General features: G+C 49.0%; 1 protein-coding gene across 1 annotated transcript; it reads right to left on the bottom strand.

Moving 5' to 3' along the window:
- Positions 1 to 29,017: 29,017 nt before the first annotated feature.
- LOC131403669 (uncharacterized) lies at positions 29,018 to 57,306 on the bottom strand. The gene is made up of 6 exons (XM_058538061.1): positions 57,277 to 57,306; positions 53,939 to 54,115; positions 45,952 to 46,000; positions 40,854 to 40,923; positions 34,009 to 34,178; positions 29,018 to 29,297 (listed from the first exon to the last, which is right to left on the bottom strand). Exons 1-6 carry the CDS (start codon positions 57,304 to 57,306, stop codon positions 29,152 to 29,154), a joined length of 642 nt encoding a protein of 213 aa, XP_058394044.1. The 3' UTR covers positions 29,018 to 29,151.
- Positions 57,307 to 72,089: the final 14,783 nt, after the last annotated feature.

Here is a 72,089-nt window from a genome sequence, read left to right as displayed (position 1 = left end):
CAGGTGAACAGTAGTGAAAGAAAACACAAAAAACTACAAGTTCATTTGATAAAGAATATGAATGTTTATAAACCAATATTCAAAATAGCTGCACACATCTGTTTTCACTTGAATAAAAAAAATCACATTGTGACAAATTTTGTAAGCTTAACTTAAAATACATGAATATTAACATTTACTAATATAGTTACACATTTTGTTTACATCATCAACGAATGTGATGAAAAACAGCATGTTGTTATTTAAACACAGCAGGTTTTGACCAGCCTTTGAAAACTGATCCAAGAATGTGCGCTGCATTTAGTTAGAAACCATTTATTTCAACCTTTTTTGAACTCCTAGAGGTTTCCTACTCACATAAAATCTTCCAAAGCCTCAGTTTAAAATAAAACAAAACAAAAGAACACAGGACCGCTGTATTTAATCTTAGAAGACTACAAATCTGCCTTGTTTAAAAATATGAAAATTCTTAAAGTATTTTTTAAGTGTATGCTTTTATTTTTCACATCGAAATTACTTGATTGAACATTAAGCATCTGATATCTCAGGGAAGGCCAGCCCAGTATCATGTTTTTCAGAGCTGACCAGGTGTTTCTGATGCAATCTATGGACCAGCAGAGACCCATTTGACTAAAGAAGAAATAACTAATCAAGTGTTCTCTAAACATTGCTGCATAATGGAATCAACTGGGGAATCTTAAAAAAAAAATACTAACGCCTGACTCCCAACCGCAGACATTCTGATTTAATTGGCATGGGTTACAATTGGGGATCAAGAGTTTTAACAGCTCTCCAGGTGATTTTAATGTGCAGCAAAATTTGGAGCCACCACAATGATGCAAGACACAATAGTGATCTAAATCACAATTAGCCACAAATGACAGATGCCTATAGAGGAGAACTCACTTTTAAAGAAGTTTCTCAAGTTGGAAATACTTTATAGTTTCTCTCTGTTTCTTAAGATCAAATTTATGCTTTTTCTGAAAGTTATAATGACTCTTTAATTAGTAGTCTTCAGAGGGGATTTATATCGTTAAACACTCAACAATTTTTTTCAACCATTCAGTTTAGGTTATTGTATATAATCACTGCTATACACTTATCTATTACGTGTAACGATACACTGAAATTACCTTCTAGGCGTCACGGTATTAAGAACCATCCATAGTTGATTGACTGTTTGAAGCATTCTCCACAGAACCCCTGAATTCAAAAGCTGGTTCATATTGGATGTTAATACTTCTGCCTATGGTATAAGTTCACTGGCAGAGAGTAGAGTCAAGCGTTCTAGAATCTGTATCGTATCCAAATGTCTTACTGGGACAGCTGAAAATGCTAAAGGGGAAACTTAGCAGTCATAATCTAAATTCTATACAGCTTACCAAATAAGAAGTAACATTGCTCTATCAGACTACAGGCCAAACAAATCAAGAAAACAATGTTGCTCTAAACGTAAAACTTTCAATCCTAGCCATAGTTTTGACCATACTTAAAATAAGGTCCTTAAGAAAAATTCACAGTACTGGTGATACCCACAAGAGGATGCATTTGTCTTCCTTCAAGAAGGGTTAAGGAAGCTCCAAAGGAATGGGAAACCTTCCTTTTTGTAAATCAAATGCTTGTTTCTAACCTTTTGCTTATACCATGGTTTGACTATTCATGACTATTATTGTGTAATATCAATAATGAGAAAGTAAATGATGATATTGTAAAAATGCCTATTTAGATATATGAGATGTCACTATGCTAAGTGCTTGGCACATAAATACTTCATAAATATTTTTGTTACTATACTACTAGTATCGTTATCAGAGTCGTAATTGTAGTAGTAATAATATTAGTAGCAACAATGGTACTTTAGATACAATCATCAAATTCTCATGCAACTTAAATCAAATCGTACCAGTGCTTAGTCCCAGTAGGGATGGTATCTGCTTCCTTTCTCATAGAAACTGCTTAAAATTGATGTTTCTGTTTAAAAAGACACTGTAACAATCAAAAGTGGTATAATTTTAAAGTTCAAAAGTCTCAATGCACAAGTATGTGTACAGTGAATACTATCCCAGGGCCGGCACCACAGCATAGTGGTTAAGTGCGTGCGCTCCACTGCTGGCGGCCTGGGTTCGGATCCCGGATGCACACTGAGGCACCACTTCTCAGGCTGTGCTGTGGCAGCGTCCCACATAAAGTGGAGGAAGATGGGCATGGATGTTAGCTCAGGGCCAGTCTTCCTCAGCAAAAAGAGGAGGATTGGCATGGATGTTAGCTCACGGCTGATCATCCTCACAGAAAAACAAAACAAAACAAAACAAATTTCCAAAAACAGTCATACAAGTGACTGCTTACAATAGTACAAATCAATCTACATTTCATAATCTCTTCAATAAAACAGTTCCCAAATGCTGCCAAATACAACATAATTTCTTTGTAATTAGATTATGCAAAGATACGAGTAAATAAATGAAGACACCTGGCTGAAGATGACCAAAGAAGGTTCATGTTCCTCCTTGAAACCAACCATAACACAGAAAGAAAAAGAAAATTCCAACTTCAAGGAAACAAACAAAAAAACCCACACTCAAACGTTATTAAAAAAAGGAAAATATTATTAAAAAAATTAATATTTCAAAAATATCACTATTTCTATGACAGTTTTACACTAAAACTATTATAGTAATTCTATGCTGTGGAATATTATAGAGCAATTAGAAACAATAAGGTAGATCCACATGTACTGTCATGAAAAGATTTCCAAGAAATATATTAAATCTCCAGACCAAAAGGAAAACGACAAGCACCCAGAAATCAACGCTGAAAGCACAGAAATATATAACCTTAATGACAGAGAATTCAAAATAGCTATCATAAAAAAGCTAAATGAAATATAAGAAAACAGACAATTCAATGAAATCAGGAATTTTTTCACAAAAGAGATTGAAAGTATAAAGAAAAATCCATCAGAAATCTTAGAGCAGTTAGTTAGTCTTCACTAAGTGCTTTCAGAGATTTGATCAGTTTTAGAATACGTAGCAGGGATCTTCCCATTGCACACCCCTTCTTTTCCCAGAGTGTGTGTGGCATGAGGGTGGAGGCTGCACGTGCAAGCCGGTCATGGGAAATGTCACTTCAGCACTGGTTTCTGGGCAGAACTGCAAGATTTAGGGTGGAGTTATTTCCTTCTTTCCTCCTTGTCTTCTGGGGTGCCTCCTTCTCCCCACAGTCCCCCAGGTGGGCTCAAGCACCCAGGATGGCAGCTATGATGATGGGTGACCTGAGTTCACTTTTGGTTGGAGAGGCCTATAAAAGGCCAGCAGCAGCCTTTTGTAGGCCACACTTCACATGAGGTGCCTCAGAGAGTCTTTGGAGCCGCAACAGCACAGAACATCTGATTTCGCTTGTTTTGGTCTCAGAGAAACTGATACATGTTTTTTTGCATGTAGTAGCATCAAAGGGAATTTGTCCTGCAGTTCTGAGTGTGCCCTGCCCTGCCTGGCTCTCGACTCTTCATTTTTCTTGCCACATCTGCATCTGTGGGTGCCATCCACCTGTCTTTCTCAGCACCTGAAACTCAACGAGAAGCGTACACTGGCCTTGCCTCCCTGGAGTCTTCAAGGGCGCCCTGCTCTATGATCACGTCCTTTGGGACATTAGCTCTAAGTAGACTGTCCATGGTGGCTATCTGGCTGGTGGCTCACCCTGCCTGGATGCCAACCTGGTTTGCACCCTTCTCCTTGAGCGAGTAGTGGACACCCACCCCAGCCTGCAGAGACTCCTGCCTGGGCTCTGCCAGTGAGCCTGGGGACCACAACTGTGAGTTTTGCAGGAAGAAGAGAGGAAGTAGTCCAAGCTCATACCCAACTATGTCTGGCCGTTACTCCTTTCCAATCTCTTCAGATACTTAACCTGGTCATTTCCTGGGAAAGTAACAGGTTTAAAACATGATTCCAGGCCGATGCCCACACCAGGGAGCAGAAGAACAGTCTGTCCCCATTAGTCCTGTTACCAGAGGGGCAGGAGCTGGGCAGGGAGCAGGACAGATGGAAAGACCAGTGCTGCTGCAGCTGCTGTACTTGTCCCTCACCCACGTGTACCAGGTTTCCAAATGAGCCTGTGGGGCCAACACAGGCCACAGAGGAAAGGCTAGAGAGAAGCAAAATCCTTCTTGACTCTTCTTTTGGGTGCCCACTGGGCTCAGTGGAGGTCCAAATGCTTACCCCATTTCTAAGGAAGTGCTTTTGTGGGTCTTCAGACCTAACCCCAGCTGATGGTCTCTGTCCTCAAGCCCCGGACAGAGGTGATGGTGCTCTGAGCTGACAGCTTGTGACAGCCCTTCAGGCCTGGCCTCTGAGGTCCTCTCTCATCTTAGGCAGAGTCCCCCTGAAGACGGTTCAGCCTGGGCCTCCTCCCAGCATTCATGCCTGGTGCTTGGGAAGCATGCACAGCCTCACACAGCTCCTTGTGGCCCTGAGGACCTGGGAGTTGGCCAGTCTCTGCCTTTAGAGCCTTGGGACAGGTGTCGGGTACCAGTCTCTGTGAACTTTGAGCCCCAGGGATGCTCCACATGCCTCAGCTCAACCTCGCCCAGGGAACACAGAGGCACAATGCAGAGACACTGACAACTCACTCAAAAAACAATCTCTCTTTTGGACTTCTGAACCCATAGGCAAGGTGGGACCCCACAGCAGAAGAACCTCTCCTGGAGGGAGGAAACACACTACTATGGTCTGGTAGCTTGACAACACAAGAGTTATCTGGAGGGGAGAAAAACGTGGAAAGATCAGATGAGGGTGACTAAAAGCTGGTGTCTAATGCACAGCTCATACACGTTTACAAAATTAACATGTCAGAACAAATTAGCCTTGGTTCTTACAGCTCCTCACATCCTTCTGGGATTTACTTGCTGCTGTGGCGTCCAGGTGACCATCCAGAGCCCAAAGGCAGCCCCGCAGGCTGTAGACATCAGACTGGAAAACCCTGCACCCTGGCATGGGAGGGCCACCGGGGGAAGATTTGAGCCCCTGGAGCCATTTAAAATTTAGGAGAAACCAGCCATGAAGACTTGGACACCATCCTCAAGGGCAGTTCCTTGCCTTGGTCTGTGTGGACGCACGGTGAAGGAGCGTGCTCCTAGACCCCAGTGGGTGTCAGAGTCCCTGGCGCACACCAGGTGTTGTCCAGCCCGTCCCCAACACCTCCACTGGGCCTGATGGAAGAGGAGACCAGCAACCAGTGGGGTGCTTACCTGCTCCCCAAACCTGCTGGTCCAAGTTGCACTGCAGGGATTCCAAAAGAACAGAGGATGTTTTGGGGGGGAAAATAACATCTTCCATCTGTCATTCATTGCTCCTGACTAGACGCATTTCATCTTTACAACTGAGACCAGATGTATGGTGAAGCAGTCCTGAGAGGAGAGGGGATGTTGGAGATGCATGACAGCTATTGCTGGGTTAGCCAGTGTCAGCAACACCAGAGCACCCTTCCTGTGACCCCATTCACTCCCATTCAGCTCTGGGCTCTCTGAAGTCCCAGGGAGCAGGGGCCAAGGCTGGAGCCTTAAGAGTCAGACGGGCCCGACCAACTATGTGACCATGGGCTAAGTGCCTCCTGGATAGGGGGACTCAGGGAGACATAGTATGTGCCGATGCTCACTTATTATTCTTCTTCTGATTGCTGTTGTCTTTCCCCACCCCAGACGAGACGCTGGGCTGGATTCAGTGCACCTGCATCTATGGAGTGTCTGCCTGTGGCAGGTGCCAGAGGGGCAATGATGAAAAGGATGCTAAGGAATACTTTAGACCCATCGCAGACACCACTCAGGAGGCGTGGGAAAGTAGAGGGTGGAGTTCTCAGGAATGGATTGAGTCTTTAGAATATTTGTCCCCAAATGTCCTTAAATAAGACAGACTTTTGGTGTTAACGTGCCGTATTATTAAAACAACATGACAAAATAACCCTGTAGGAATTGTGTTCACGGGTTTCCATATCTGAGGGTCTCATCTTTGCAGGGTCTTGATCGAGTGCTGGGCCTGAGAAATACCAGAATTGCTGCCAGTGGCTGAGGACCCAGATGCCAAGATGTGGGGCTCTGAGCCTGCTGGCTGGACAGGACACACTGCTAGCCCGGGCTGTCTATGGGCATCCGATTCTTTCTTGACCTGCTTGGTGTCAACGCCCATACTCTCTACGTTTGGGGTGGGACTTTTTCTAGCAGTGACAAATTGGCCCTCAGCTTCAAAAAGTATGAACCAAAGCATATGCTTGCCTTTTGAAATGCTGGGGCCGAAGGCTCTGTGGCCGCCCCATTTGGCCGCACTCTTCATTCCCACACTGGAACATTCACGCTATGTGTGCAAGAACAAGCTACTCCCTACACATGCAATACAGCAAAGCCTTTTTTCCAGGAACACACATGACATCCAGAGAGCTCATCATGGAGACACTGGGACCCCAAGGGGTTTGACCATGTAGAGTTCATCTTTCCTGCAGACACAACATTTCTATTTCTCCCTTTCTACTCCTGGCGCCTTTTTTTGGTTTCTTACTCAGTTGGGTCCTTTGGGAAGTGGCTGCTGAGCTGTGTAGGAGAGCGAGAGGGGTGTGGGGGCTGATGCCTGATATGAAGGAGAAGGAAGCCCAAAGAGGCAGGAGACCCTCCCAGGAGCCTCACTGGCCCAGCAGGGATGTGGGAGGCATGGCTGCCCCTGGAGGAGCCTGCAGAGTGGAAAGGGCAGCCCAGCGCCCGCTCCCCAAATCTCCCCATGTACTCCCTCCTGGGGCACTGCCACTGGTGACCTTCAGCCAGCTGCTGGTCTTGCAGCTCAGTGGCGAGCTCTCTTGTGAAGAGGCTCTGAGCGGTGCTCTGTGAGGACAACACAGCCCATCTGCCGTGTCATGTGTGCAGGTAAATGCCCCTGCTCACCTTTGGGGAGCAGATTCTCCGGGTCCAGGAAATGTCCCTCCTGAGGGGACACTCAGAAGAAGGAGGTCAGTGGTCAAACCACAGCCCCGACCTGCTGCAGCTGGTCCTGGGGTCAGTCTGACTGTCACTGCCTCCCCTCAGCTTTCCCTTCTCAATTCTACTCACCCTGAGACCCCCTCATCTCAGTCGTTCCCCGGGTGGGTGATGCCAGACTTCTTCCTGCTCACACGCTGGTCAAGAGGGCGGTGCATGTCCACTCATGGTCACTATGCCTAGAAGCAACTGGTCTGCACATACGAGCTGCCTGCCCACTGAAGTCTAGTTACGAAAGTGTTGGGAAGAACCATCTGGAGCAGGAGTCGCGCTTGTCTCCTCCCAGAGGAACTCAGTTTGAGTCTGCCCAGCAATTCAAGGCCCTGCCATCCAACTCAGCAGAAGAAAATGACCCACAGCCAAGAAGCTGGCCCTGTGGGGGCTCACTGACCTCAACCATAACCTTGCTGGAGTCAGCCTTGAGGGGTCCCAGCCATAGGTGGGGGTTGCAAAGGCCACTAGGCCAGCTAAGGTTGCTGATCACTACACTTTTGCTCCACATCAAGTTCAGAAACTCCACTCAACTCCTCCACTGCCCCTTCTGAGAGGCGCAGCCCCCGGCCACACCTCCTCCATCCACTGTCTTAATCCAGAATACTTTCATCATCCTATAAAGCTTCCTCATGCCTATTAGCGGTCACTTTTCACTCCTCCCTCCCTACCCCACCCCCTGACAAAGACCAATCTACTCCCTATCTCTATGGATTTGCTGACTCGGGACATTTCTTATAAACGGAATCCTACAATATGAAAATACCTAGCATGATGTTGTCAAGGTTCATCCATGTTATAAGTGTGTGTCAGAACTTCGTTCCTCTTTATGGCTAAATGATATTCCATTGCATGGAGAGACCACCTTTGGTTATCTATTCTTCCGTTGGTGGACAGTTGGGTTGTTCCCACCCTTTGACTATTGTGAATAATGTTGCAATGAACATGCTCATTCATGGACTTGTCTGAGTCCCTGTCGCAATTCTTTGGATCATACAAGTTTTGTAGGCTCTCAATGCACCTTCCAGGAGTTTTCTATTTCCCTTCACAAGCTGTACATTTCATTGTCCTATTGTCTGGCAGACCCAGTCCAAGGACACTGGAAAGCTAGTTTTGCCATTGATCTCAAAGTGCAAGGGTCACAGGGGTGAATTTTTTCTTTATGAGCATCTGGACCAATGAGGGTAATTGACTACAAATACCAGAGTAAACTCTAGCTAATGTAAGCAGAAATAAACTACAAGGAGATGATCCTGTAGTTCAAAGAATTCACAAATATCTGGACAATCGGCCTGGAGAATGTGCAGGAAGCAGAGGGCAGTGGGACACCCCAGCCCCACCCTAGGAAGAGCCCAGTCAGTAGGCCACCCTGGGCCTTCAGACATGGGGCTGAGGCCACAGGTATCGTTCATTGGGATCTGCGCTGTGTTAACACAGCTCCCTGACAACACCTTGATTTCAGACACCTGGTCTCAGAACCGTGAGAGAATGTTTCTGTTATTTTAAACCACCAACATTGTGGTGATTTGTTACAACAGTCCTAAGAAACTTACACACACACACACTCACACAGGCCAATCTCATGCACAGGGGCAGTGCTCTCCACCTCAGGCTGAATCACAACCCATTGAAACACCCACTTGAAGACTGGAGAACAACAACTTCCCATGGTCCTGCAGGGGCTGGGCCAGGTATCTTCACATAGACACACCTCCTGTACCTTTTCTGTGCAAACCAGCCGTGCCTCCTTGTCTGCTGGACAATGGGACGCCTTCTTGACTCAGCTGAAGTGATGCTGCTCAAATCACCAATTTCAACAGACCAGTGTTGTTTTTCTAATTCATGCAGGTTCCCTCTGGAGGCCCTGGGGAGGATCCATTTTCTCACCTTTTCCAGCCTCTAGAGGTCACTGCATCCCTTAGCTCCTGGGCTCATCCTTCAACTTCAAGGCCGGCAGTGTCCATCAGAGTCCTCCTCACATCACATCACTCTGACTCTGCCTCCGTCCTCACGTCTTCTCTACTCTGACCCTCCTGCCTCCCTCTTCCACTTGTAAGAAATATGATTACTCTGGGCCCACCTGGACAATCGAGGATGGCTCCCATCTCAAGGTGAGCTGACCAGCCCCTTAGTCCATGAGCCCTTTCATGTCTCTTTGCCTTGAAACCTAACATATTCAGAGGTTCTGGCCCTTGACTGGATGGGAAGGGCATTGCATGCAGTGTTGTTAGAGAATCAGTGAGGATCAGTCTCTCCGACATGAACAATTCCAAGGGCCTCTGCGTGGGGCAGTGCACACAGAATGCAAATATACCTTCCTGCCTACAGCAGTCATGGATGGAGTCATTGGTGTGTGAGGAGCCATCAATGAGGGACAAAACAGGATGGCTGACCCTCCTCAGGAGCAGCTAGAAGACGTCTCAAAAAAGAGAGCCCTGAGCTTTGTGGTTACCATATGCATGATGCACCCCAGCAGGGGTGCAGCATGGTTGGGGCTAGAGGGTTCACAGAAAGTTATGGGGTCTGGTAAAGTTGGATTCACGCACCCCTTGGAGCAAGAACTTGGTAGCAGTGGGAATGTTCTGGAGCCTTCCCCCTGCCATGCACTGGCACACACACATACACATGCACTCACACACAGACACATATGCAGCACAATATGCACAGAGACACATACACAACTCTGCACATGCACACACTCGGAAGACACACATGCACACATGCGTCTACGCACATACACATGGATATGTGTGGGCACAAAAGACATATGCACGTGTACACATGCTGCATACAAATAGAAAGAAACATGCACAGAGAGACAAGTGTACACAGGCATACCCACATGCACACAAACACACAAATGCACCCACACATGCACAGGAACAATATGATGCCATTTGCATTTGGTAGAAAGTTCTGGGAGCAGAATGGAGGAGGAACGAGGGACAGGGAAAGCAGAGACCACTCAGGGTGTGTCAGTCAGTGCAGTCACCACAGTACTCACAGTACTGGAACGGGGGAAGGGCAGCAGTAATGGAGGAGGTGGATTAGGGGCGTGTGTGGGACCAGCAGCCTTGGTGGTAGGGGTAGCAGACTTGAAGGTCAATGTGGTCTTCTAGGGTCACTGGGGGCACTGATGGGAATACAGAACACAGGAGCCAGGGTATATTTGAGGGAAAGGAGATCAATTCAGCCTGCAAGGGGTGAAGGGACTGCAATGGGAGCCATGGGCATCCTGGTGGGGGCATTTAGAGCAGGCAGGACACTTTGCTTGTAGTTCAAGAGGTCTGGTAGGAAAGGGCGGGGTGGCGACATCAGCTCCAAGGCTGGAGCTGGATCCTGGACTAGGACCAGCTCTCTCAGCGGAGCTTGGAGTGACGGGGGCCGGTCCAGGATCCCTGGGACTGGGGCAGCAAAAACCATGGGAGTAGGGGGTACATACAAGGAAGCCATTGCTTTATCTTGCTAGCTCTTAATACAGAGGTGTACTGCTTCCCATTCTGATAACATTCTCCCTTCCAGATAAGCTTTCTCAGAAGAAATCAAACCCAAGAGTAATGATGGCTAATTATGCAAAATTAAGAACATAAATTCACAGGATCCCCCCCAAAAATTATTTAATCACCACCTACCAGTCAAAATGAGGGGCCTTTATGAAGATGAGGGAGGGGCAGGATCCTGTCTCCAGGTCAGCCCAGGGCCAGACAAGTGAGCAGGGAGCAGGTGTAGGGTCCCCCACTCAGCCATGCAGCTGTCCCTTGTGACTGCTGGACTGAGTCTGCTCTTCATGCTGTGAGCTGAGGGACCCAGTTTATTCCTACCCACACTGTGGAGGTCATTTGAGAGTCTCTGGGAGGGCTGGGCAGTGGGCACGTGTGTGTCCCAGGTCAGCCACCTGCACTGGGTTAGGGTCTCAGTCCTGTTGTTCAGAACCCCAGGTGGACTTGGGCCAGAATTTGCTCTCTTGTGTCTTTGATGGTGTCTCCCAGGCAGAGCGGGACATCTTCCTGCCCAGCAGGGGAGAAGGGAACTCAGTGAGGCCTTGGACAGATTTCCATCCACAATGGGTCCCTGCTAACCCCTTGCTCCTGGTGAAGTTATAACCAAGTCAGGTAGCCTTTCTAAGACATAGTTTCCTCAGAGGCCAAAGTCATGTTTTGGAAGGAACTTTGCATATTATAAGCCCATCTATAAATGTGAGGACTGTTGTCCCTATTATGTGTTTGTATTTTGCAAGACTACTGCGCTGGGGTTTCCATTAAAAATCAAACACATCGTTACAAAACGTGTTATCAACTTCAAAAATCCATGGTGCTGTTGGAACAATATTTGAGGTCTGCAAATGTCTAGGTGCCACCCAATCCCTATTCACTACCTTCCCACAGGGACCGTCACATCCTCACCACCTTGGGACCCCTCTGTGCCTCGTGTTGGTACTTATGGGACCTGGACATCTCGGACACTCAAGCCCGGGCTCCAGGCATCCCCAACTGTACAGTACAAGGTTCCTGCCCCCTGTCTGCCCACTTACCTCCCTATGCCCACTGTCCCTCTCTCAGAGCTGGTCAACTTGCCGGCCTCAGTCTTGTCCACCCAGGCCTCAGGACCCAAGTTCCCCTCTCTTTGCCTTTTCCTTCTTAAATGCCCATGTCTAGGTCCTCCCTCTCCCCTACCCCTGAAAAGACTGGTCTCATTCAGTCCTGAGAGTTGTCCTCAGCCTCTCAAGGAAAGTGAGTCCCAGCAGACCCAGGAGTGAGGTGGGACCCGGTGCTGGCAAACCAGATCCTGGTGGTTGGTCACACCCAAAACCTGGGGAATATCATGCAATGTGTGCTCATCATCAGAATGAAACTGTACTTGATTTCAGGGGAAACGGTTTGGCAATAGTAATGATTAGAGGAACTGAGGCCTTCAACGGTGTCAGGAAAAAGGAAGGTCTGTACACATAATCATCATAATTTTCATCCCATGTTCCTCAATTAAATGAATGATCGGATGGATGCTGGATGGATGGATGATGAATGGATGGATGAAAGGGTAGTTGATGCAAGGATAGTGAGTGGATGGGTGAATGGATGGATGGATGTGTGGGTGGATGTGTGGTTTACAGTTGGATGGATGGATGAGGGATAGATGAATGGATGAATGAATGGTGGATGGATTGATCATGGGTGGATGCGTGATGGATGGATGGATAGATGGATCAATGGATACCTATGAGGTCAGGATAAATAAAGCACACATGGACACCTCTAAAGTAATGGGGTCTAGATCCACTTGATCATCACTGTGAGCTCATGCACATTTGCTCCATCCTCTCCTCTTGCTTGCTCACACCTTCCTTGATCTGGATTGGGGGCATGTCCAGTTCTGAGAGGGATCCAATTCCTTTTGGAGTTCTCCTCTCAAAGGTCCCATTAACTGCCCCTCCTCTTCAGGATCTTAGGGCCGTGGCAGCTCCTATAGAAATCTTACAGGACGTTTCCTATTAGTGTCAGCTTCCTCTGCTGATCAGATGGAAGGGTGAACCCAAGTGTGGGGACACATGGCTGTTTGCCTCCCACAACTCCCTCAACCATTTGATCTCTCTTTCCCTATTTCATCCAACTTCACAGTCCATATTCCTTGAGCTATGGACATCTGCTCCGATGTTAGGTATTTTAGAGACATCTGGGCTCAGTTCTTTCAGTCTTTTACATTTTTCTCCCTAAAGCCCTTATTACAGACATCCCTTTATTCCAGCTTTGAGGAAAATGGTATAGAAAACCCTCGACTAGACCAGTAACCTTGAGGAAAAGTGGCATCAGCCCTGCTGCCCTTCAGCTTCACAATGAACTTCAAGATCGTTTGGTTTTCAAGATGTTCATCATGTGGGAGTTCTTCCCTCCCCTCCCACTTCCAAGCTCCCCAATCCTGAGCCTGGGGTCCTGGAAACAGGCCTCACCCCCCACCTGTGCTCTGGAGCCAGGCCGCAGCCTGCCAAGTTGATCCAACATCCTCTACATTATTAATGTGCTGGTTTTTCTAGCAGACTCAACACAACAAAGATGGTGGTGATGGTAACGAACGTAATGGCGAGTCACCATCGTGTACTGAGGACTAATTCTGGGGTGGTTCTCTGAGAAATGCTTTACCCACCTTACCTCATTCACATCTTGCAAAAGCCCTGAGCGGCGGGTGCTTGAGGCAGGGGAGTCTTTGTACTTCTCATGTGAGCTAGAAAATCGATAGATTGATAGGTATTGGTGATCTCTGAGCCTGGAATATAAGCTTTGGACTGGCTTCTGTTGAGACAAGGAACAGAGGTCTCTTGTCTACAGGACAGGTGGGCAAATAGGCAAGGGGCAGACAGTACCACTGTCATCCTGCTGTAGCCGGTGGGGCCCAGGTAGGCTCACCTGTCGGCTCAGCACTGTAAGTGGGATGGGTGGGGGCGATGGTAGGGATATTCCCCACAGTAGGCTGACAGCCTCTTCAGGATCCGGTTGGGCGCTGTCAGCAAGATGAGTTTTATGAGTCCTTAGAATAGGCCTGAGGGGGCAATTCTGAAAGTCTGTTAATGAAAGGCCAAAATTCCCATCCTTCAGGGGCAAGAGGAGTTAGTCAGGTGGTTGAATGTTCCGTAGATCATTCTCTCCGCCCACCACACTTGCTGGGTGTTGTTTTATAACATCCTGGTCTCTGGAGACACAAAGAGAAATCAGATGGAGTCTTCAGCCTAACCTTCACCGTCTCCTTGAGCAGCAGATGGACCAGCTTGTCCCAAGAGGAATGACAGTCTTGCCACCTGCAACCCGCAGCCTCATCATGCTTGAGATGGGAGGACTTCACCAAGGAGTGTGTTCCTGGCTGAGATTGGGGGAGGAAGAGTTTGCAAGATTCATTGGACAATCTCCTGACCATTCATTCTATGTGGCCACATTGCTACTTCCTGGGGACATTGGTGGGAGAGGTGATGGGGGTCCGTGAGCTCAGAAGATCATGGCAGTGGAGGATGATGAGAGTTGATGGAAGGGTCTACAGGATTGACCCTATCGTTTAATTTTGTTTGAGTAAAGATGGTGCAGAACCCCAGGCCAGGCAGGGGCTGGGCCAAATGGATAGGCTAGTGGTGCTTCCCTGGGTTGGGAGAGGCAGGATGGGCGTTGAGTGAAGAATGAGGAGGGAGGAGGGTGCCTTTTGGTTTCAACAGTCGGGGCTCACCCCCTGGAGACCTTGGGATGCTTCCATCACCAGAACAGGGCTCCAAGGTGGCTTCTGTTGTCCAGGAAGCCCTGCGGATGCAAAGTATTTAAAGTGTCCTTTGTGGAATCATCACTTCGAAATTCAAAACCTGTAAGTGGCCACTGGCTCAGCTGCATGGAGTGCCTGGGCTTCCAGGGGGCAGCATTTCTGCAGGAATGTGCCAGGTGACCACCTAGACTGTGAATTTGGATGAGGACTCATGTGATAGAGCCCCCCTCGTCTGTCCCTTGAAAACCTCAGATCATCACCTCGGGAGACAGTTTTCCCTCTACTGCTCAGAGCCATCAGTCATCCCGGCTGGTCCTCACACACAGCTCGTGTTCTTTCCACACCATATCCACGAACCGACTTTCTCTAGTTTCCCAAGCCCAGACACTCTGCTGGCCACCCCTCCACCTGTGAGCCTTTCTCACTGAAACTGGCCCCATCCCCAGGGACAGGACACCTGTGCTTCCCCTACCTCACAGGGTCATCACCCTCAGGGGACACGACACCATGCTGATACAGTTGCATCATCTTCTCTTATTCCATCCAGAGACCCAGTAAAGAAATTTGGGGTTCAGGTCAGCTGCTCCTGAGCTCCCTGCAGCATATGGGAGTACTTGTCCAAACAAGCCTCAGGGAGCCTTGGCTGATGGCAGAGATCTTAGGCCTGCAGAGAGACCTGGGGTGGACAGCATCCCTGCCAGCCACCAGAAACGTATACTCTGTACTGCTGGAGATCTGAGCTTGCATCCCTCATGACCTCGCAGCTCCCGGCACTGGGGCCTCCCCCACTCTGTTCTCCCTCCTTCAGACATTAAGACCCTCCCCAACTGCATGAACCCCAACAAGTCCAAATGGCCCTAGCCCATGTCGCTTCCAGGGTGGAGACCCATCATCAACACCTGGTTCATCCTGGAGAGGGACCATGGCATCTCTTACTTCCAAGACAAGATAAATAACCAGGACATGCAGATGATGAAGCTCTTCAGTGGGGGTCTCCACAGGGCAGGAGGGGCCTTAGAAGCAGTGGTGTGGCCACACAGAGTGGGATGCCTACCTGGGCCAGCACATCTAGCAGCTGCACTGAGCCTGTGGGCCAAACTGCACCCTGTGCACTGATGGGGGTGTGTGTGTCTGTGTGTCCACCCGTGTGTACACTTCGAGGTGTGGGTGTAAGGCCGCACTGTCTCTCTCTCCACCACCACTGTGAACCGACCCCTTTTGGTCACCCTGCATCCACCCAGATGATCTTTCTGACATCCTGGACCCTCAGGCCCTGTCCTCCGCCCACCTTCACTCAACTCCCACCATCCACTGCCCTGGCATCACGACGCATTTAACCATCTCCACCATGACCGACACCCCCATTTACGGCCAGCCCATTCTAGCTAGTACCCACCAGTGTCTCTCCAGCCCACCCACTGGAGGTTCCCTCCCCTGATGAGTCCTCAGCCCACTGGGTCTCCGTCTGCCAACCTTGCTCCACGTTCGCTTTCCTTCCCCTACGTCACGTCCTTCCTTCCTCTGCACACACTGACCTCCAGGACAGCCACACGCTCCTGTCCTGCAGCTCCGTCCTGTTCCTTCCATGGTCCTGGCATGGTGAAATCCACCCTGGGACCCAGCTCTGCACTTTCTCTGCACCTGCCCCAGCAGTGAGAGGGGCACAGGCTGGTTCAGAGCGAGGGCTGGTCCCACCGTCACATCATGATGGTAGACCACAAGGCCCCACGGTGCTGCCTACACCCCTCCCAGTGTCCCTGGGTCATCTCACTCCTCCCCGCTCTAGGTGCATTTCACATGTCCCTTCTCTCCTCACCATCCACCCCTGCTTCCCTGTGCAGGACAAACCTTTACCTCAAACAAGGCTCAGTGCATAGATTGTGCACACTGCAGTGTGCATGGCTCGGTGGGCCAGGTTGTGGGCATGGTGTGCACACATGTTGCCAGCTGGGAGAGGGCTGAGGTGCAGCTTCTGAGACTCAGACTCCCCCAGGGAGAGGTCAGGCTTAGGCTGCAGGGAGGGGCCGACACCCTGGAAGGGACAAGGGCCACACCAAGGGACTTTCACCTCTCCAGGATGAACATCTCAGGGGGCTTCAGGTTCTAATGGGCCAGGATGGGAAGATGGGACTCCACTCAGGAGGGGCTGGGGCTGATTCAGGTGAGGGGGAAGAGAGTGTAAGGTCACTGGCTCCTGGAGGCCGGTCACTGACAGCCTGCGCCCCCTCCTCTTGGTGTGGACCCCCTGCAAGCCATCAAATGCAGGGATGTCCCTCATGGAGGGGCTGTAGCAGGGTGGACAGAGCAACCCCTGAGCCCAGGGAGTTCCACACCATCCCATCCACAGAGGGCAAGTCTCTGCTCTCCTGGGCCAAGGGGCCCCATTTCATGTGGAGTCTTCAGACAAGGGGACCACCCCAGGGCCCTCAGCCACCCAGGTGGCTCCTTGTTTCAGGTTGCTCCTGTCCCAAATAGAAAAAAGTACAATGAAGAGTATAGACAGGATCCATAATCTCACCGCTATATCCACCTCCCCTAACTCCCAGGTCTGGTTCCTTGGGTTTGAGTGTGGATCAAACTGGGAAATTTGATTTTGGCTTTTCATGGCATTTCCATCACCCTTCCGACTCTCCAATGTCCATGCTGGAAGGACTAACCAGCTAGAGATCACCTGGTTAGTTAACCTCCTGTATTTATAGAGGGTCAGGAACCGAGATGGGGAAGGAAGGAGGAACCCCAGGCCTTTGACCCTTCCTCCTGCACCTCAGCATCAGCTCTGCTCTGTCCCCTCACCCTCATCTGGAGCATGTGTCTTGACTGGATCCCCATCCTGCACCACCCTCCGCCACAGGCAATCGTCCACCAGCTCCCCAGCCCAAAGAGTTAAGGATGGCAAGAACAACTACAAGAGCCATTATTTATGGACTCCTTGCCCTGTGCCAGCAAGGAGTTAATTATCTCACCGAATAAGACAGAAGTTCCAAAAGTAACCCATTTTACAAATGAAGAAACTGAAGCTCAAAGAGTTAATATCATGGCCAGGGTCTCTGAGGTAGGAAGAGGTTACATCCAGGATATGAATGTAGACCCATAAGTCTGGAGTCTCATACTAATACGTATGCTTTGGGACTAATCAGTAAAAAAGTTTATAATCATGAGATTGAATTTGCAAGTTGGAGCATAGCATACATACCAGCAAGTACAGAAATCATCCTTGCATCGATCCATGAATTATCCAAAGGGAACACAACCGCTAACCGGTACCCACAAAAAATAGAACATGACTAGCCCTCCAACGGCCCTCTTATGTGCCCCTCCCAGGTCACTGACCTCTCTCCCCCAAGAGGAACCAATATTCTAACTTCTGAATTTGTTTTTCTTGTCTTTGAACTTGATTTAAATGGAATCGTACAGAGTGTCTTCTTTGGTGTCTGGCTTCTTTCATTTTGCTTGTAAGATTCATCAATATTCTTGAATGTGGCTGTAGTTAATTTTTATTTCTGTATAGTAGTCCACTATAAAACATATAACCCATTTTATTTATCCATTCCACTACTGATGCGGAATGGGTTGTCTACAATTTGATGATATGCCAAAAAATGCTGCTCTGGACATCTTGTACATCTTTTGGTGAACATATGAACATATCTGTGTTGGGTAGATACCTAAGCGTGGAATTGTTGGGTCATGGAGTATGTGTACATCCACCTTTAGGAGATACTACCAAAGAGTATCAAAGCAGATTAAACAGTTTGCACTCCCAGCTGTGTACAAAAGTTCCAGTTGCTCCGCATCTCCACCAACGATTGGTGCCGTCAAAGGTTTGATTTTAACCATGCTGGTGTATGTGTAGTGGTAGCTCATTGTGGTTTTAATTTGCATTTTCCTCCTGAGTAATTACATGGAGCCCTTTCCCATTTCATTGTTACCATTTGGTTATCTTTTTTTTGAAGTGCCTAGTGAAATCTCCCCTTTTATTCTCGTGAATTGTCTGTAATATTTTTATAAATTTATGCAAGTTAGTTAAATATCCTATATGAGAGTCTTGTGTCAGATAAATAAATGGCAAGTGTTTATCCCCTTTGTGCCTGCCCTTTTTCCTCTCTTAAAAGTTTCTTTTCACTGACAGTTCTCATTTTTAATAATTTCCTGTTTATCTTTTTGTTCCTTATGTTTACTATTCTTTGTGTTATGTGAAATCTTTGCATGCCCCAAGATCTTGAGACTGTTTTCCTAAAGTACCTACTAGAGAAGTTATTGTAAAAACCCCCGTTTAGATTTAAAATACACCTGGAATTGATTTCTGTTGGTACAGTCGCTATGGAAAATAATGTTTCTCAAAGATTAAAGATCAGAGTTTTCTCAGAAGATTACAAATGGAACTCTCATGTGATGCAGCAATCCCACTACTGGGTATAGTTCCGAAGGAAATGAAATCAGTATCTTCAAGTGATATCTGCCCTCCCATGTTCACTGCAGCACTTGTCACAATGTTACCGAACCAAAATGAGTTCCCTATTTGGTGAGTTGAAATCAAAGTCTTTAGCAGAAGTAGTTTTCACACAAAGTACAATTCATTTCCCACAAATAAGCGGACCATAGGGAATCACTTCAAAAGCTGTGGCTCTCTCAGCAAGGGAAAACAAGTGCCTTTTATTTTTGGTAGGGAATAAATATTCAAAAGGAAAGTTTCGTCATCACGTATAGAGGTGGGTACAAGCTATCCCAGTCGTAGTTTGAAAACATGCTTTCCCGTATAGTTCATGTTATGCTAATAAGGCTTAAGCTCCTTCTGGGATGGAGATCTTAACATTAAAATGAAGCAAAAGTAACTTTCGAGACTTCTTGGCCCATCTGTGCAGGCGTTGCTTTTGCAGTGGGGTTTGGACTGGTTCATGGTGGTTGGTGATTGCGTCTCTTAAAGTAACTGAGAAACAACTTTGAGAAAGAGTTAAGGGCCGGCCTGGTGGCATAGTGGTTGGGTTTGGGCGCACCGCTTCAACAGCCTGGGGTTCGCAGGTTCGGATCCCTGGCGCCGACCTATGCACCACTCATCAAGCCATGCCATGGCAGGCGTCCCACATATCAAATAGAGGAAGATGGGCACAGATGTTAGCTCTGTTCCTCTTTACCTTCCTCAGCATAAAGAGGAAGATTGGCAACAGATGCTAGGTCAGGGCTAATCTTCCTCACCAAAACAACAAAAAAGAAACAGTTAAGTGCTTTCGAAACTGCCTTTGAATTACTCGGGGCAGTTAGTTGGTGACAACAATAGCCAAGATATGGACACAACCTAAGGGTCTGCTGATGGATCAATGGATTAAGAAACATTACATGTATCTACAATTAAATAGTATCCAGCTTTAAATATGAGAGAAATCCTACCTTTTCTGGCAACACGGTTGAACTTGGAGGACATTATGCTAAGCGAAATAAGTCAGACACAGAAAGACAATCACTGCATGATCTCATTTACATGTGGAATCTAAAAACGTCAAACTCGTGGAAACAGAGAGTGGAATGTGGCCACCAGGGATGGAGGTTGGTGGGTGCGAGGGGAATGGGAGATGTTGGTCAAAGGGTACAAACTTTCATTATAACATGAGGATGTTCTCAAGATTTAATATAGAACCAGGTGACCAGAGTTAATAATAATGTATTTTATACTCAAGAGAATTGATCTTAAGAGTTCTTAGCATTAAAAAAAGGGGGGATTATTACAGGAGGTGATGGAACTGTTTGTTAGCTTGATTGTGTTATTCATTTCACAATGTGTACATACATCAAATCATCACATTGTACACCTTCAATATATACAACTTTTCTTTGTTAATCATACCTCAATACAGCTGGAAAAATATTTGTGCTAACTTCAGAAAATGCTTACGAATTAATGTGAATGAGGAAAACAAGAATTGAAAGCACAAATGCAGCAGGGCCTGGGAGAAAATTTGCCAAATGTTACCCGTGGGTGATACTGGCCTAGAGCAAGTTGACTCGAGGGAAGCCGTGTTGTAACTTAGAGTAACCTCTGACTAGCTCACTCAAGCTTTGTATGTTTTACCTTGCACATAGCCTAGGAGATAAACAGCTCTGGGAAATAATCCTGGCTGACACACGTACCTCCCAAGAGTGATAGATGATAACTTTATTCTTTTGAGTTTCTTAGGAACATGACGACCTCCTCAGGAAGATCATCTATGCCGGCATCCATCATCGATGACAACTGAAAGACCTGGTGTGATGTCTCCAGTCGCCGATGCCAGATGGTCAATGTTCCTGAGCCCCCTTACAGCCCACTAGTCCCTATAGAACTGCCACAGATTATGTCCTTGTTTAAGATGGTCTCTGGGACATGAGTCCATCATCTTCCGATTTTGCTAGCTAATCGAGTAAATCCCTTTCCTGACCACCGACTCATCTTGTGATTGATTGGCTTCAAGGTTGCAGCAAGCAGAAGGAGACTTTGCTCGGTTACACGGGCAGGGATTAGCAGCTATTATTAATTTCTTCTTTACACCTTTCTCAATTTCTCACGTTTCTTAAAAGCACATTCACTTCACCAGGAGAAAACCAGCAGCAATTGTGAGTCACAACAAAAGGTGGAGAGATGAGAGTGTGCACCCCTAGCCCTACTGGTCCCAGGAGGGCTGGAGGGAGAACAGTGGGCAGTGCAGGCAGCCCTGAACCTGCTTGGCCCAGGGTCTCCTTCCCCAGAGCCTTCTAGGTGTCCACCAGGCCCCACCAGTGTGGCTGCAGAGCTCCTGCTGCAGGTGGCCCCCATCAGGGTGAAGCCCAGCTGAGTGGTGGCCTCTGAGTGACCAGCAGGACCTGGTTTGTGATCTTGGTCACAGGCGGGCAGGACCAAGGAGGGTTGGTAGCTCAGTTGGAGAGGGGTGGTGGGGGGCTGGACAGGGGCTGGGGCAAAGTAGAGCAGGGGCCTGGGAGGGAGTCCCAGCAAAGGAACCAAGGGTTGGCTAAGGGACAGGGCTATGTCTGAGAGATGCTGAGGAGCACGGGGGGGGTCACTGGGGCTCAGGGAAGCTGCCCAGGGCTGACAGTGACAAGAGTCTCCCTCAAGGTCACACAAGGCCCCTGACCCTGTGGCCTTCAACTCAGCTCCAAGGCCAAGGGGATCCTTTCTTAGAGAAGGTGAAAGGACCAGAGCACTCTGGGGCTCTAAGTGTTTCAAAGTCTTTATTAATATGCTCCACGTGCAGAGTGCCCATGCCCTCAGGGACCAGTCACCTGTGCTGATTAGGAGCACCTTCTTTATCCCCAGTGACCAAGCAAGGCCAGAGCTAGAATGTCCTTCCCCTGTCTTCCCAGGGGTTCTCACCTCGGAACCATGGGTGTGGGTTGGGGGTGGCGACAATTCAGTCTGTGGCATGTTCTGCCCCCTTAAATGACAGTGGTCTCCCCCGTTCGCTGGCACAGCCCAAAAAGCCTCCACACATTTCCCAAAACCCGGGAGACACCGCGCCGCCCAGGGCAGGGTGAGAACCTGGCCAAACTCAGCAGGTAGAAACTCCAGGAACACTTTTCCTGACCCTGAGTTCCACACCAGGTGTACTTGCTAGCTGAAGGAGGGTATTGGTGACACTTTTTGCACCTCCAATTCCCCATATGACATGGGGACAATGCTGCTCCCAGGGTGGGGAGTCTGTGCCATTGAATGAGATCAGTGCACGTGGAGCAGGCAGTGCAGCGGTAGTTGTCAAGGTGAGTAGAATCAACACAGGGAGGGCAGATATGGAGACATGACTGCACCTGCCTCTGCAACTCTCCTAAGGATAAAATGTGGTAAAATTCATGCCTTCCCACACATCTAAAATACCGGCGCCCACCTTGAACCCCTATCCTGTCCTCCCCACAGCCCTGTGAACTCTACTCTGGGCCATTCATGGGACCAGGGAGTTCTGGGACTCAGGGTCAAGGTTTTCCCGGAGATTTCTCATCTGGGTGGTGGTTAGGGAGGTCCCCGCTCCCTTCTGCTCTGTGCTTGTTGCAGGACACCTGGGGCAGCCCTGAGCTGGACCATCAGTGATCTGAGGCACTGCTCAGTGATCTCCTTCACTCTGCTGGGCTGACAAGGGGACCTGCATCTGGCAAGCTCAGCCATCTGCACAGGGGTGGAAATCCCCGTCAGCAAAATGCCAGGGCTGCCAGTGCCATTCTCTGCTTCACGCCTCAGCTCCCCTGGGCACCGCCATCTTGCATGACCTTTGCCCTCACTCCCAAGTGGAAGAGCCCATGTCCACGGTACCTACTGTCTGAAGGCAAAGGCACTGAGGGCAGCCAATATCTCAGGGAGGCTTGAGGAGCGAGTCCTGTTGGTGTTGAGCATCTCTGGGCCCTGGCTGGACAGACAGGTGCACGAGAGGGCAATGGTGTTCCTGGGCCCAGCTGCTGAGAGGCGGGGTGAGTCAGTGACTGGAGCCCCCACCTGGACTCCGGGGTGTGTCTTTGCCTCTGTGCCTCTCCCTGGTGAGGAAAGCTCACACCCTCTGCACCACCCTCATACCTCGCTCCTCCCTGCCCCATCCCTGTACATTCCAGAATGGTGAGAGCTCACGGAGGGGAGAGTGATGGACTGGGGAGCCCTGACCACCTCTTGTCGCTCACCCCCAATTAGAAACATGTGCTCTGGCTCAACTGTCAGCATGGTCTCCACTGGTTCCCAAGAAACCCCTTTCTCCCTCATCCCCCAACCCTAATCCATCAGAGAGATGTGCAGTGCCACCTCTGCACCCCCTTCCTCCACAGGCGTCTCCAAAGCCCCCCAGCAAGTGCTGCCCATGCCACTGCTCTCAGCCCAGGGCACACATCTGAGCTGGAGAGGCATGCAGATCTCTCCTCCCCAAGATTCAGGGGGTCCAGAGCCCGCCAAGAATCAGCATTCTCCCCCTCCCACCAACTCCAGGCCACAGGCCCCTTGAGGGGAAGGAGGGAGCCAGGTGACCCAGAGCTGCCCACTGTGGCCTCTCCCACCAGGCAGCATGGCCTCGGGGACCAGTGTAGTGTCCAGAAGAAGATGAATGGTCTTGTGCACCTTGTCCCCTATGAGGGGACAGAGGAGGCCATGGAGGTCGAGAGAAGGCTCTGGGGAGATAGGAAGGGTCAGGCTCCCACCCCAAGCCAAGGCACCATTTGCCTGATAATCAAAGATGAACCGGCCCACCCACCTGGCAGCATTTCCCTGGAAGATCTTTAGGAGTCCCACGGCCACCCTGGGCCGCCTTTCTGAGCCTCTGGATCTGGATGTGGGAACAACTAGGGCCCTTGTTGGCCCCAGCTAAGAGAGGGGCCTTGGGGAGCACCCACATGAGAGCAGAGGACTCCAGCCCCGTGACTGAGGAATTTTTGATGCCACTCTCTGAGTGGACACTGGGCAGGGGTAGGAAGAAAATGCCCCCAATATATCTGTGCCTCCTGTATGCCAGGGCAGGGAGCAGCCAGTCACTGCTGTCACATCCATGGAGAAATGAAGTTGGTGTCGCTTCGTGAGCGGAGCCTGGGGGAGGATGACGGAGTCTCCCAGCAGTGGAAAGAAATGAGGTTTGGCCTTTCAGGTTCCTGGATACTGTGCTGAGGGAGGGACAGGAGCCCTCCATTCACAGAGGCCTCCTGGGAGGGGGGAAACCTGGGTGGTGTAAGGTGGTCGGCCCAGCAGAGGGCAGGCTTACGAGGAGTGGCGTGGCTTTCCTGAGGGGAGTGGAGCCCTGCTGAAGGAGAGACCTTTTACTACCTCTCAGACCTATCCAGCTCTTTTCTTTCTTTCATTTTCAAATTAGAGGCAGCAAAAGGACAAGCTTAACTGTCTCTCATCCCCTTTCCATACCTTCAGCTTTGATGTCCACCCATCCTATGATGCCTGCTCTCTCGGGAAGGTAAAGGCAGGAGCTGGTGGCTGAGGCAGCCTCTGTTGTTGAGACTGGCGGCACCAGGAGCGACCAGAGTGGAGGTAGGAGTCTGTGGCACGGCCCCTGGCGTCTGTGAGCAGCCTGGTGGTGAGGGAGTTTGTGGCTTTTGCTTCAAGGTGGTGGGAGGCTGTGAGAGTCAAGAGTGCAGGGTGGCCCTAGCCCTGGGGGAAGGACAGTGTTCTATGGATGGCCACACGTGTGTTCATATACACACATGTATGTGTGAGCATGTGCCATGTCATCCACATTAGTGTGTGTGTGCGAGCACACGTGTGTAGAGCCCAAATCCTAGTTGACGGACTGACCCATCCAGTATTTTGAGGCCTCGGTAGCATTCTTACCCGGGGGCCACATGTGGAGTTGATGGTGGTGTGGCAGGCCTTGCATGCAGGAATGCCCCAACCCACTTGACTGTGTAATTCTGCTCTGTGGTGGGAGCAGAGGTGTCCCCAGTAGGGGCTCTGCTGTGCTCTGCGAGGCCTGGCAGTCCATGCAGCCCAAAGGGGCTAGACCTGTTGAGCCGGCTCTTCAGAAACATGCAGTCCTCAGGATACTGTTCATAGGGGGAGGTTTTCGGTGCTGGTGCCCCTCGCCTACTGGGGCTCGTCCCTGAAGAGGGTCCAGCAAAGTTGGAGAAGGGGTGGGAAGGGAGTTTGAAAAAGAGGCCAAGTCGATGTCCCAAGTCACAGGCCAAGCCCAGTGCGTCTCCCTGTCCCCTGCCTCGGTTTACCTTTGCAGGAAATGGTCCAGGGAAGAACTGAGCAGGGTGGGCTCCATGCTGGGAGTAAGAAACAAAATCCCACACCCCCCTCTTGCTCTATGCCAAGATCATTTCCATTATCCTGAGATGGGGTGAGTGGACGTTGGGGGTAGAGTGGGATTCTGGGGGGCCTTGCCCTGCCCAGGACCTCGTCTTTGGGGGTCTGGCCCTCACCTGGCCTGCCCCCAGGTCACCAGCTGTAGCAGTGGCACTTCCATCTGTCCCAAGGTCTGGAGAGGGGAGAACTGGGCAGCCTTACACCCTGGTGAGGACTCTCACGCTTTCTTTCTTTCTTGAAGAAACACGAAACCCTCAAGATTCATGTACTGTGTGATGGAGAGAAACAAATACCAAATGTTCCCCCAAAAAGACAATGTATTTTGTACTTTGTAAAGTGTTAATTAAAATGGAGAAAAATATGTTGGCTGAGGGCGTCTGATTTTGTGCTGCTCCAGGGCCACATCTCATCTCTTTCCTTCTCCATTCCATGGTCGAGGAACATGGCCAGGGGCTGGGAGGAAGACAGAACAACCTCCCCATCCACACCCAGCGGCTGAGAGAGGACACATCCCCAGAGCGAGAGGGGCTGTATTAGTTACCTGATGCAGGGTAACTAGTTGCCCCAAACGCAATGGATTAAAATGATTGTTTATGTGTCACCATTCCTGTAGATTAGGAATTCGAGAGCAGTTTGAGCAGTTGGGTCAGGGTCCCTCAGCAGGCTGCGATCATCTCAAGTCCTGGCTTGGACTGCAGGATCTACTTCCCAGGTGGTTTATTCACAGGGCTGGCAAGTTGGGCTCAGCTGTTGGCAGGGAACCTGTTCCTCTCCACATCGGTCTCCCCATGGAGATGCTTGAGTGACCTCACAATACGGTGCCCGGCTTCCCCCAGAGTAAGGGATTCAAGGGCCACTATAGGAGCCAAAATGGATTTTTGGCCCCGAGCCTCAGAATTCACATGCCTCTGCCTCCACCATACTCTGTGAACATACAGCCCCGCTCTGATTTGACACAAGAGGAGAACACAAAAGGGTGTGAAACCAAGAGGGCAAGATCACTGGGGCCATCTTGGAGACCGACTGCTATGCCCACCCATTCTCCCAAACATCTGGCTTAGGTGGGTCTGGGGGTCAGGGGGCCTGCAGAGCAAGACAGGGCCTTGCTGGTGGCAGGCAGAGGATCAGGGGCTGGATTCCAGGCGACCGGGCATCTGGCCCAAGCCTGGAGCCCTACTGTGGATGTCACACCCCAGGAAGGTCCCTGGTGCTAGAAGCCCAGGAGGTGATGCCTCCCGACAAGATACCCTAGGGGCACGAGGGAGAGCTCCATGCCCAGCGTCCCTCCTACAAGGCCTCTGGCATTTGGTTCCTGCCCTTTTGGCAGGTAGGCACTGGGGATGCCCAGGCAGGACAGAGGTCTTGGAACTTGGACACACTTCACTTCCCCTCTCTGACATTTTCCACGGAGGGCCGGTGTTACCAGGACAGGGCTGAAGACCTGAGCCTGCACTGAACCCCACCAACCTCCATCCCCACCCGCCTCACCCTCACCTGCAAGACAAGCAGACTTGGTGTCTGAAGGGAGTGACAATGGGGCTGAAGCTCTCTCACCACCCTGAGCCCAAGAAAGTTCTGGATGCTGTGAATGCTTTCCCTTCTGGGGTCCTCAGACTACGCCCCCCTCATTCATTCAGAGACCCCATTGGAGCTAGGACATCCACAGGGACTCTTGATGTCCCCCAAACTCTCAAAAGTTACAAAGGCCTCCAGAGCCCGACCTCCCTTTCCCACCACTCACTCACAGTCGCTGTCACTCGGGTGGTGCTGGACCTTGTGCCAGATGTTGGGGACCCCGAGGAACCTGCTGTGGCCCCTGCACCTGTGTCTCTCTAGGAGGTGAGAAGACAGGGAAAGGAGCTATTCCAGGAAGTGCAGAGCCAGGCTAGACCACAAGGGTGTGCTGTGCCCAGGGGTAGATAATGACCACTGTCCAGCAGTAGGGGGCAGACCAAGAAGCCAGGACATTAGGGTTGAGCTTGGTAAGATGGGGACCCAGCAGAGGGAGGATCAAAGACACAGAGGGCCAGAGGGAACCTTGGCTGGAATGGAGGAGTGTGGCGGGGGAGGGAGGAGTGGATGGGGCAGGTAGGGGTTGAGGCTGAAATGCAATGTGGGTGATCAGGTTCGCCAGGGACCTCACCCTCCTACAGGCCATTGGGAGCCACTGAAGACTTCCACGCAGGGGACAAAACTTAACATCTGAGTGGGGGTCTGCGTTATGAAGAGGGCTGATAGGAGGAGGGAAAGTGTACTGCCAGCGTCCTGGCCTCAGTTCTCAGGAGGGGTCCCTGGTGGTTCAAGTGTCTTCTGTGTGCAGAGTTGGGGTGGCGGGGGCAGTGGCGCATGCAGGGAACCAGCAGATGTCCAGCCAACCCTCAGAATCATGACTTTGCCCCCCCCCGCCCCCAACCAGGGCATAATTCCTCCTGGAGCAGCTCTGGCTGGTCCTTGGCAGGTTCTCACCACAGCTCACATTCGGATCCCCAGGGGGGTTACCCATGCCAGGACTCCACCCTCAAGCATCTGATTCAGTTTCTCTTGGATAAAATAATGGTTTAAAACTTCCCCCACCCTCTCTCAAAAGGTAACATAAAGAACTCGGCCACAGAAGAAAAGAGCAGCTTCTGTGGTCACATGGCCCCCCTGGTTTTATTATGTGACATTCCACTGGGGGGCAGGGGGGCTCATGATGGTGAAAACAAGCTCTCCGAAGGGAATATGTGGGATGAGATGGTGGGGGTGGTTGTACCACATAGACAATACACTAAAACCACTGAACTGTACACTTTAAAATGGTCTTACGTTATGTGACCCACATGTCAATGTTTTAAAAATATCGATGTCGTAGAAAAAGCAACAGGAATGGATGCTGGGCGTGAAGGATGGCCAAGAAAGAATGTGAGTTATTCTGACACTCTTGAGGGTTAAAGGAAGTCCCTATCAACATTGTGGAGGCAGCACAGAGAACAAGGAGGAGGACGGAGGCAAGAACCCAGAGCTCCCACCTCGCAAATGTTGGTGGGGGAGCATCTCATTTGAGCTGTTTTTCCAGGAGCTCTGGACCTGAGCTGATCCAGAGGGAAGCTGTGCAGCGTTAGCGAAACCCAGGCCCATCTGCCACCCTGATGAGCATGGGGCACCAGGAGGGTCCTGATGTCCAGCGAGAACCTCGGAGAGCAGGCAGAGCCTCTGAGGAGCCCATAGGTAACAGCCCGTGTTGTCTTCAGGGCAATTAATACCCGGTGTCTTAGACTCAAGATCACCCAGCGTGTCATGAAATACGTGGTAAAAGTGTCCAAACTTAAAAAATTAAATGAAGGCCCCAGTGATCCCACTCCTTAGGTATACACTAGAGAAAACTGAGAACATGTTCATACAGACACTTGTATGTGAATGATCCAAAAAAATAAAACGCTGGGCCAACGTAAAACTCACACATGAAGTTCTGGCATTATTCATAATTGCCAAAAATTGGAACCACCCAAATGTCTACCAACTGTTGAATACAGTACATCAAAACAATCAATCAGTAACCTCCCAGATGATTCTATCATACAGGCACGGTTGTGAGGCCCAGGGTGAGGCGTAGAATCTGCCCAAAGGAATCCCCTCATGAACATGGCCTCCTTCGCCTGCTCTGGGGGCAGGCGGCCTCATCTTGATTTCCTAGTTTGAGGCCAGACTCATTAGAGGCAACCTGCCGCCCGATGCACCAGCTGGAATGAATGCGTCTTTCTCACCAATGCATCCCCTGCACCTGGCAACTCCTGGCGTACAGTCAGACACGAACAGGGACCCAATCAGGCCTTTGCTTCATTTTCAGTGTTCTCCCGCTGTAAGGAGGGTGGATGACTTAGCTGTGGAACAGCTTCCAGTCATGAACCTGAGCCTGTTCAGTTTCCGTCTCTGAGGGTGGACTCACACGGGGCATTTTTCTGTTGGGCACAGATTCCTGTGTTCTTCTCTGGCAACAACTGGCACCACCCTACCAGAGCGACAGCAAGACCAAGTCTCTCCGTTCCTCATGGGCAGCCCCCACACCAGCTACATCCCACCTGTTTGCCTCCCTAGCAAGACAATGGACTCCTGGTTCAAGAAGGTGACCACACTCCCGGGATTTTTCCTTTTAAACTTGACTGCTCAGCATGCCCTCAGTGTGGCCCCAAGAAAATCACAACGAGAGGGACTCCAAGCACTGTCTCCAGCTCAAGCTCAATCTGGGCTGTTCCGTGTGAAATATCAAGGTTTGTGTGGAAGAAAGGATGGGTTTCTTGGTCGCCACAGCATGAGCGCCTGAGGGTAGCTGGGTGATGCACCCTGGGAGAGAGAAGGTAAGTGGGGTCTCCTTGGGGGAGAGGATACATTCCTGGGGCTCAATCATGAGGCAGGGCAGGCCCCAGGAGAATGGAGACCTCACAGAGCCACCCCAGTCCTGGGGGCCACCCCGAAGTCCATCTGAAGTGGTCTCTGGGAATGTCAGGCAGCATGGTTAGGCGGAGGCACCTGAGCAGCTCCCATGCAGCCCCTGCGGGGAGACCGGCCCTCAGAAGGTGTGAGTAACTCTGCTGCTGGTCAAGAGGTGCTGGGACCTGAGTGTAATGTGAGAGAGAACAGTGTGGATCTTCAGAAATGCAGCCCGAGTGTATACCCTGTGCCAGGTGCTCAGGGAGACTGTCACCTGCTGTGCCAAGTCAGAGCACTCTTCCTGCCGTGTGGTGCTCAGCGTCTGACTGTGTCACATGAACACAGTGAGTGCACAGTAGGTGTTTCCTGACCTCGTGAAAATGTGAGACAACCACATAGTCAAGAAACAAGCATGATCAGGACAGGACTCTCCTGAGTGAGTCAGGGGTAGAACTGACGAGAATGGCAGGCCAAGTGTTTTGGATTCACTGATGTCAGGGTATGCCTGCCAGCAAGCGGGGCCCCGTCCCCGCCAGAAATCATCATTGAGTGGCAGCCTGTACGCCCGGCATGTGGGCAGGGAACAGAAGACCGAGACCTAGGCCCCTGGGAACGGCTATACACTGAGGGAGATCGTGGTGGCCACTGTGTGATGAGAGTCCCTCCACCTTCTCAGGCCACACCTGCCACTCAAGCTCTGCACTGCCCTCCTCTACAGACCCCAATCCATGCAGAAGTACAGAGCCTGAATGTAAGATGTCAGGACAGCCAGAGGACACGTCGGAGTGGCCTGTGGTCACTGTATTCAGGGTGTCCTCACACACTCACTGAAGTAACAGGAGCCCGGAGCCTGCAGACAGACTTTTTGCAGGGAAAAAAAGGATAAATTATAGCAACGAAGCTAATGGTGTAGACAGTTTCTGTGTCTTTGGGCCTGCCGATGTCACAGGGAACCAGGAGAGCCAGCGGCAGAGGGAAGACCCGATGGAAACAGCCCCTGAAACACCAAAGTACCTCGAAACACTCTGCAGTGGGTTTTTGAAAGATAAATCCTTATTGTATTTAAATTATACATTTCTTTTGCATTTTTACAAGTGTTTTTTAAAAATGCTTTTCACAATTTCAAAAGACATTATTAAAATCCAGCCTGCAAAGGAAATATTTAGGCCTGTGTGTGCACACGGTTGCATGCGCACACACACGCTCTCTCCGCACTCTTTCTCTGGAGGGAACATGAGAACCAGAACCGGTGGTGCCTCTGGGACAAGAGACGGGAGACTTAGTTTTCATAAGACACTTTGTACCAAGTACATAAGTTCTGTGTTCAAAAATATCAATAGCTTTGTTTAGAAGAACTGACTTAGTAAACAGTAAGATAAACTACAATTTAAGAAAGAACCCTTTAACTCTGAAATGAGCCTTTTGGTCTAATTGCATCCTCCCCGTTATGAAAACCATTATTTTTCACTTTGGTGGCTGTGGTAAGGCACTCTAAATATTAAATATCCTGCTTTCTTTTAAATGCGCTGTAAACCATTCCTCCAAATGGGCCTCTGCAAACAGCTCCTGGCACACCAGCTTTGTCATTTCAAATCTTTCCCCCTTGGGAGCCCCTCTGGGCCTAGTGGAGCCCAGCCTGTAGCTTCTGCCTCAGTGAGGTCGCGGGGGGTCTCTGTTTTCCTGCTCCACATGCCCGTGGACAGCCTCTGACGAGGCCTCTTCCAGGGCACAGGGGGATTGGAACCCTTGGTCAGGCTGCCCCTTGCTTCCACAGGCTGCTCACTCACAGCCCCAGGAAGGAGCTCAGCGCCAGGGAGCCTGCAGCCTGAGAAGCTGCTGCTGGGCACTCGCTCTGGCTCCTCACCACTACGCGGTCTCTCCTGATGCCCTGGCAGAGGGTGCGCTGGGGCAGGAGGAGGCCAGCGGGGACCTGGGAGGGGAAGCAGTGCCCAGGGACCTGGTCCTGACCCAGCCACACACTGGACGCTGCTGCCACATCAGGTAGTCTGCTCTGTGGGCACGCACTCACGCCCGTCCAGTCCAGCCTTACGCTCCATGGCAAATACCGGTCTTCCAGGCAACCGATTCCCAGGCACCCTTGGATGTTCTTGCCTCACACAAACAGCTCTCCTTCGTCTGCATAGAAAGGAAAAGGGTGGCTTGGCTGGGCTAGGCCAGGGGCAAGTCACCAAGAAGAGGAAGGGTCATGAGAATAGGCTTTCTAGAACCAGGTACAAACAGAGCCCAATGTTAAACTTCAATTTCTACCAGGCATTAACGACTCCTTTTGAAAGGAAAGGTATACTATCCCCAAACCAAAAACATGTGCAAGCCCCAAATGACGGTGTGTCCTTCACATGGAGAAGAGCACACGCACGATGCTGTAGGCCCAGGAGGCTCCTGGACACGGCCCACTCTGCTCGCCCCTTATACACGCCCCTCACCCACGGTCATGGCCCACTCTGCTCGCCCCTTATGCACATCCCTCACCCACAGCCACATCCGACCACACCCTGCTCTCCACACTTCCTGAAGTCTGAACACACTCCAGTCCTGGTCATGCCCTGATAGAGGGAGACCTCCATCTGTCATTCCTTGTCTGGGTTTCCACATCTCGGCAGCATTTGGTCAAGGGACACAGGGTGACTGGGCACCTCTTTGGGCCGGGTCGATGTCTATGTGCTGAGAGCTGGGACAGGACAGTGAGTGAACATGTACGGTTCCTGTGCAGGAGCTAGTCAAACAGTTAGAAAGAAACAAACGATCAAACCAATATATACATGTTTACAAACTGTAAAAAGTGCCAGGAGGGACAAGAAAGGACAGAGTGCTCTAGAGGACAGTCCAGGAGAACAAATCTAGACTGGGCTCGGGAATGTCCACCTCCAGGATGGGACCCCAGACCTCCTGGGGCAGCCTCCTGCTACCCAGCCTTTAGATAACACTTTCGTCCACATCAGCTCTAGGCATTCCTTGCCACAGAGGCCCCATTTAACCACCTCCACCTGAGAAGCAGAAGAAGTAGACAAGACATGGAGAAGCCATGACTAAAATAATCTGACTGATTAATAAGGAATCCCTTTGTTCCCATCTGCCAGAGGCCCTCTGGTCTAACCACCACCCTGGGGCCTCCACCCTCAGATTTTACATATTTAACAGAACAATTCAGTCTGGCCCCCAAAAGGTTAGCAGATCTCAGGGGAAACCAACCAAGTCCAACTCCCAGCTGACCACATGCAAATGCTGGGCACAGAAGGGGAGATACCCAAGCTCTGATGCTCCCTCTACTGAGGACAGTCACGGCACTTGGAGGGTGGTTGTGGGGTCTTGGGGGAAATCTAGCAGGGGATTTCATTTCGATGTGACCCAAAACGTCCACATGGCATGACAGCAAACAGAAAACAGTGTACTCTAGTTGAATACTTTGCACATTTCATACGGATTTCCAAGGATGTGACTCTGCATATTTTAAGCCATAGATCATTGATACCTCCAGACTGAGTCCATAATGACTCTCATTTTTTAAATCAAAATAGCTTTAGAAGAGTCTGGCACCCTCAAGACATTAGCATATGGAAGTGCTGACTCCGAGTGACGGTGCTGAGGGATTACCCCGGTCATCACTGCGACCAAGGGTGCTGTGCACACACTCACCCCCCCACAGTCCACGCCGCAGCCCATGTGTGTTACAGGCCTGAGATCTGAACATCAGAAGACAACTGAAGGGCAGTCAGGACTCTGGGTCAGGGTGCCCTTGGATAGTCCTCACAATAGCGTGGGGCCAGAAAACACAAACGAGGATGACCCAACTCATTGACCTGGCCCAGATGCCTAAAGAGAAAACAATAACTCACCAGAGATGAGTAATTGAGATTTACAAATTAACATTCTTAGGTGCAAGGAAATAGCGAATTTACGTGAGGATCCCCACAAAATGAAATTAATTTTCTTCAGTCTTACCAGTCAGGTCAACTAAAGACTAGCAGACTGACCCGACAGTTACTGTGGTGGAACGGGAGAGGCCATCAAGGAAAGCGCACATCCGAGGGCGGGAGGCACCTGGGTGTCCGATGGCTTTGCAACTGGGCAAACCTTCAAGAACAGCTCCATTCCAGCCTTGGCTTTGATCATTCTCTCTCGGCACTTTGGAGAAATGGGGCATGTTTTCCTCCACAAAACCCCAGGGCATCTGACAAATCAGCGTCCTGCCGTCCCCATTCCTGGGCCGGGTCAGGGTTTGGGCTTGGCCAGGAGCGGGATGAATCCCACACTTTCATTTTCCAATGGCTCTCCCGGGGACTCACCAAACCTCTGCTGGGTTCCCCAGCAACCCGACATCTCGAGGGTCCCCCCCCCCACCGACTGGCGTCCTCTTGATAAAATTCACTTTCACATGAGCCCAACCACAAACCAAAGGAACCAAAAACAAAACTCCAGGATGAAAAAAGACACACGTTATACAACCTCAAGCCAAACAACCTCTGAATGAGCTGCTCTCTGTAATTATCCACGTGGGGCACCCCTCCACTGGATGGATGGACACTGAAAGCTGCCCACGGCTTGGGGTGAATCCAAGAGAGTGCAGTCGGCCCATCACTAGGGCCACACGAGCTTGGCCACTTACTGGTATGGGGAGCAAAGTGGCTGAGTCCACAGCAAATGCGGGAAACCTGGACTTCTGGGTGAACTCCATAAAGCTGAAGAGAGTGGGTGGAATCACTTCCGGAAGAGCAGTTTCCACTAGGTTTGGTCCTTTGCCAAGAATTCCGTAGCCTCAGACAAAAACATGTCCTTCTACATGACAGTAAAAACAGCGGTCATTAAGTCAAACCAAGTGCAGCCCTCCTCACCAGAAATTCAAACTGCACCACCGGGATGATTTAGATCCACAGGGATTGTTTTCTCCTCCTTGCTTGGCAAAAACACATTAATGACACTTGGAAAAGAATCAATTTCTTTTCTCCTCTTTTAAATTCTTACTCTAGGCATATGTCAAACAAACTAACCAAGCTCAGAATATAAATTTCCCACACCTGGAGGGCAACCTGGAGGGGCCTAGTCAACAAATCACCCAGAAACCCCATGTGAAGACAAGAGAGCCTCAGAAGGGCAGTTGTCCCCCTACTAACAGCTCTAAGTTTCACACTGACCAGGAGAGCAAGCCAAGTACAAAACAACTTAGGGCCAGATGCCGAAAACCATCAGAAATGATGTTTTGCTTATAAAAAGTGGAATACCCATCAGTGATGCCAGATGTTTCATCCCAGGGGCAAGGACCTCAGTGTCGAAACCCTAAGGCTCTTCTCCCTCTGTCTCTGTTTCTTGGTGCAGCCTCTCTGGAGAAGGCAGGGCCGGAGTCTCTGGCCCAGGGGATGGGAGGGGGAGAAAGCAGTTCCTTCTCCACTCCAGAGGTTTACTACAGAATTACTAAGCTCTGGGCTGGCTATTTGTCTACAGAGAAACCAGGGCTACTATCGTTCTGTCAGGAACATCACCCTCACCCTGTATTAACTGAACTCACTCTAACTAGGTCTTCCCACAGCCACGTTCCCTCCCTCAGGCTGAGGTCTGTGCTTGTGAATCCAACAGACACCGACCCTTCGCCATCGACCCCTCTACAGCTTCCCAATGACCTGCCTGCAAGAGGCTCTCACCATTTCATACAGCACAGCCCATGCCCCTACACGCCACGTGCTTAACGGTCCCCACAACTGAGAAGCTCAAGTACCGGGGGACATTCATCCGAGTCAGAGGAAGGGTCCATACTGTTAGGAAGACAAACCAGTGAGAACTTGGAAGGATTCTGGTGAATGGAAGGACCAGATAAGTTCCAGATCATTCATTCACTCCACAAATATGTCCCAAACAGCAAACATATGCTAAACATCTAACTGGTGATGGGAATATGAGGGGAAGGAAGAGACCCGGTCCCTCTCTCTGAGTTCAGTCTAGTGGAGGGGGCAGAAGTCAGCCAAAATTAATACCCAATTAATCTGTGCTGACTGCAAGGATGGCAGGACAGGGGCCTCCGTGAGGAAACTCAGGGAGCCTGAAATAGTTCATGGGCAGGAGTGTTCAGGAGGCTTCATTCTATCCACGCAGTCTGAGGGATGAGTAGGAGTGTGGAGGGGAGGGGAGAGCACGGTATTCCACGTAGGGGAGACAGCACCTGCACAGGGAGGGAGGGGCCATGGCCCACTGAGGGAGTTTAAACAAGGGCCGAGTGGATGAAGCCAGGGGACGAGGGAGAATATTTGCAAAACGCCAGTGGGGAGCAGGGAGGGTAGATCATGCAGGATGCTGTAGATCACGGAAGGGTCTGGTCTTTATTCTAAGCACAATGCATAGCCGGTAAGTGTTCTAAGTAAGGAGTAGACATGATTCCTAGAGGGGAACATAAGTGGACATGGCAAACAGTGGAGAAGGAGCAGGCGGGGGACGAGCAGGGGTTCACTTTTGGACCCACTGAACTCACAGTGCTTAGAGATGGCCAAGAGCAAACGTCAAGTGGCACTGAGAGATGTCTGCACCACCCAAGAGCAGGCTGGGCCTCAGCTGCCAGCTGGAGAGTCCTGAGCACACAGACGGTAACTGCAGCCACAGTGAGGGTGAGACCTTCTGAAGGAGAAGGCAGAGGAAAGGAGGCGAGCACAGTCCTGCCATGGGGACCTCTGACATAGGAGGGCCTGGCCCAGGAGCACAGCCAGGAAATGAGCCCAGAAGGAATGAGAAAGGAAGAGAGCCCTCAGAGAACCCTGTCACAGTGGCGAAAGGAAGACCGCTCTTCACCAAGATGCTCAGCACGTCATAGCCAATGTCAAAGGCTGCTGAGAGATCAAGAAAGGGAAAGATTGGACAATGGTCTCCAGGTTCTTTATTATTGTTTTCAGCAACATGGAGGTCACCGTAACCCTAGCAGGAGCCACTCAGCAAACTGATAAGGGTGGAATCTGAGTGGAACGGACAGAGGAATGAGAAGGAGACGAGGAAATGGGGACAGTAAGTCAATGCAGCTCCTGAGAAGTCTGGCCTAGAAGTGGAGGCAGGAGGTGAAGCGAACAGGTGGGACTTGGGGGAATGGGAGGATGTGGAGGGCTCCACACAGGGCCTCTTAAGATGGAAGACACCTGAGTCATGTGTAAAGACTGATGGCGAGGGACGAGTAGAGAGGGAGACGCTGAAGTTGTGGGGAAGAAGGCCCAGCAGATGGAGTGAGGCTTCTGAGGAACGGGGGAAGATGGGATCCAGGGCACAGAGAGAAGCATCAGCTTCAGTAGGAAGAGACACGCTTCCCCCACCGCTATAAAGGGAAGGGACCCAGGGCGGGGACAGGTAGAGGCAAGTGTGCAGGAGTACGAGTGGGAAACTGAGGGCTTTCTCAGCTGACGGCATCTGTTTCCTCTATGAAACAGGAGGCAGGTTCTTCTGCTGAGAGCGAGAGATGGGAGGGTCAGCGGTCTGGAGGATGAAGTGTGGCCAACTTAGCTTTCCAGCAGGATTTGATCTTGGTGCCTCTGCTGAGGGATAACTTTGGAAAGGCAGATTCTAAGTGCTTTGGAAAGACAGATTCTAAGTGCTTTGTTGAAGACAGCGGAACAACAACAGTCCCTAAGTTGACTCAAAAGGAAAAGAAGGGTTTACTGATCCAGAAAGTGTACACCTAGGTGAGTGAAGCTGGCAGAGCTGGGGCCTGGCCTCTGCTGCCTGGCTCGCAGAGAGCTTCTTTACGTAACTGTGCTCTGGCAAGGGCCACTGGAAAGAAATCACTGTTGTCACTGACAGAGGGAGGCTCAGGCCACAGTCAAGATCATGGTTGTGGCGGGCTACTTCTAAAATGGCCCCTAGTGATCCCCGTCTCCTGCTGTTCACACCCACGTGTACTCCCCACACTTGTGTGGGGGCTGGACCTAGTGACTTGCTTCTCACAAGCAGAAGGCCAGCAAAAGTGAAGGGAGGTCACTGCCCAGATTAAATGAGAGAACACTGGCTTCTGTCTCACTGGCACTCCGTCTTACCCTCTCATTTGGTCACTCTGACGGAGCCAGCTGCCATGTTGGGAGCTGCCACGTGGAGAAGCCTACATGGCAAGGAACCGAGGAAGGCTTGGCCAGCAACCATTTGCTGGACAACTACCAGCAAGGAATTGGGGCCCCTGCATCCTGCCAACAACCATCGGTGTGCTCCTGGAAGCAGAGCCTTCCCAGTGGAACCCTACGATGACTGCAGCCTTGGAGAGACTCAGAGCCAAAGACCCAGCTAAGCCCCCCAGATGCCTCACCCACAAAATTCAAGTGGTACTTCTACCCACTGCTGCTGGCAGTATCATCTGGTAAAACTTCTGGAAAGCAATTTAACAACACATTCTGACAACAATAAAAATATCCTACTCCTTTGACACTCCTGGGATTTATCCTAGAGCAATAATCCAAACGAAAGAAAAAATCACGTATGCACACAAGATAAATGTCATGATATCTCCAAGGGCCACTGCACTCCGCCTCCAAAGAAGTATGCCACCTGACAACAGGGAAATGCTTACGTAATTATTTAATAAAATGGTTAAATGAATAATTAATTATGATAAATTAAATTGATGCTATATCATACATATATTAAAAACTGTATCTGTGAAAACTTTACCACCATGGAAAAATGCTTTATGTAAGTATAAATGATAAAACAAGCATATAAAACCACACCTATGGTGTGATTACTGTATACAAATGTACACACATGGTGCCCAGCCCGGTGGCGGAGTGGGTAAGTGTGCACGCTCCTCCGTTGCGGCGACCCGGGACTCCCAAGTATGGATCCCGGACGTGCACTGATGCACTACTTGTCAAGCCATGCTGTGGCGGCGTCCCATGTGGAGTAGAGGAAGATGGGCACAGATGTTAGCCCAGGGCCAATCTTTGTTAGAAAAAAGAGGATTGGCTTCGGATGGTAGCTCAGGGCGAAACGTTCTCATCAAAAAAAAAGAAAGAAAAGAAAAAAAGGCCCGGCCCCGTGGCTTAGCGCTTAAGTGCCTGCGCTCCGCTGCTGGTGGCCCGGGTTCGGATCCTGGGCACGCACCAACGCACCGCTTCTCCGGCCATGCTGAGGCCGCGTCCCACATACAGCAACTAGAAGGATGTGCAGCTATGGCATACAACTATCTACTGGGGCTTTGGAGGAAAAAAAAGTAGTGCACATATGAACGAGGACTGGAAGAAAACACTAGACAATGAACAAAGATGATTTCATGTGCTGGTAGGATTACTGAGGATTTCTAAAAGATTTAGTCTTATATTTAATGGCCCTCCCTTCAGACCAATATCAGAAACAAAAAGGTTAAATATACAAGCTTGAGAAAATTTCTCAATCATTCCTCCCTGCATTAATCACATTCTTCCCAAATCAGTGAACATCAAGCTCCTTTTAGGGGACACTTGTTTTATCTTTGAAAGCCTCACACGGTTTCCTGTCCCTGCTGAGAGAAAGGTTCACAGCTCCTCTGCTGAGGGTTGGCTCTAATCCTCCACCCAATCTTTTATCGGTTCCTTTCCATGGGAGCCAGGGGTGAAGGCACTGGGAAGGGACAAACAGAAGAGTGGCGCCCCAGGAAGTGATAAGAGAGGTAAGAGTCAAATGAAGGCAGGTGGTTCTAGCCCATGAAAGAACCACTGCTCACAGCTCCAGACTGCACCATCCAAAGGGGGTGTAAGGTCCACTACCTGTTTGCCCAGCTGCGCCCCAGTCACCAGAATAGAACTCTCCTTTATACGTTAGGAACAGACTATAGTCCTGACCACTGGCAACCTATCAGACAAACAGAGGGAAGGCTGATGAGAAGAAATCCTTGGAAGCCCAGTGTCCTGTTCAAGGGACCCAAAGTACGGGAGCATTTCCTACTGTTCCTGAGCCCCGAGGGGGTCGGATCCAGGCAGGCTGCCCCACACAACCTCCACTTCTTATTCTTTCTCACTCCACTGCAGCCTGGTTTCTGCCTGCCCCTCCACTGACGTGGCTCTTGCTAAAGGAAAGGGCGAGATGTCCTAAGGAGAAGACCCAAGAGCTCCTCCATCCCAGTCCATCCCTGAGGAACCACTCCCTCCTCCACAAGCCTTTCTCTTCCCCATCCCTCACTTCTGCCTCTCCAATAGCTTCCAGTCTTGCTCCCTAGCTCAGCCTTACTCCTTACCTTTCAGTGTTGGAATCCTTCTCCAAGGTCAGTCTTCTGTCCTCTTCTCTCCTCCTCTTCACACTACCCTGGGAGGTTGCATACGTTTCCAAGGCTTTCCCTGTCACCTGTACACTGTTATCTCCAATCCCAACAACTGTACTGAGTTCCAGACCTGCTTTTCTAACTGCCTAATGAAAAGCACCGGTTACTAAATGCTTATTATTCCAGGCACTGTGCTAAGTCAATAACCAAGAACACCTAATAAGAAACCGAATCTCAGAGAAGGTTGGTAACTTGCCCAAAGTCATCCAGTTAATATGTGGGGAAGCAGGGACTTGAATTCGCATCCATGGGACTTTCAAGTCTGTGCAAGAAGCACTATACTCTACTGCATACTAAAAGCAATTTCACTCTCTACCTCCTCCTAGCTTCTCTCTCCCACTCAACCCAAGCCTCCCCTCCTCTAGGACTCCCGATCTGGGTTGAGAACATCAGCAGCCACTCATTTGCCAGTGGAGTCAGGCTCCACTCCCTCTAGCTCACTCCCTGGACCTCTTATCAAGCCCTAAATCTTGTCAATCCTCCTTACATGTCTCTCCACATGTCCTTTTTCCCCACGCTTTCCCAAGTGGCCTTCATCACCTCCCCCCCAACCTTAGAAAACCCTGCATCGCTCACTCTCCACCTGTCTTCCAGCCTATGCCACAGCACTCCCCTGTAAGCATACCAAACTCCAGCCACGCCACTTGCTCTCAGCAGTTCAAGTCTCCACCTGCCTCCTCCCCTCTGCCATGAAAACTTTCCTACCACCCATCCCCAGTCTATCTGGTAAATTCCTCTGCCACCTCCTTCACGATGTCTTCTGTCCCTTCCTTCCACCCACGGAAGACTTAACGACTCCCTTTTGCTACTCTTATAGCACTTTCTGTATGCATTCATTTATGTATTTAAGTATTGATTATAGCTATCTACCATGTGCCAGGAACTGCCCCAGGCATGGGAATAAATGGTGAACAAGATAAAGCCAGCCTGGAACACACACAGTGCCAGGACACACTCGAGTACAGCTAGTTTTTTCAATTGTCTCTCCCACTAGAGTGTTATCCCCCCCAAACCTTATTCAACTTGGTACCCCATGTTCGAGTACTGTACATCCTGGTCTACAGTAGCCAGGCAATCATTTGCATAAAAAAATTTATTAACTCAGAAAATCCCCCTAAGAAATTTCCCAACACCCCACCCAAGTTTCCCCCTTTCAAAAGTGCCCCAGGGTGCAGAATGATTGGCTCTCAGCCCCTGCCTCTTACCCGGACCACCTGTCCATCGAAGGCCTGCGTTCTGTGGACTTTGTGACTTCCGCTAATGGCTGAGGGCAATCTGGAGAGAAGCAAGAGATATGGTCATGGTAAGCACTGTGGGGTTCTGGCCTCCCCTCTGTCATTCCTCACTGGTGGCCCCACACACACACACAGTAACTGTTAGGGAAACTCTCTAGGTTAAAAAGAAGGCAGAGTTAGACACAGGCACGAAGGTAAAATAATACAAACTAAATCGCTTGGTGATTTTAATATGCTGCCAGAGCTGAGACTGGTGTTTAGACCAACTAGCATAACACGAGGAACTAGAGAGAAAATTTTTAAAGACCAACAGAAATATAACTGAAACAGAGGAATTTTTGAAGTTAATCAATTTGGCTAAAAATAAAGAAGGAATCCAAAGAAGGTCCAGGCATCCCAATCAATGCTCATGCGCCCTCCCTCCCACCAGGCTGATGCACGAATCTCCCCCTGAGATGGAACAACACCCTCCACAACTCTCCGGGGAGCGCTCACTGATCCTCTCAGGAATGAGGAACCTGGCTTTGTACTGCTCTATGGCTCTATCACATAGTAATCACTCCAGAGATGTTTAATACTCAATACAACTTGGAGAGGGGTAGTCCTTGTGGGAACTCACCTGTAAAGTTCATTTTCCACCACCTTCCTTCCACATTGTCCATCATAGCTGTTGCCCAGGCTGAAGACTAAAGAATACCACCACCAATGAAATCAGAAATCAGTTCTACAGGTTTGGGGAATCTGAGGACGTCAGGACTGGAAAGGGGTCTGGAAAGCGGTCCTAGTCCAACTGGTCACCCAACTGCCACTGGGTTTCCTTCTCCAATATTTCCAACCAGTGCAGGCTCACCTCCAGGCATGCTGGGGTGCAGACATGCTGCAACAGGCTGGGCCACCTGTACTTTCCCTCTGCTTCCTCTCTGGGCCCTCGTTCTGCCTCTCAGGAATTCCATGAGAGGCCAGCACCTCCTGTGATAGGCCTCAGCACCCCCATGTCTTGACATGAGTACAGCCATGTTTGGCCGCTCCATTGACCTACAACCAGCAGCACAAAAAGAAATATAAAAGCTGCTTTCTGCATGGTTGGAACTGGCCATTCTCCGATGGATATATTTGCAATGTGTAAAAATTTCAAGGCCCTTCGGGCGCCGTAGCCTGGTGCTGACTGGCCATCTGTGCCGGGCTGGAAAGAAACCACAAAAACAATGCACATACACAACTACTGGGCTGCGACAATAGCCAGGGGGCTCAGTGCACGTACACCACTGATAATATTTTGTGCATTGAAACACTGAATACTTGCTCTGTAAACTCTGTAACTGCTTATATAAACAGCTGGAAAGCGAGGCCTGGTGAGAGTTCTACCTGTGGAAGGGACGCCTTGCCCAGGATGTATGATTCCCAACCAGCCGTGTCGATTGACAGGACTCTCCCGGCTGTGGGGTGTGGATGTTTTGAGTAATTGATTCATTGTGAAGTAATTGATCTGATGTATTCTCTTTTCGGTCAACCTGGTGTTTCTCTTTCCCGTTGACTTGTGTCATTTCCCTTCAGTCGATCTGGTGTTTCCCTTTCTGATCGAGCTGGTGTTTTTCCCTCTTATTACTTGACCTATTCAGATCTGTTGGAGGACTATCGCCTTTACTATCCTCTAGATAATAAAAAATACCTTCAGTCCATTTGTTTGGAATGGAGTTTCTTTTACGTCTCTGATTGAATCCTCCGAACCACTCATAACACCCCATTCCTTGCACCTGTCACCAGGTTGCCCTCAAGGCCAAGGCCCCTCTGGAAAGAGTTCCTAATCACCACCTTCGCCTTTTCCTACAAAGCACCCTAAGTCAGAAAATGAAATGTGATGAATTTCGTGAAGTTGGCCTTCCCTGGAATAACCGCTTTTTTTGAGACGGTCGGGATTACCCAAGAGCCTGGACTCTGAAAGCCCCGCGTTTTGGAGGAAGTGTTAGCAAACAGGCTTCTCTCAGTACAGTAGAAAAGCCATTTACACACATAGCCCAGCTCAGTGACTTCACAACAAAGGCAGGCGTTGATGAGGTTGCCTGGTGTACGCTGTCATGTTTATAAATACCTGAGATTTCTCAAGAACCACAGAGAGCAGAGAACAGACAAGAGTCAGCCAAGTCTGCCCAACACAGTCTCTTGAGCCATGTTCCTGATTTGCTCGGGAAATTCCAAAGCTTCACAATCAGATGTGACTCAATCAAATGGGTCACTTCAGGCCCTATGGCAAGAAAGTGGTCCCCCCACCCTCCATCAATCTTGAACAGGTCAATTCACGTCCTTCACCGTCTTGTCAGGATGAAAGTGGACTCTGCCGCAGGAGACCTGTAGCACCTGTGTCTCCTGAGGTCTGTCCAGAGGCAGTGGGACAGGTGAGAGCTCCAAAACACACGCGTCTCCCCTCGCTGAAACAAACACAACCAGGGCGAGTGCACTGATGCAGAGTCAGAGCACTTCTAACATGAGAGATGACACTGCCCCACCCCCACATTGTTACACAGTGAGATCAGAACGACTTACTCAAACCACATAAGTCCCCAAGTCCAACCCACTGCACCACACTGCCTCCATGACACACGGGGTTACTGAAAAGCATCCTTAGTCTTATTAAAGAAAGCTCTTCACATGTCATTTCACACCATTTGAATTTTTCAGGAAAGTAAAAGCAATAGCCACTTTCTGCAATAGCCACTAGGATTTCTCAGTACGGTGAAGAACAGCACATATTATATGACACCACTTCTAATAAAAGGAAGCAAAAAGAATACATTTGTAGATGCATTTGCTTGCACATGCATTACATCTCTCCAGAAGGATAAAGTGGAAACTGTTAACGAAAAGGAGAAAAATCATGATGCTGGGAGGACAGAGGTGGAAAGCAGACTCTTCATCATATGTTCTATGGCGCCATTACGATTCTGAATTATGCAAATATGTTACGTATTCAAAACAGAAAATTTTAATTTTTAAATAAGCAAGTAAGAGGGAATGTTGTCTAGAAGTCACACTAAAGAAGAAACTTGGGGCCGGCCTGGTGGCGCAAGCGGTTAAGTGGGTGCGCTGCGCATCGGATTCGCTGGCTTGGATCCCGGGCACGCGCCGACGACCCACTTGTCAGGCCATGCTGTGGTGGCGTCCATATAAAGTAGAGGAAGGTGGGCATCAGATGTTAGCTCAGGGCTGATCTTCCTCACAAAAAATAAATAAATAAATAAATGATTTAAAGAAGAAATGTAGTGTTCTTTATAATCCTACTGGAGAGGCCAGTTTGGTTTACATAGGGAATTCCTCTGACAGGTCTTAAACAATGAACTTTTGACTATTTACAGTGGAGGCTGGAGTTGAGGAGAAGATCTGCGAGCGCACTGGTTCTCAACATACTCCTCCCTAATGACCCTCTATCTTCTCCTATGATCCCCATCTTTAAAAACATCTCATCTACCAAATAAATGGCATTATGACTGTTATAATAATCTACTTGTCCATCCATCAGTGACTGATATAATTTGCAGACAAAGCTTTTGATCTGCATGAAATAACTGGTTTATCACAATGAGATGATGTGATTCTAGGCAAAATCAAAGAAAATGGACAATGTTGTTAGCTCATATTAGTAGCTGAAAATATGAAGTACTTTAAAATACTGACAAGTGATTCACATCCCCCATTACTATCTGCATAGACCCCTAAGGGCCTGGGAAATGTTACTATATAACATTGAAAGGTAAACTGGCTCTAGCTCCAACTACCAATTGACAGGAAATACAGAGGACAGAGGATCATGTCAAACAGCACCACAGGGATTCATTTAACAAACTGCAGACTGGAAAATTCTATAGAATAAACAATGTCATTTCTTCGTTAAACACATTTCAAGGAAAAAATATTCAAACAGACTTAAAAGACTATAAAAGTCTTCTCAACCACTTGCAATGTCTAGACCTTATCTGGCTTTGGATTCGAATAAATTTTTAAAATAACATAAAAATCTATTGACACTTATGAGACAACTGTCAGTTTGAACACTGACAAAGTATTTGATATTAAGGGATTACACTGTTCATTATTTTTAGGTGTGATGCTATACTTACCACTCTTTTCAGTCCTTATTTTTTTAGATATGTACTGAAATATTTATGAATGAAATCAATTTTCTTATGACTTGCTCCAAATTTGCTGAGGGATCACATGGGGGAAATGAGTAAAACAAGATCGTCATGAGCTGACGATGGTGGAAGCTGGTGACGGCCCATGGGGTGCATTATCCTATTCCATCCACTCTGCGTATGTTTACAATCATTCGAAACAAAAGGTAAAAAGAAATGTCATTTGGCATCGTAGAGCCAATAAAGACTTCAATACTAAGGGTAAAAGGATTCTGATATGAAATTCAGTGAAAAAAGGCAGGAAACAAAATATACACTGTGATCAAAATTCTATAAACAGACATTTGCATACAAATGAAGGAAGAGGGAAAAAAATGAAAAGAAAGATTTGTCCAGTATGTATTTCTGGGTAATTCTCCTTTATTTTAAAAAATGTTTCATATTGTCCTCATTGTCCTCATAATATTGATTGACTGGTGTCTACTTTTGAAAATATCATAAATCATTTCTAACATTTTATAATCCTATTTCAAATATCTGGAATAAAGCCTCCATCTTAAGGTTTTCATTGAATATTTTGCCCAGACCACATTCTAGGCACTGTAGAGTGTCTCAGGATATCTCAAGTTAGGAAACAAAGGTCATCACTCTGGGGCCAAAAAATAACATCCCTACTTATCAGCAAAGAACCTTTACCAAACAGGCTGAAAATAATCTAGTCCAGATAGTTCCAAACAATGTGACTTTCAAGACTCAATCTATGTTGTTGTTACTGTCTGCTTTATGTCATCAGATTCTTGAAAATCAGAGGGAGCTTCCTCAGCGAATCACAGCAGAAAAAGCCAAGGTCAGAGCCTCAATTTTCTCTTTTTGGCTCCTGTCAAATCCAAAGTGAGAATCTCTGTTGAGTTCCATCCCCCAAACTTTCGTCCCATCCTTACTTTTAGAGGACAGCAGTGTGAATCCATGGCCACAGGCGGCAGGTGAAATCTGAAAAAGAGTTCCCATAAAGCATTCACTGGTCTGGGAAGTCCAGTTTTTTCAGCAATAAATGGCAACTTGTTTACCCATTCCAAGAACATACACTATTAACACAGCAACCAACACTTATGGAATGTTTGCTACATGCTAAGTGTTTGAGATGCACTATCTCATTTCATCTTCACACTCACCCAAGGATCTAGTTATCAGATCCTGCCCATTCACCAAGACACAGTCTCACAAAGCAGTAAAGTTGAACATAACCTTCGTTTTAATCTTCGCAACACCAGAGGGTCTACAGCTAGTAGACTCTGGCCAGTTGTGTGACCTGACACAGACTGCTTGACCTCTCTTTGACGGTTTCCCTCTATGTGAACTGGAGTTCAGAATAATATCTCTCTTATTGGGTTGCTGTCAGGACTAAATGAGTTAATAGAGCTAAAGCCCCTACAGTGAATAGTACCTGACTTCATGTGTAAGAGCGACGGCACGTACTCACTATCATTACTGGTGGTAGTAAGAGGAGTAGTCGATAGAGGAGAAAATCGAGGCTCCTAGAGATTAAGTAACTTGCCTAATACAGTAACGCAGCTAAGAAGTGGAGGCTGTCTGATTCCAGAATGCACCCTCTTGACCCTGATGCTGCACTGTGACATTCTCAAAGACCTGCCATGAAGAAGTATTCATACCACAGCCACAGCGAAAGTGACACATTCACAGCCCAGTGACTCTGTTGGGTGTTTCAACCAAACGCGATGTGATGTTATCAATCCTCCCTTTCACGGGCCGCCTGAGGAAACTGAGGATTCGGTAGGGCTGAAGCCAAAGGCAGCCTGGCTTTAGAATCGGCTCCTTTCCTATAAAACCCAGAGTGAGCACCTTCCCGGGTGGCCTGGGATAGTCCTAGCTTACACCTGATGTCCCAAAGTTCACTCTCGAACAAACTGGATGACAAAATCTATGGTAACCCAAATGACGCCCCACTGTCTGTTGGCTGTTTACAGTTTATCACAGGCCTCTGTAGTCAGTCTCAGAGACTATATATAAACCTAATCCTTAGGAAAAGCCAGCTGACCAATAAAGAACAAATGTGAAGAATTTTCTTGGCGGGGGTGCCGGCCCTGTGTACTAGTTCCCAGTGGGTGAGTTTGGCACGCTCTCCTTGGGTGGCCTGGGTTCGGTTCCAGGATGCAAACGTATACCACTTGTCAGTGGCCAGGCTGGGGTTGCGAACCACATACAAAATAGAGGATGATTGGCACATGCGTCAGCTCAGGGTGACTCTTTCTCAGCCAAAAAAAAAAAAAAGATTATTTTTTTAATTGCATCATGGCCTGAAGAAAGCTAGCTAAATATTTCCTTTAAATCTGACTTGTTGGTGACTTGTTTAATCAAGTCATCCCAAAGTGACATATCCTTCCTTTTGCCCTGTGATATTTTCTCTCCTCACATTCACAGGGAACATATACACATGCATCCTTGTGTGAGTCAAAAAGGTCAGTTCCTTGGCCTTTGGGAACGGCTCTAGCTCCACAGAAACGACCCACTGGGGAGGCTGGAGACAGCCCCGGACCACAAGGCAGGAAAGATAGAAAAGAAGCGAGTCCACAAAGGATGTCCAGCACCCTATGCTTTCTCTCATTGCTTGTAGTAGCTGTTGATTCAACACTCAACAAATACTTGGTGAGCACCTACTGTGTTATTAAATCTGCTAGTATGAGAAAAGGCTTCGAACAACACCTGACACAGAGTCAACATTCAGTAATGTGTGTTATAATAAAGTGCGAGCAGAGCACTTCCAACTATGGTGGAGTGAAGAGGTTAGTGAAGCTCTCACCAAAAAAGAACTACAAAAATGGACAAAATTATTTAAAAAACACTACTTCACAGCCTGATAAATCAATAAAACACAAATAAACTGAGGAATTATTCACAGAAGACTGCGAGAACTACAGGTAAGAACAGCTGGAGTCTTCAGACTTCTTGTCTTGTGCTGTTCCGTCCGCCCCAGCTCAGTTAGCACAGACGTTTGAACGGGGCAGGGCTGGCCATGAAAACCTTCAGCTTTGTTGCCAGAAAGCACAGACTTACATTGGATGCTGAAACTGGAAGGTGCAAACTCATGCCCATTAGCAAACTAGTAGGAACCAAACAAGTACAATGCACACCTCGATGAGCCTGATTGCAATCCTGATTGGGGAAAGAGGAGAGGCAGACCAGCCAGAAATTTCATGGGAAGATGCTAGAATGGAGAGAGCGACAGAAGCCTCTGCCCACATCCACGGCTGAATGAGAAACTGAACCAATGGACACATGAGACTGGAGCACCAGTGGAAAGTAAAGATGAGGAGACAGGAGAACAGGCTGAACTTTGATGTGGTTCCAACCTACACACAATCAAAGGTAGATGGTAGAAACCTTAGAACCTCAAGATGTTTGAGCACAACCTCAACCCAAATCATCAGCTGACCTCAAAGAGATGCAGACTGGGGGCAACCCTCAGGAAGTCAGGCTGAAAAAATAAGAGGGAGGGGGACAAAACAGAAACCGAGCAAAGACATCAGTGGCCACGCACAGCCCAGGAGGCTGAGGCTATAAATCAAGTCAATAAAAATTCAAAAAAAGAAAAAAAAAAAAACCTCAGTATGAAAAATATCAGAATCCAAAGTTGTTATTATATATCATGAAAAACTCCAATTTTTAACAAAAAAAATACAATAATTAAGAAAGAGTGACATATACCGGGGGGAAAAAAGCAGCCAACAGAAACTGACACGCAGTTAACCCAGATGATAGATTTATCAAAGATTTCAATGAACTGTTGTTCAAAGACTATTTTAAGACCATGTTAAAAAAACATATGAATACATGATGACAATGACTTGACAAATATGGACGCTGAATACAGAAATACAAACACAAATATCCTAAATAGAAATTCTAAAGTTGTAAAGCAAAAAAACAAATAAAGAATTCACTATATAGGCTCAACAGCAGATTTGAGATGGCAGAAGAAAGAATCAGTGAACTTGAAGAAATACCAATAGAAAGTATTCATTCTGAAAAATAGAAAAAAAAAACTGAAAAAGAAAATGTATGGTGCTGCAGAGACCTGTGGCACAACATCAAGTGAATTGACATTCAGGAAATGGGAGTCTCAGAAGGGCAAGAGAGAAAGAAAGTAGAACAAAACACTTACAGAAAGAATGGAAGAATGGCAGAAAACCCACCAAATTTTATGAAAAACATAAATCTACAGATCACAGATGCTCAACAAAACACAGTTAAGCCGTTAAAAAACAAACTCTGGAAAGCATCCAAAGAAAATGGACTCATCAGGTACAAGGCAACAACAATCACATTCACGGCTCACTTCTCATCAGAAACTATGGAGACCAGAAACGAATAGAATGACATATTCAAAGTCTGAAAGACAAAAACTGTCAACCAAGCATTAATTCTATATCCAGCAAAATTACACTTTAAAAAAAATTGAAGCTGGAATAAAGACATGACCAAAGAAAGACTGACAGAATTCACTGAGAGCAGACGTGTCTGAACAAGAACTAAAGAAGTCCTTCAGGCTGACAGGAAATGACAGCAGATGGTCAGTAACAATCACAAGAAGAAATGAAGAACATCAGTCAAAGTAATTATAAAGGTAAATATAAAACACTGCACAAATATATTTTGTCTATCTTCATCCCTTAAGAGATTTAAAGCACAATCGCACAAAATCATAATTATAAATTGCTTTGCTGAGCTTCAAATGTATAAAGATGTGGTATATATCAGAACAACCAGACAAAAGAGAGAGGAGGAAATGGAGCAATGTTGGAACAAAGTCGCCTTAGTTTCCTCAGGATTAGGTCACTAAAAACCGGAAATAGATTGAGATGAATTAAGACACATATTTTAATCCCAAGAGCAACTACTAAAAAAAACAAACGAAATATAGTAAAACACCCAACAAAGGAATTTAAAAGGTCCGCTAGAAAAATACCTATTAACCACAAAAGAGGGCCTTAAAGGAAGAGCAGAGAGATAAAAACGACATAAAGAAACAAACAGCAAAACGGCAGATGTGATCCGACCACATCCGTAACTACATTCAAAGGACATGGATTGAGCAACGTCAGTGAAAATAGCGGAGCAACAAAACACGGGGAAACTGTCAAAATCCACTTTTCAAAACTCTGACAAAGAAGCAAAGACTTCAAGCAATCTGGGGGAGGTTCACTCCAGGAAAGCAGCTGACTCTCAGTCAGAACAGCAAGCTTGGTCGCATTTTAATCTGACCTATTCCCATCCACCTCTCCTCAGCTCTGCGGGAGCCCTCAACACCAACAGCTCACAATTTCAGTGGAAATCTGCAATCTGGCAGCCACAGGGGGAGGCAGAAAAGGATTGGAACAACTGCAAAGCCCCACTCCCAGAGAACTCGCATTTGTTCTGCCTGGTGGTTCTTTGCAAGACCACATTAACAAGGCTCTATTTTTCTGACCTGATGCAGATATCGCCTAGAGCAAACAGCCTTTCCTCCTGGGATGGTTGTTGAAAACAATGAGAGGCTAATGAGGAACACTGAAGCTGCTTGGGTGGTGCATAATAGTAGGAGCAAACAATAGATTAACCCAGAAACTATCAACAAACTTGAACTGACATCTCTAGAACACTCCACCCAAACAACAGCAGAATCCACATCCTTTTAGAGCACACATGGAACATTCTTCAGGATAGACCATATGCTAGGCGAAAAAACAAAACCTCAATACATTTCAACGGATTGAAATTAAAGTATGTTCTATAACCACAACAGAATGAAATTGGAAATCAAACAACAAAGAAATTAGGAAAACCATCAATATTTGGAAATTAAACACTTCTAAATAAATCCAGGGTCAAAGAAGAAATTCCAAAGAAAACTGAAAAATACTTGAAGGTGAATGAAGACAGAGGAAATACAACATATCAGAATTTATGGGCTGCAGCTAAATAGTGCCTAGAGACAAACTCATAATTTGAGCTTTAAACTGAAGTTTAAAGCTTGTAATGTCTTCCAATACCTACATTACAAAAGAAAAACGACCTCAACACTAGCCAAACTCTCCACCTTAAGAAACTAGAAGAGCAAACTAAACCCAAAGCAAGCATTACAGGAAATAGTAAAAATTGAACTATAAATCAATGAAACAGATAATAGAAAATCAATAGTGAAAATGAATTCAACCAAAATTTGGTTCTCTTAAAATATTAATAAAGTTGCCAAATCTTCAGCTACACTGACCAAGGAAAAAAGAGAAAATGCAAATTACCAAAATCGGGAACTAAAGAGAGAAGATCACTACCAACCTACAAAACTGTGGGAGATCAGAAGTGAATACTACAAACAACTTTATGCCAACAAATTAGATAACTAACAAGGAAAGAACACATTCCTGAAAAGACACAAATTACCCAAGATGACTCAAGAAGAGACAGCAAATTTTAATATACCCATAACAAGCTTAAAAAAATTAAATTAGTAATAAAACTAACTCTTCTTACCAAGGAAAGTCCAGACCCAGATGACTTACTTCCCTGGTAAGCCAACATTTACCTAAGGAATAACACCAATTCTTCACAAACTTTTCCAGAAACACATTCAGTGAGGCCAGGACTATCTTCACACCAAAACCAGTCAAAGACATCACACGAAAAAAAATCCTCAATAAGATGTTAGCAAAACCAACCTAGTGGAAAAAGATTTATTGTCCAAGAACAAGAGGAATTTCTCCCAGGAATGCAAGCTGGTTTAACATCCAACAGTCAACTAATATAATATATCCTATTCACAGAATAAAGGACAAACATCACATGATCACCTCAACAGATATACAAAAAGCATTTGACAGAATCTAGTCCCTATTCAGGATTTTAAAAAAGAAAAGAAACTCCGCATAAGGTAGGATAAGAAGGGAACTTCCTCAACTTGAGGAAAGGCATCTGTGAAAACCTTACAGCTCCCATCACCCGCAATGGTCAAAGACTGAATGCTGTCTCCCTAAGATCAGGAACAGAACACGGACAGCACTTCAATTCAACACTGTACTGAAGGCTCTACCCAGTGCAATTAGGAAAGAGAAAGAAACAAAGGCATCCAAATTGGAAATGAAGACGTGAAACTGTCTTGATTCACAGACAACCAGACAACACGATCTTGTATGTAGAAAATCCTAAGGAATACACAACATATAAAACTAATATACAAGTTCAGCAAAGTCAAAAGATAGAAGGTCAATATACAAAAACCAAAGGTATTTCTATATACTAACAAGGAAAGCTCCAAGAATTATGTTGAGAATACAATTCTATTCAAAATACCATCAAAAAGGATAAAATGCTTAGGAATAACTGTAACAAAAGAAATGCAAGACTTGTAAACTGAAAACTACAAAACATACTTGAGAGATATTAAAGACCTACTTAAATGATAGATTCCACGTTCATGGATTGGAAGACAAAATAATTTTTAGAGGGCATTTGTGCCCAAATCAATCTACAAATTCAACATAATCCCTACCAAAATCCCAGCAAGTACTTCTGCAAAAACTGACAAGCTAATCCTAACATTTATGTGGAAAATCAAAAGACTCAGAATAGACAAAACAATTTTTAAAAACAAGAACAAGCTGGAGGACTTACATTTCCCAATTTCAAAATTGATTATAAAGCTACAGTAATCAAAAGAGCATAATTTTAGCATACGGTTAGACATATAGATCAACAGAACAGAACTGACAGTTCAGAAATTAACACTGACTGTTACAGGCAACTGACTTGGACAAAGGTGCCAAACAATTCAATAAGCAAAGGATAGTCTTTCAACTAATGATCCTAGGACAATGGGATATCCACATGTAGAAAGGCCCCTACCCCACACCATACACAAATACCAGCTCAAATGGCTGGCTCATAGACCTAAACAGAAGAACTAAAACTATGAAGCTCCTACAAGAAAATATAGGAAAACTATCTTTGTGATCTTGGGTTAGGCAAAGACTTCTTACACATACCAAAAACACAATCCACAGCAGAAAAACTGATCAACTGAATTTCATTAAAATTTAAACATTTGCCTCTTCAAAGGACACTTAAGAAAAACAAAAGAAAAGCTGTGGATTGGCAGAAAATATCTGCACATATCATGTACATGATAAAGGACCTCTATCCAGCACACATAAATAAAACTTACAACTCAATATTAAGGAAAAAACAATGCAACTTGTCATTCCTCTGGAGCTTCAATGCCCCGTTTCTCTTGATCTCCCCTTTTCAGTTCAAGATCACTTGTTACCCTTGACAGACAAGTCAGAAGCCAAACTGGTCCAATCTGCTGCTTTTTCATCCCGCATCGAGATTCCCACAAGCATCCCCAACAAGAACCTATCCCAAGCACCTCGTTTTGCTCTTCTGACTGTTGGCTCCAAGAGAAGCTGCCGCAGGTCGCCCTCTGCTGCCATCTTTTCAAACCTGAGTCAAGGCAGACGCCTCCTGTGCTAACACCCTAGTGTGTGCGGACCTCCGCTCCTCCTCGCTCATCCCTGTACTTGCTCCTGTTGACACTTCCTTTCCCACTGGTCCACCGACTCCAGCCGGCCCGCAAGGTCCCGGAGCTTTTGCAGCCAGCTGTCCTAACATCAGAACCTCGGGGGCCGACTGCCCGAGTGCGGATTCCACTGTACATACCACTATCAGCTGTGGGGCTTGGGGCCTGTCCCTTGACCTGTCTGAGCCTCCCTCTGCTCCCTGACCTGTGAGGACAACCCCCACCCCCCGGGGAGGTGCGGATGCCGCGGGCCGCCACAAACCCGCCGTTTCCGCGCCTCCATCAAGGCGGGAAGCGCCCCAGTCGCCTCCCCCTCCCGTGCCTGCGGCCGCTCCAGGGGCGCAATCCCGGAGTCTCACCCTCCAGCGTGGCAGCTTCTCAAGAGACCAAGGGCACGGGGAGGAGCAGTGGCGGCGGCGGGCGGAACGCGCGGAGGGAGGGGCCGCCCGCTCCTTCCGCTCCAGCTCCAGGCGGGATGGCAGCGGCTCCACCCGGCGGCGGCGCGGCCGCGAGCCGGGGCTGGGCTCGGCCCGGAGCTGGGCAGCACGAAGGGGGGGCGACCTGCGCCCCAAAAAGCTGCAGCCCCCACGAGAGTGCGGTAGGCACGGGCTGCGCGCTCGCCAACCTACAGGCCCACGGCGAGGCCCCGGCCTCGGCCGCCTCCTGCCGGCTCACGAGCACACGGCCGCCGTTCAGAGCCCTCGCCCCGGCTCCGGGCAGCCCAGCTGGTGCCCCAGCCAGCCCCTCGCCGCCGGCGCCATTGGCCCTTCACTCCTTCAGGCCACCAGGCTAGGCCAACTTGTGTGACCCTTAACCCCAGGCCCTGGCGAATGCGCCTGCCACCGGGTTTCCTATTGGCTGAAGGCAGAGGCCTGAGGGCCCCCAGTGGCGCAGCCAGGGGGGTGGCTGGGCTGGGCGGAGCCGGGGACCCGCGATGCTCAGGGTGGTGGATGGGGCCCAGGTCCTGGCCCTGCCACCTGGTGCGCGACCATCCTCTGAGCTCCAGCTCTGCCTGAGCGCCGTCCCCTCCCCGCGCAGCGCACGTTTCCCTAGCATCTGCCTGGCTCCAGCAGGTGCAGGGCGCTTTCCTGTCACTAGGCCCTTTGCCTCTTGGCAACAGCCTGGGAAATGCTGGAGGGGTGGCGCCCACCGCGCATCTCCAGGTAAGTCCTTCCCCTGTCCTGTGTACTCCCTTTGCCACTGTCCTTCATCATCTCTTCCCTGGCCTTGTTGTGGGCGTTCCCCGACCCCATCAGCTACTAGGCCACTCAGTCCCTGCTCCACCCACAGTGAGCTAGAGGGTAGCTCTTCCTATTGGCATTCGCTGCCAAAACCCCTGCAGGCTTTCCCCGCTGTCTTCCACCATGCATCTTCATCCCCAGCTCACCTCGCTCCTCAGCACTTCATCCACTTGAGCAGAAGGCTCCACTTGTGCCTTCTGATCCCAGCGCTGTTTCAGGCCTCTCTACTTTGCACGCACTGCCTCCTATGCCCTTCAGATGTCTGGCAAACTCCTAGTCATCCTCTAAGATCCAGCTCAAGCACCTCCTTTGAGCTTCTGTGAAGGCAAGAACTTCAGTTCCTTCAGGTTGTCCTCGCCAATGTTGTCCTCCTACAGGTTGGCAGGCGGCCAGGAACAAGGGGTGCCCTCCTGAATGAATGACCAGGAGTCTGGGGCCCTGGGTTCTAGTCCTGGTTCTGCGACTGAATAGTTGTCTCCCTTTTCTGGATCTCCTGTCTGAAATGAGGGGACGGGTTAAAACAAAAGTCAATACATGAAATGCATTTTTGTAAATGAATGAGGTGTTTTGACTTTATGGCTTGTAGGATGTCTTGCAGCTGGTTATGATCCCTGATGGGCATAGCCAAATAATAGCCCCAAATGCTGAGGGCCAACGCCCTCTGTCTTTCCTCCCTTGCTTCCTTCTCTCTCTTTCTCTTGATATTGCTTGATCCCTAGAAGTAATCCAGTTTTAATCTACTCCCAACACCAGTCCAGATTACTTTGTTGTCCTGGAATGTTCCTTGTATCCAGTCTGAAATGTGTTTTTACTGTTTCCTGGTGAAATGTAGTTGATGTTTTACTGTTCTGTGGGGCTGTTTTGCAGAGTGATCAGGGAAAACTGACTGATAAGATATGGTATCCAGGAGACTGCTCCTCGAAGGCCTCCACCTGCAGCAAACGTAATTAACCAAAGCTATGAAGTCAGTAGTCTGTTGGGCTATGAGATCTATCCTCTGTTTGCACTGAGGTCGTGCTTCCCTTGGACTGCTCCGAATCAGTGAGTGAGGCAGGGATAGACACTCAGGCAGACCTGTTCCTGGGAGGCATGGACTCCTCTGCTGATCTGCTTGTGCTCAAGGACTCCCCAGTGGCATTCCTAAGCCTTCCTTAGACTATACAGCAGTGTAGGACACTTGGACCCATCCTTCCCTCTATCTCCCCCTCATTTAGAGTCAGACTTGCATCATGGCCTGATGGCTCTCCCACTTTGCCAGGCTCCCCCACCCCATTTTCTGTTACAGAAGCATCTCCCCTCGTAAAATCCTTGCCCGTTTAATCCTGTCTTGGTGTCCACCTCTCAGAGGACATTTGAGCCAAGGCAGGAAGAAATGAAGAGTGAGCCATTTACACATCCTGGGTAGAGGTACTAGGCAGAAGCTACCTCAAGTACAGAGGCACAGAGGTGAGAGACTTCTTGGGTGTGTGTGCTGCAAACCAGCCCAAATACCACCAGCTAACCCAAAATAGTCCTGCCCAACTTTTAGGTTGCTTTTGGTAGAGAGGAGAGCCAGCAAAACTTTGCCTTGGTAATGGTTAGCTAAGCCCCACAACCTCATTACCAGGTTATAATGCAAGTGAGTCTCACGTGAAATGTTGTCACATAAGCAGATATTTACTTAAAAATATTCCTTAGGAATCAGGGAATGAAAGAACTCGTAAATCCTATTCTGTAAGCTCAGCAAAGTCTCAGCTCTCTGTCCTTTTAGATGAACCTACCAGCCACATGCTTGCAAGATTTTCTTTAGGCAAATAGCACATTCCAGAAACAGAATTTTTGTTTCCTTTTTCACAGCAGTTGGCATTAGGCTTGATAGAGCTGCTTGGAGATCAAACCTCAGGCAGACCTCTTCCTGTGAGGCATGGACCTCGTTCTGCAACCTCCTCTTTTCATTCAAAACTACATTGGAGATACTTTTGTAACAATTTGCTTGGACCTATGCCATTCTTTTTCACTGTTACGTGTTAGTATGAGTAAACGACATCTCCTTTGACCGTTCTTCTTTTGGTGTACATTTGGGTTGTTTCTAGTTTTTGCTATTACAGTATTAAAACTCTTGTTTTAATTCTCACGTCAACAAATGTCCTTTTTCTAATCTATGGAATGCTACGTTTGTCACCTTTTGTGCTTCTCCTTGGTGCTTTGCTCCTTAGAGTGGCCCTCAAATGCAGTGCTGAAGTGTTGTGTAGTGTTCGTAAACACAAGAAGCCTGTGATGGGCCTTTCATAGAAAATTGTTGTGTTGGATGAGCTTCCTTCAGGCATGAGTTGTAGATAGTGCTGTTGGCCTAGAGTTCAATTAATTAATCAAGAATCTATATGAAATAAGGTGATTTTCAAGAGACACACATAAGACAAGGTTCTGCATTGAGAGCTTCCCAAACATGTCATGACCAGAGGCTGCAGAAACCTCACCTTGTCCTTCTCCTGGGAGCAGTGGTTCATTCTTGCTCATGCAGTGTGAGCGAAGAATTGACAGACCATAACTCTTCCAAATAAGGAGGGTCAATGGTAACATAATGGAGATATTTTCAAATCTCTCTTTTAAAAACCATATCTACAATGCAGGTATCTTCTCAACTAACTGTTGAACTGTTGTCTTTACTTTGAAAGGACAGAGTTTTTAAAAGTATCCGCTAGGATGCATATCTTTGATGACCACTTATAGCAAAAACCTCAGCAAATTTGGGACGATTGTCTTTTTGCAAAAGACAATGTGTACAGAATACATATATTAACGTCAAGACGGTAGTTACCTCTGGGGAGGAAAGAGAGAGGAAGGAGAATGGTGTCTTCCACTGTGTAATATTTCTTAAAAAACGACATCAATAAGGTGTGCTCTGTTAAATCTCAGCAAAGAGTAAATGATTTCTGTTATCCTATTCTCCTTCTAAGTATATTTAAAATAAATATGTAACTGGAACTGAGATGAAATAACACTAATGTAATAGATGCTATTTGCTGGTTTGCTCCCACCATCTGATGGACAGCTCATGATGGGTTGGTGATGTCACTGACCCCATCTAAAGGTCAGGACACGTTGTTTACCAGCTGTGGAGCTAGAGAAGGCTCAGTCAACAGCAGCAGAGCCAGAGTTACCTCAACCTACAAAGTTAGAGCCACATAGCACCAGATCCTGCTCCAGCTGTTGACTAGTGAGAGCTCTGATGCCACCTCTAGAGCTCAGTTGCGGCCAGCTCCAGAACGAGAGCTCCCTCCAGCTCCCACACTTGACCAGCTCCAGAGCAGCAGCCATTTCCATCACTAGCTCCCACAACAAATCTGTCAACAATGCAGAGCTAGAGTCCGTCTCAGGACCGGAACTAATACTAGAAGCAGGTCAGGCAACATCGCCTGAGACAGACCCAGCTCCAGCCCCATATCAGGTCCAGCTCCTGGGCCAGTTGCACAGCCAGAGCTGGTGGGATCTCCAGCATCAGCCACAGCAGTGGCTCCAGCGCTAGAGCAGCTGCAGCACCACACTCATCACCAGCAACTAAGGCCCGGCCGGCTCCAGCTCCACACCAGAGCTGTCCTTCAGCTTGCCTGTGAGGGCAGGATGTCTTTTCCCTTTTCTATGTTTTATGATTTTTTATGTTTTATGTGTTCAAATTTAGATTCAATAAAGTTTAATGTTTTCATCACATAAAGTTGTACAATTCAGGGCCGGCCATTAACTACATTCTCTATGCTGTGTACCGTCACTGTTATCTAGTTCCAGATCATTGCTTCGCCCCACCAGAACCCCTGTACCCATGAAGCAGCCATGCCCCCATATCCACTCCCCCACCCCCTGACAAGCACTGATCTGCTTCCTGTCTCTGTGTGTTTCCCTGTCACTGGTGTGGCTGTCCTGAGCATAGCCAACCCTCCTTTGGCCCCTCACCCTCATGCTGAAGACCCCTGAGGATGCCAATGTGTTCAGTGCCATGAACCCAAAGCCTAGTATGACTTTGACTTGAAGAAGCCCACCGACGCCAAGGGGGTGAGGTCAGGCATGGAGACAGCTCAACCTGGCCTCACATGAAGAGGAGGAACTCGATATTGCCAAGGGCACCTTCTCCTCAGTCCCTAGTGCTGTTCAGCCACAGGGCCACCCTCCCCAGGGTCTGGCTAGCTGGGGAGACGAGCACGTACAGACTAGAGTGACAAAAACCAGGTGGTCATCTTTTCTGTCCAACCCGCTGGCCCAGGCTACCCAGGAGCAGTTTCACCCTGAACCTCTCGTGCTGCAGGCCTGATGCCTGCCAGTCAGCAGGCTGTCCTGGCCGCCAGTGGACCACTGGTAGCCCTAGGTGCTTTCTGCTCTCCAGATTCCAAAGGAGTAGCTGATCTTTTTCAAGGAGTGCTGCCCATGGGCATGAATCCCTGCCTGCTACTGAGGCACTGCACTCTGTGCACCTCCCTCACACCTTCCCAGGTGCGGGTCACTTGCATCTGTGACTTCAGGTGTCCCAGAGTCCCCAATCACCCAGTGGGGGTGACCTCTGCAAATGCAGCCCTTCATCCAGCATCCAAGCCTCCAGGCCTCAGCAGCCTCCATGTCTCCTGCAGGAGACTGTGCAAGGGATGGCTCTCCCTACATAGAGGCTGGGGCCTCAGCTGCCTACTGGTCTTCTGCAGGAGAAAACAACATTGCTGTCATTGTTGTCATTGAGAAAGTGCAGAGCTGGGTCCCAGGGTGGATTTCACCATGCCAGGACCATGGAAGGAACAGGACGGAGCTGCAGGACAGGAGCGTGTGGCTGTCCTGGAGGTCAGTGTGTGCAGAGGAAGGAAGGACGTGACGTAGGGGAAGGAAAGCGAACGTGGAGCAAGGTTGGCAGACGGAGACCCAGTGGGCTGAGGACTCATCAGGGGAGGGAACCTCCAGTGGGTGGGCTGGAGAGACACTGGTGGGTACTAGCTAGAATGGGCTGGCCGTAAATGGGGGTGTCGGTCATGGTGGAGATGGTTAAATGCGTCGTGATGCCAGGGCAGTGGATGGTGGGAGTTGAGTGAAGGTGGGCGGAGGACAGGGCCTGAGGGTCCAGGATGTCAGAAAGATCATCTGGGTGGATGCAGGGTGACCAAAAGGGGTCGGTTCACAGTGGTGGTGGAGAGAGAGACAGTGCGGCCTTACACCCACACCTCGAAGTGTACACACGGGTGGACACACAGACACACACACCCCCATCAGTGCACAGGGTGCAGTTTGGCCCACAGGCTCAGTGCAGCTGCTAGATGTGCTGGCCCAGGTAGGCATCCCACTCTGTGTGGCCACACCACTGCTTCTAAGGCCCCTCCTGCCCTGTGGAGACCCCCACTGAAGAGCTTCATCATCTGCATGTCCTGGTTATTTATCTTGTCTTGGAAGTAAGAGATGCCATGGTCCCTCTCCAGGATGAACCAGGTGTTGATGATGGGTCTCCACCCTGGAAGCGACATGGGCTAGGGCCATTTGGACTTGTTGGGGTTCATGCAGTTGGGGAGGGTCTTAATGTCTGAAGGAGGGAGAACAGAGTGGGGGAGGCCCCAGTGCCGGGAGCTGCGAGGTCATGAGGGATGCAAGCTCAGATCTCCAGCAGTACAGAGTATACGTTTCTGGTGGCTGGCAGGGATGCTGTCCACCCCAGGTCTCTCTGCAGGCCTAAGATCTCTGCCATCAGCCAAGGCTCCCTGAGGCTTGTTTGGACAAGTACTCCCATATGCTGCAGGGAGCTCAGGAGCAGCTGACCTGAACCCCAAATTTCTTTACTGGGTCTCTGGATGGAATAAGAGAAGATGATGCAACTGTATCAGCATGGTGTCGTGTCCCCTGAGGGTGATGACCCTGTGAGGTAGGGGAAGCACAGGTGTCCTGTCCCTGGGGATGGGGCCAGTTTCAGTGAGAAAGGCTCACAGGTGGAGGGGTGGCCAGCAGAGTGTCTGGGCTTGGGAAACTAGAGAAAGTCGGTTCGTGGATATGGTGTGGAAAGAACACGAGCTGTGTGTGAGGACCAGCCGGGATGACTGATGGCTCTGAGCAGTAGAGGGAAAACTGTCTCCCGAGGTGATGATCTGAGGTTTTCAAGGGACAGACGAGGGGGGCTCTATCACATGAGTCCTCATCCAAATTCACAGTCTAGGTGGTCACCTGGCACATTCCTGCAGAAATGCTGCCCCCTGGAAGCCCAGGCACTCCATGCAGCTGAGCCAGTGGCCACTTACAGGTTTTGAATTTCGAAGTGATGATTCCACAAAGGACACTTTAAATACTTTGCATCCGCAGGGCTTCCTGGACAACAGAAGCCACCTTGGAGCCCTGTTCTGGTGATGGAAGCATCCCAAGGTCTCCAGGGGGTGAGCCCCGACTGTTGAAACCAAAAGGCACCCTCCTCCCTCCTCATTCTTCACTCAACGCCCATCCTGCCTCTCCCAACCCAGGGAAGCACCACTAGCCTATCCATTTGGCCCAGCCCCTGCCTGGCCTGGGGTTCTGCACCATCTTTACTCAAACAAAATTAAACGATAGGGTCAATCCTGTAGACCCTTCCATCAACTCTCATCATCCTCCACTGCCATGATCTTCTGAGCTCACGGACCCCCATCACCTCTCCCACCAATGTCCCCAGGAAGTAGCAATGTGGCCACATAGAATGAATGGTCAGGAGATTGTCCAATGAATCTTGCAAACTCTTCCTCCCCCAATCTCAGCCAGGAACACACTCCTTGGTGAAGTCCTCCCATCTCAAGCATGATGAGGCTGCGGGTTGCAGGTGGCAAGACTGTCATTCCTCTTGGGACAAGCTGGTCCATCTGCTGCTCAAGGAGACGGTGAAGGTTAGGCTGAAGACTCCATCTGATTTCTCTTTGTGTCTCCAGAGACCAGGATGTTATAAAACAACACCCAGCAAGTGTGGTGGGCGGAGAGAATGATCTACGGAACATTCAACCACCTGACTAACTCCTCTTGCCCCTGAAGGATGGGAATTTTGGCCTTTCATTAACAGACTTTCAGAATTGCCCCCTCAGGCCTATTCTAAGGACTCATAAAACTCATCTTGCTGACAGCGCCCAACCGGATCCTGAAGAGGCTGTCAGCCTACTGTGGGGAATATCCCTACCATCGCCCCCACCCATCCCACTTACAGTGCTGAGCCGACAGGTGAGCCTACCTGGGCCCCACCGGCTACAGCAGGATGACAGTGGTACTGTCTGCCCCTTGCCTATTTGCCCACCTGTCCTGTAGACAAGAGACCTCTGTTCCTTGTCTCAACAGAAGCCAGTCCAAAGCTTATATTCCAGGCTCAGAGATCACCAATACCTATCAATCTATCGATTTTCTAGCTCACATGAGAAGTACAAAGACTCCCCTGCCTCAAGCACCCGCCGCTCAGGGCTTTTGCAAGATGTGAATGAGGTAAGGTGGGTAAAGCATTTCTCAGAGAACCACCCCAGAATTAGTCCTCAGTACACGATGGTGACTCGCCATTACGTTCGTTACCATCACCACCATCTTTGTTGTGTTGAGTCTGCTAGAAAAACCAGCACATTAATAATGTAGAGGATGTTGGATCAACTTGGCAGGCTGCGGCCTGGCTCCAGAGCACAGGTGGGGGGTGAGGCCTGTTTCCAGGACCCCAGGCTCAGGATTGGGGAGCTTGGAAGTGGGAGGGGAGGGAAGAACTCCCACATGATGAACATCTTGAAAACCAAACGATCTTGAAGTTCATTGTGAAGCTGAAGGGCAGCAGGGCTGATGCCACTTTTCCTCAAGGTTACTGGTCTAGTCGAGGGTTTTCTATACCATTTTCCTCAAAGCTGGAATAAAGGGATGTCTGTAATAAGGGCTTTAGGGAGAAAAATGTAAAAGACTGAAAGAACTGAGCCCAGATGTCTCTAAAATACCTAACATCGGAGCAGATGTCCATAGCTCAAGGAATATGGACTGTGAAGTTGGATGAAATAGGGAAAGAGAGATCAAATGGTTGAGGGAGTTGTGGGAGGCAAACAGCCATGTGTCCCCACACTTGGGTTCACCCTTCCATCTGATCAGCAGAGGAAGCTGACACTAATAGGAAACGTCCTGTAAGATTTCTATAGGAGCTGCCACGGCCCTAAGATCCTGAAGAGGAGGGGCAGTTAATGGGACCTTTGAGAGGAGAACTCCAAAAGGAATTGGATCCCTCTCAGAACTGGACATGCCCCCAATCCAGATCAAGGAAGGTGTGAGCAAGCAAGAGGAGAGGATGGAGCAAATGTGCATGAGCTCACAGTGATGATCAAGTGGATCTAGACCCCATTACTTTAGAGGTGTCCATGTGTGCTTTATTTATCCTGACCTCATAGGTATCCATTGATCCATCTATCCATCCATCCATCACGCATCCACCCATGATCAATCCATCCACCATTCATTCATCCATTCATCTATCCCTCATCCATCCATCCAACTGTAAACCACACATCCACCCACACATCCATCCATCCATTCACCCATCCACTCACTATCCTTGCATCAACTACCCTTTCATCCATCCATTCATCATCCATCCATCCAGCATCCATCCGATCATTCATTTAATTGAGGAACATGGGATGAAAATTATGATGATTATGTGTACAGACCTTCCTTTTTCCTGACACCGTTGAAGGCCTCAGTTCCTCTAATCATTACTATTGCCAAACCGTTTCCCCTGAAATCAAGTACAGTTTCATTCTGATGATGAGCACACATTGCATGATATTCCCCAGGTTTTGGGTGTGACCAACCACCAGGATCTGGTTTGCCAGCACCGGGTCCCACCTCACTCCTGGGTCTGCTGGGACTCACTTTCCTTGAGAGGCTGAGGACAACTCTCAGGACTGAATGAGACCAGTCTTTTCAGGGGTAGGGGAGAGGGAGGACCTAGACATGGGCATTTAAGAAGGAAAAGGCAAAGAGAGGGGAACTTGGGTCCTGAGGCCTGGGTGGACAAGACTGAGGCCGGCAAGTTGACCAGCTCTGAGAGAGGGACAGTGGGCATAGGGAGGTAAGTGGGCAGACAGGGGGCAGGAACCTTGTACTGTACAGTTGGGGATGCCTGGAGCCCGGGCTTGAGTGTCCGAGATGTCCAGGTCCCATAAGTACCAACACGAGGCACAGAGGGGTCCCAAGGTGGTGAGGATGTGACGGTCCCTGTGGGAAGGTAGTGAATAGGGATTGGGTGGCACCTAGACATTTGCAGACCTCAAATATTGTTCCAACAGCACCATGGATTTTTGAAGTTGATAACACGTTTTGTAACGATGTGTTTGATTTTTAATGGAAACCCCAGCGCAGTAGTCTTGCAAAATACAAACACATAATAGGGACAACAGTCCTCACATTTATAGATGGGCTTATAATATGCAAAGTTCCTTCCAAAACATGACTTTGGCCTCTGAGGAAACTATGTCTTAGAAAGGCTACCTGACTTGGTTATAACTTCACCAGGAGCAAGGGGTTAGCAGGGACCCATTGTGGATGGAAATCTGTCCAAGGCCTCACTGAGTTCCCTTCTCCCCTGCTGGGCAGGAAGATGTCCCGCTCTGCCTGGGAGACACCATCAAAGACACAAGAGAGCAAATTCTGGCCCAAGTCCACCTGGGGTTCTGAACAACAGGACTGAGACCCTAACCCAGTGCAGGTGGCTGACCTGGGACACACACGTGCCCACTGCCCAGCCCTCCCAGAGACTCTCAAATGACCTCCACAGTGTGGGTAGGAATAAACTGGGTCCCTCAGCTCACAGCATGAAGAGCAGACTCAGTCCAGCAGTCACAAGGGACAGCTGCATGGCTGAGTGGGGGACCCTACACCTGCTCCCTGCTCACTTGTCTGGCCCTGGGCTGACCTGGAGACAGGATCCTGCCCCTCCCTCATCTTCATAAAGGCCCCTCATTTTGACTGGTAGGTGGTGATTAAATAATTTTTGGGGGGGATCCTGTGAATTTATGTTCTTAATTTTGCATAATTAGCCATCATTACTCTTGGGTTTGATTTCTTCTGAGAAAGCTTATCTGGAAGGGAGAATGTTATCAGAATGGGAAGCAGTACACCTCTGTATTAAGAGCTAGCAAGATAAAGCAATGGCTTCCTTGTATGTACCCCCTACTCCCATGGTTTTTGCTGCCCCAGTCCCAGGGATCCTGGACCGGCCCCCGTCACTCCAAGCTCCGCTGAGAGAGCTGGTCCTAGTCCAGGATCCAGCTCCAGCCTTGGAGCTGATGTCGCCACCCCGCCCTTTCCTACCAGACCTCTTGAACTACAAGCAAAGTGTCCTGCCTGCTCTAAATGCCCCCACCAGGATGCCCATGGCTCCCATTGCAGTCCCTTCACCCCTTGCAGGCTGAATTGATCTCCTTTCCCTCAAATATACCCTGGCTCCTGTGTTCTGTATTCCCATCAGTGCCCCCAGTGACCCTAGAAGACCACATTGACCTTCAAGTCTGCTACCCCTACCACCAAGGCTGCTGGTCCCACACACGCCCCTAATCCACCTCCTCCATTACTGCTGCCCTTCCCCCGTTCCAGTACTGTGAGTACTGTGGTGACTGCACTGACTGACACACCCTGAGTGGTCTCTGCTTTCCCTGTCCCTCGTCCCTCCTCCATTCTGCTCCCAGAACTTTCTACCAAATGCAAATGGCATCATATTGTTCCTGTGCATGTGTGGGTGCATTTGTGTGTTTGTGTGCATGTGGGTATGCCTGTGTACACTTGTCTCTCTGTGCATGTTTCTTTCTATTTGTATGCAGCATGTGTACACGTGCATATGTCTTTTGTGCCCACACATATCCATGTGTATGTGCGTAGACGCATGTGTGCATGTGTGTCTTCCGAGTGTGTGCATGTGCAGAGTTGTGTATGTGTCTCTGTGCATATTGTGCTGCATATGTGTCTGTGTGTGAGTGCATGTGTATGTGTGTGTGCCAGTGCATGGCAGGGGGAAGGCTCCAGAACATTCCCACTGCTACCAAGTTCTTGCTCCAAGGGGTGCGTGAATCCAACTTTACCAGACCCCATAACTTTCTGTGAACCCTCTAGCCCCAACCATGCTGCACCCCTGCTGGGGTGCATCATGCATATGGTAACCACAAAGCTCAGGGCTCTCTTTTTTGAGACGTCTTCTAGCTGCTCCTGAGGAGGGTCAGCCATCCTGTTTTGTCCCTCATTGATGGCTCCTCACACACCAATGACTCCATCCATGACTGCTGTAGGCAGGAAGGTATATTTGCATTCTGTGTGCACTGCCCCACGCAGAGGCCCTTGGAATTGTTCATGTCGGAGAGACTGATCCTCACTGATTCTCTAACAACACTGCATGCAATGCCCTTCCCATCCAGTCAAGGGCCAGAACCTCTGAATATGTTAGGTTTCAAGGCAAAGAGACATGAAAGGGCTCATGGACTAAGGGGCTGGTCAGCTCACCTTGAGATGGGAGCCATCCTCGATTGTCCAGGTTGGCCCAGAGTAATCATATTTCTTACAAGTGGAAGAGGGAGGCAGGAGGGTCAGAGTAGAGAAGACGTGAGGACGGAGGCAGAGTCAGAGTGATGTGATGTGAGGAGGACTCTGATGGACACTGCCGGCCTTGAAGTTGAAGGATGAGCCCAGGAGCTAAGGGATGCAGTGACCTCTAGAGGCTGGAAAAGGTGAGAAAATGGATCCTCCCCAGGGCCTCCAGAGGGAACCTGCATGAATTAGAAAAACAACACTGGTCTGTTGAAATTGGTGATTTGAGCAGCATCACTTCAGCTGAGTCAAGAAGGCGTCCCATTGTCCAGCAGACAAGGAGGCACGGCTGGTTTGCACAGAAAAGGTACAGGAGGTGTGTCTATGTGAAGATACCTGGCCCAGCCCCTGCAGGACCATGGGAAGTTGTTGTTCTCCAGTCTTCAAGTGGGTGTTTCAATGGGTTGTGATTCAGCCTGAGGTGGAGAGCACTGCCCCTGTGCATGAGATTGGCCTGTGTGAGTGTGTGTGTGTGTAAGTTTCTTAGGACTGTTGTAACAAATCACCACAATGTTGGTGGTTTAAAATAACAGAAACATTCTCTCACGGTTCTGAGACCAGGTGTCTGAAATCAAGGTGTTGTCAGGGAGCTGTGTTAACACAGCGCAGATCCCAATGAACGATACCTGTGGCCTCAGCCCCATGTCTGAAGGCCCAGGGTGGCCTACTGACTGGGCTCTTCCTAGGGTGGGGCTGGGGTGTCCCACTGCCCTCTGCTTCCTGCACATTCTCCAGGCCGATTGTCCAGATATTTGTGAATTCTTTGAACTACAGGATCATCTCCTTGTAGTTTATTTCTGCTTACATTAGCTAGAGTTTACTCTGGTATTTGTAGTCAATTACCCTCATTGGTCCAGATGCTCATAAAGAAAAAATTCACCCCTGTGACCCTTGCACTTTGAGATCAATGGCAAAACTAGCTTTCCAGTGTCCTTGGACTGGGTCTGCCAGACAATAGGACAATGAAATGTACAGCTTGTGAAGGGAAATAGAAAACTCCTGGAAGGTGCATTGAGAGCCTACAAAACTTGTATGATCCAAAGAATTGCGACAGGGACTCAGACAAGTCCATGAATGAGCATGTTCATTGTAACATTATTCACAATAGTCAAAGGGTGGGAACAACCCAACTGTCCACCAACGGAAGAATAGATAACCAAAGGTGGTCTCTCCATGCAATGGAATATCATTTAGCCATAAAGAGGAACGAAGTTCTGACACACACTTATAACATGGATGAACCTTGACAACATCATGCTAGGTATTTTCATATTGTAGGATTCCGTTTATAAGAAATGTCCCGAGTCAGCAAATCCATAGAGATAGGGAGTAGATTGGTCTTTGTCAGGGGGTGGGGTAGGGAGGGAGGAGTGAAAAGTGACCGCTAATAGGCATGAGGAAGCTTTATAGGATGATGAAAGTATTCTGGATTAAGACAGTGGATGGAGGAGGTGTGGCCGGGGGCTGCGCCTCTCAGAAGGGGCAGTGGAGGAGTTGAGTGGAGTTTCTGAACTTGATGTGGAGCAAAAGTGTAGTGATCAGCAACCTTAGCTGGCCTAGTGGCCTTTGCAACCCCCACCTATGGCTGGGACCCCTCAAGGCTGACTCCAGCAAGGTTATGGTTGAGGTCAGTGAGCCCCCACAGGGCCAGCTTCTTGGCTGTGGGTCATTTTCTTCTGCTGAGTTGGATGGCAGGGCCTTGAATTGCTGGGCAGACTCAAACTGAGTTCCTCTGGGAGGAGACAAGCGCGACTCCTGCTCCAGATGGTTCTTCCCAACACTTTCGTAACTAGACTTCAGTGGGCAGGCAGCTCGTATGTGCAGACCAGTTGCTTCTAGGCATAGTGACCATGAGTGGACATGCACCGCCCTCTTGACCAGCGTGTGAGCAGGAAGAAGTCTGGCATCACCCACCCGGGGAACGACTGAGATGAGGGGGTCTCAGGGTGAGTAGAATTGAGAAGGGAAAGCTGAGGGGAGGCAGTGACAGTCAGACTGACCCCAGGACCAGCTGCAGCAGGTCGGGGCTGTGGTTTGACCACTGACCTCCTTCTTCTGAGTGTCCCCTCAGGAGGGACATTTCCTGGACCCGGAGAATCTGCTCCCCAAAGGTGAGCAGGGGCATTTACCTGCACACATGACACGGCAGATGGGCTGTGTTGTCCTCACAGAGCACCGCTCAGAGCCTCTTCACAAGAGAGCTCGCCACTGAGCTGCAAGACCAGCAGCTGGCTGAAGGTCACCAGTGGCAGTGCCCCAGGAGGGAGTACATGGGGAGATTTGGGGAGCGGGCGCTGGGCTGCCCTTTCCACTCTGCAGGCTCCTCCAGGGGCAGCCATGCCTCCCACATCCCTGCTGGGCCAGTGAGGCTCCTGGGAGGGTCTCCTGCCTCTTTGGGCTTCCTTCTCCTTCATATCAGGCATCAGCCCCCACACCCCTCTCGCTCTCCTACACAGCTCAGCAGCCACTTCCCAAAGGACCCAACTGAGTAAGAAACCAAAAAAAGGCGCCAGGAGTAGAAAGGGAGAAATAGAAATGTTGTGTCTGCAGGAAAGATGAACTCTACATGGTCAAACCCCTTGGGGTCCCAGTGTCTCCATGATGAGCTCTCTGGATGTCATGTGTGTTCCTGGAAAAAAGGCTTTGCTGTATTGCATGTGTAGGGAGTAGCTTGTTCTTGCACACATAGCGTGAATGTTCCAGTGTGGGAATGAAGAGTGCGGCCAAATGGGGCGGCCACAGAGCCTTCGGCCCCAGCATTTCAAAAGGCAAGCATATGCTTTGGTTCATACTTTTTGAAGCTGAGGGCCAATTTGTCACTGCTAGAAAAAGTCCCACCCCAAACGTAGAGAGTATGGGCGTTGACACCAAGCAGGTCAAGAAAGAATCGGATGCCCATAGACAGCCCGGGCTAGCAGTGTGTCCTGTCCAGCCAGCAGGCTCAGAGCCCCACATCTTGGCATCTGGGTCCTCAGCCACTGGCAGCAATTCTGGTATTTCTCAGGCCCAGCACTCGATCAAGACCCTGCAAAGATGAGACCCTCAGATATGGAAACCCGTGAACACAATTCCTACAGGGTTATTTTGTCATGTTGTTTTAATAATACGGCACGTTAACACCAAAAGTCTGTCTTATTTAAGGACATTTGGGGACAAATATTCTAAAGACTCAATCCATTCCTGAGAACTCCACCCTCTACTTTCCCACGCCTCCTGAGTGGTGTCTGCGATGGGTCTAAAGTATTCCTTAGCATCCTTTTCATCATTGCCCCTCTGGCACCTGCCACAGGCAGACACTCCATAGATGCAGGTGCACTGAATCCAGCCCAGCGTCTCGTCTGGGGTGGGGAAAGACAACAGCAATCAGAAGAAGAATAATAAGTGAGCATCGGCACATACTATGTCTCCCTGAGTCCCCCTATCCAGGAGGCACTTAGCCCATGGTCACATAGTTGGTCGGGCCCGTCTGACTCTTAAGGCTCCAGCCTTGGCCCCTGCTCCCTGGGACTTCAGAGAGCCCAGAGCTGAATGGGAGTGAATGGGGTCACAGGAAGGGTGCTCTGGTGTTGCTGACACTGGCTAACCCAGCAATAGCTGTCATGCATCTCCAACATCCCCTCTCCTCTCAGGACTGCTTCACCATACATCTGGTCTCAGTTGTAAAGATGAAATGCGTCTAGTCAGGAGCAATGAATGACAGATGGAAGATGTTATTTTCCCCCCCAAAACATCCTCTGTTCTTTTGGAATCCCTGCAGTGCAACTTGGACCAGCAGGTTTGGGGAGCAGGTAAGCACCCCACTGGTTGCTGGTCTCCTCTTCCATCAGGCCCAGTGGAGGTGTTGGGGACGGGCTGGACAACACCTGGTGTGCGCCAGGGACTCTGACACCCACTGGGGTCTAGGAGCACGCTCCTTCACCGTGCGTCCACACAGACCAAGGCAAGGAACTGCCCTTGAGGATGGTGTCCAAGTCTTCATGGCTGGTTTCTCCTAAATTTTAAATGGCTCCAGGGGCTCAAATCTTCCCCCGGTGGCCCTCCCATGCCAGGGTGCAGGGTTTTCCAGTCTGATGTCTACAGCCTGCGGGGCTGCCTTTGGGCTCTGGATGGTCACCTGGACGCCACAGCAGCAAGTAAATCCCAGAAGGATGTGAGGAGCTGTAAGAACCAAGGCTAATTTGTTCTGACATGTTAATTTTGTAAACGTGTATGAGCTGTGCATTAGACACCAGCTTTTAGTCACCCTCATCTGATCTTTCCACGTTTTTCTCCCCTCCAGATAACTCTTGTGTTGTCAAGCTACCAGACCATAGTAGTGTGTTTCCTCCCTCCAGGAGAGGTTCTTCTGCTGTGGGGTCCCACCTTGCCTATGGGTTCAGAAGTCCAAAAGAGAGATTGTTTTTTGAGTGAGTTGTCAGTGTCTCTGCATTGTGCCTCTGTGTTCCCTGGGCGAGGTTGAGCTGAGGCATGTGGAGCATCCCTGGGGCTCAAAGTTCACAGAGACTGGTACCCGACACCTGTCCCAAGGCTCTAAAGGCAGAGACTGGCCAACTCCCAGGTCCTCAGGGCCACAAGGAGCTGTGTGAGGCTGTGCATGCTTCCCAAGCACCAGGCATGAATGCTGGGAGGAGGCCCAGGCTGAACCGTCTTCAGGGGGACTCTGCCTAAGATGAGAGAGGACCTCAGAGGCCAGGCCTGAAGGGCTGTCACAAGCTGTCAGCTCAGAGCACCATCACCTCTGTCCGGGGCTTGAGGACAGAGACCATCAGCTGGGGTTAGGTCTGAAGACCCACAAAAGCACTTCCTTAGAAATGGGGTAAGCATTTGGACCTCCACTGAGCCCAGTGGGCACCCAAAAGAAGAGTCAAGAAGGATTTTGCTTCTCTCTAGCCTTTCCTCTGTGGCCTGTGTTGGCCCCACAGGCTCATTTGGAAACCTGGTACACGTGGGTGAGGGACAAGTACAGCAGCTGCAGCAGCACTGGTCTTTCCATCTGTCCTGCTCCCTGCCCAGCTCCTGCCCCTCTGGTAACAGGACTAATGGGGACAGACTGTTCTTCTGCTCCCTGGTGTGGGCATCGGCCTGGAATCATGTTTTAAACCTGTTACTTTCCCAGGAAATGACCAGGTTAAGTATCTGAAGAGATTGGAAAGGAGTAACGGCCAGACATAGTTGGGTATGAGCTTGGACTACTTCCTCTCTTCTTCCTGCAAAACTCACAGTTGTGGTCCCCAGGCTCACTGGCAGAGCCCAGGCAGGAGTCTCTGCAGGCTGGGGTGGGTGTCCACTACTCGCTCAAGGAGAAGGGTGCAAACCAGGTTGGCATCCAGGCAGGGTGAGCCACCAGCCAGATAGCCACCATGGACAGTCTACTTAGAGCTAATGCCCCAAAGGACGTGATCATAGAGCAGGGCGCCCTTGAAGACTCCAGGGAGGCAAGGCCAGTGTACGCTTCTCGTTGAGTTTCAGGTGCTGAGAAAGACAGGTGGATGGCACCCACAGATGCAGATGTGGCAAGAAAAATGAAGAGTCGAGAGCCAGGCAGGGCAGGGCACACTCAGAACTGCAGGACAAATTCCCTTTGATGCTACTACATGCAAAAAAACATGTATCAGTTTCTCTGAGACCAAAACAAGCGAAATCAGATGTTCTGTGCTGTTGCGGCTCCAAAGACTCTCTGAGGCACCTCATGTGAAGTGTGGCCTACAAAAGGCTGCTGCTGGCCTTTTAT

The sequence above is a fragment of the Diceros bicornis genome, unplaced genomic scaffold (genome assembly GCF_020826845.1).
Source record: "Diceros bicornis minor isolate mBicDic1 unplaced genomic scaffold, mDicBic1.mat.cur scaffold_77_ctg1, whole genome shotgun sequence".
Classification (NCBI taxonomy): domain Eukaryota; kingdom Metazoa; phylum Chordata; class Mammalia; order Perissodactyla; family Rhinocerotidae; genus Diceros; species Diceros bicornis.
Note: the sequence above shows the minus strand (reverse complement) of the source record. Positions and strands in the feature narration are given on the sequence as shown.

Bases quoted from the DNA above. Each gene is read 5' to 3' on its own strand.
- LOC131403669 (XM_058538061.1), bottom strand. From the start codon at position 57,306: ATGAACCACTGCTCCCAGGAGAAGGACAAG. The intron at 54,116-57,276 runs GTGAGGTTTCTG...CGTGCTGCCCAG, and splicing joins GCTCCCAGGAGAAGGACAAG to CTCCGGGCCGAGCCCAGCCC. The intron at 46,001-53,938 runs GTGAGACTCCGG...ACTCTTTTTCAG, and splicing joins AGAAGCTGCCACGCTGGAGG to ATTTCACCTGCCGCCTGTGG.